General features: G+C 38.0%; 1 protein-coding gene across 1 annotated transcript; it reads left to right on the top strand.

The window, feature by feature from the left end:
* Positions 1 to 37,115: 37,115 nt before the first annotated feature.
* LOC147616493 (putative linoleate 9S-lipoxygenase 5) lies at positions 37,116 to 43,173 on the top strand. The gene is made up of 9 exons (XM_086777568.1): positions 37,116 to 37,836; positions 38,030 to 38,337; positions 38,531 to 38,774; positions 39,189 to 39,545; positions 40,670 to 40,755; positions 40,835 to 40,942; positions 41,158 to 41,465; positions 41,580 to 41,843; positions 42,340 to 43,173. The coding sequence occupies exons 1-9, from the start codon at positions 37,428 to 37,430 to the stop codon at positions 43,097 to 43,099; spliced, it is 2,844 nt and encodes a 947-aa protein (XP_086633694.1). The 5' UTR covers positions 37,116 to 37,427; the 3' UTR covers positions 43,100 to 43,173.
* Positions 43,174 to 65,493: the final 22,320 nt, after the last annotated feature.

The following is a 65,493-nucleotide window of genomic DNA, read 5'->3' on the forward strand; positions in this document are numbered from 1 at the left end:
GAAATACAACAATTCATATTAATAGAGAAAATATCACAACTAATGAATCATCTAGTATATTAATTGAGTATTGGTCAATAGAGTATTATTATTGTGAGAATTAGTGAAAAAAAAGAATATTAAAACATCTTATGATTAAAAATAACTATTAAAGAATTAAGTTAGCATGTATGGGTTTATGAATCCCTATAACAAAAGATTTAATAATACAATTCTAGCAAAATAGGGAGCTAAAGTAGTTAGGTTAGTAAAAAGAACAAAGCATCAATTAAGGAAACTTATTTAAACCTAATCGTGCTGGAAATTGTGCAAATGATGAATGGTATAGATGGCTACGTACTATCACCACACAATAGAGCTGCTAATGAAAACAAAGAAGCTTATGTAATCTGCACGCCTCTGGGTTAGCCATCTAATAAGATAACACTACTCGAAAACAGCTACTCGAATGATAATGGTTAAGGCGAACAAGTTGGGGGTGTATTTATAGGTGTAAGGGGTATAATGTGATTAGTTTAATTCAGCTAATTAATTATACTTAGCATGACATTTTAACTACATTCATTGTGCCGACTCCAAGAGGATAAATGCATTGCCATATTGTGGACATAATTTAGCAAAAGGTCATGTCTATATTAATGCAACAGGCGTGGGAGCCAACAGACAGTTATGCGTTAAAATAGAAGGGTATATAAAATTGAAATAGATAATTATCTTCAAACCATTAATTGATTATCTTATAGTCATAGTGCTTGGTAGGGTAAGTCCCATAGTTTTAGGATAGGGTCTATACACATATATTAACTTACCAATGGGTTCCAAAGTAGTATAATAGGAAGTGTATAAAAAATAATAGAAAATATGAGAACAATAAAAATGGGATAAATAAAACTTACTAAGTAACATTTGTTAGCACAAGAAAGGATCCAATACTCATACAAATTTACACCAAAACAAGATGAAATTAGGAGTAGATAATGAAATAAAGGGTCAAAAATATGAAAAAAGATGGTTACGTGGTTACACATGTATACTTGCAAAATAACAGTATTGTTAAGCAAAATTAGGTAGGATTCGAATTGTATATACAGGCATGAAGAGATTATAGAGTGAAATGTTTCAAAGCCCTCATTATTCTTCCGTTCAATGATATGAGTTTCTGCACAACAATCCAAAAATTAACATACATGATTATTAATTAGAAAATGAGGCACAAATTATGCCAATTTTAAGATTAGTTTTGTGTGTGTGTGTGTGTGTGTGTGTGTGTGTGTTTGTGTATAGGGGAGTGTGTGTGTGCATGTATACTTAAAAAATGAGGTAAATATGTGCGAGTGTGTGCATAGGGCTGAGTGTGTGTGTAGATTTACCATTAAAGATAAAATTGAATTGTGTGTGTGTGTGTGTGTGTGTGTGAGAGAGAGAGAGAGAGAGAGAGAGAGAGAGAGAGAGAGAGAGAGAAATATACACATAAAGAGAAATATGTATATAATAAAGGAATTATAATACGAGGCTAGATATTCAGTTTGGGGTCTCATAATTGAGCAGGTCTATGGTCTCAGAAGTAAAAACATTGGGCAAGTTGCCAAGCGAGTATGGCACTTAGCCCTTATGCTATTCTATGTTAAAAGGGGGGTGATATTTAGGTGCATGTTTTCAGTGAATAAGATTGGGCTCAATGTTATGACACTAAAGTAAGTGCCCACTAGTGGATTTTTCTTTTATCTTGCTGATTCATATATATCATGGCTTAGCAAAGAGCAGCCACCCGCGATGACCACTTTGAGATATGAAGTTGAGTACATGGTAGCTTTTATAGTAACTCTGGAGTGTGGATGGCTTAGATGTCTTTTGGAAAATCTTGGTGTTAGATAGCAAACCCCACCTCCATCTTTGAGGAATCCAATGTTTTATGCTTGCACAAAGCACATTGAGGTGCATTATCATTGTGTCACATTGAATGAGAGATTAGCTTGGCCTATATCTCTATATACAACAATGCGGTAGGATGTGTCATGAGAGAAGCTTGAAGCTTTTTTCAAAGATTTGGGCTTATTTACATTTGGGGAATGATCAGCCACACATGATCCCTATACATGTTCACATCATCACTATAAGGGGGATTTGTGGCCATTTATATGAAAGAGATGTGCGGATGTAAACTAATAATGGGTTGGGGTAATTTTTTCCTCGTTATATGATTTTTTCCCCTCTGGGTTGTTGAAATGTAGAGAGAAAGAGACGAGACAAGAGACACATCATGTACGCTCCCAAAGACTGATTCATATTGAGGACAAGATACATATATATAGGTGAGACCAAGTTAGGTAGAGTGAGCCATATATAGAGCTCCAACACCCCCACTCAAACAAGGGTCTCTAGCTATGGATGAAAAAACGCTTGGGGAGTACAAGGGAAAAACCCAAGCCCCTATACAAATGTGAAAATATGAACCAGAAGTAATGATGTGAAAGTGCATTGTGCATCTATGTACAAATATACAAAAGGACCAAGAGGTCATAGTGTGCAATTGTGAAATGTGCAAAGTGAGTGGTGTCTAGAAGATTACAATGATATATGTACAAAGCTACCATAAGAGTAAAGAGCCTAATCTAGAAAGAGTGAGCTCGAGGCAACTCCAAGCTCTGAGCGTAAGAGAGAATGAAGCGTGACTCATTGAGACCTTTGGTAAGAATATCTGCAATCATTTGGTCACTTGGACAATGTTCAATCATGATAGTGCCTTTGCGTACTTCGTATCGAACATAATGGTAATGCATAGCAATATGTTTTGACTTGTTATGTTGGACATAGTCTTTTGCAAGACTAATAGCACTGTGATTATCACACCACAAGGGTGTACTAGAAAGAGGAGAATGGCCAATATCTATCAACACTTGTTGAAGCCAAATGAGTTCACGAGCTGCAAGTGATGCCGCAACATATTCAGATTCGGTTGTAGAAACTGCAACACAACGTTGTTTCTTGCTGGTCCAAGAAATAAGACAACCATTAATGAAGAAACAATTGCCACTAGTAGATCGCATAGATAAATGTGAGCTGGCCCAATCTACATCTGTGTAACCCAAAAGAGAAAGAGATGGAATGGAGTCAGATGTGAATTGTCATTGATAAACCAAACCATAATCTGCAGTGCCTTTCAAGTATTTCAACACGCGCTCTGCTGAAGACCAATGCTTAAGAGGACATGCAAGATGTTGCCCGAGATAGTTAGCAATAAACAAAATGTCAGGACGAGTATTCAAACCAACAACTGGAAGACATCCAACCAAATTAGCATATGGTTGATTTGTAACAAGCTGGCCACCACCATCAGAAGTGTTTTTCATGGAACTCGCAAGACAAGGAGTAGTTGCTGAATGTGCAGATTCCAAACCAAACTTCTTAATAGTATCTTCAATAAACTTTGACTGTCGAAGTAATAAAATACCTTTGCTGTGATCCCTTTGAATCTGAATGCCAAGACACGAGTGAAGCTCTCCAAGATCCACCATATCAAACGCCAAAGATAACAACTGCTTAATTTGGTGTAGAAATCCCAAATCATTGGAAACAAGGATTGTATCATCCACATAAAGGGCAAGGATTACAAAACTACCATTTTGGTGTTTGGTAAATAAGTTGGGATCAGAAGAGCAAGAGAGAAAGCCATGGGAGGTAAGAAAAAGATCAAACTTAATGTACCAGGCCCGTGAAGCTTGTTTAAGACCATATAAAGCCCTATGAAGACGAGCAACAAGATCTTCCTTACCTGCAATAACAAATCCTTCTAGCTGCTTCATGTAAATTTCTTCATTCAAATCTCCATTCAAGAAAGCTGTGCGCACGTCCATTTGATGAATTTCTAAGTCAAATTGAATAGCAAATGCCAATAAAACCCGAATACTAGTAATGCGAACAACTGGTGAAAAGGTTTCATGATAATCAACGCCAGCAACTTGAGAATAACCTTTGGCAACTAAACGTGCCTTGAATTTGTCAAAGGATCCATCTGCTTTAAATTTTGTCTTATATACCCACTTACACTTAATGGCAGTACGGCCAGGAGGCAGCTCAGTGAGTATCCATGTACCTTTAGAGATAAGAGAATCGTACTCTGCTTCCATAGCCTCTTGCCATTGATCCTTTTGTGGAGAACATATAGCATCACTGTACGTGGCAGGATCTTCAAAAGTAGAGAAAACATTAGCAGGGATCGGGCTCATACCCGCGCTCCTAGCCACTAAAAATGACTTGTGAAAAAAAGTAGCGGGCCCGTGTACCAGCGCGTGTATCATCGCGGCCACAGACATGCGTGTAAAAGCGCGTGTATAGGACCTCTCAGACGCGCTTATACACGGGTGTATAGCCGCGTTCTTTTCACAGACGCGTTGATACATGCGGCTATACACGTCTTTCTTTAATTTAGACGCGCTTATACACGGGTGTATAGCCGCGTTCTGTTCAGTACTCAGACGCGTTGATACCTGCGTCTATACACGCGTTTCTTTAATTTAGATGCGCTCATACACGCGTAATTGTCAGTTTTGATGCATTAATATACGCGTATTTTACAGATTATCCGCGTATATACACGCGAGTTTTAGCAGTTCTGACGCGTTTATACACGCGAACAGAGAGCCAAAAAAAAAATCCAGAGAGTGCTATTTGGTGCCTGAATACTGTTCTAGCATTCCAGCACCCAATAACACTCTCTGGATTTTTTTTTTTTGTGCATTAGACCATCCACGAAGAACATATGCACGAGGGAGATTAAGACAAGAACGACATGAATGCATACATTGTCAATACACGATTCAAGACAGACATGAATGTAATACTATCGATTCACGATTCAATATTACTATCAAAATTTCATACATGTATACAAGGGAGTCCATATCTCGAAGTAGCCCATGGCTTCAGTTTACAAAAAAATATATACAACCACATCCTCAATATGGAATGTGATACTATAAGTCTGAGTACTACTTAGACCCAGATGATGACTCGGTGCTCCCTCCATGCTCAGATGAGCTCACATCGGTCGGAATGTCCGATGAGTAGTGCTCACGTCCACCCTCTGCAGTGGCGGCGGGTGGATCATCAGCAGCTTGTGCCTGTTCAAGTAATATATAGTATATAAGTATATATATATGTAATTCAATAAACCAAAATCATTCGTTTAGAATTTTCAAGTACCTGTCGACCGTATGGTCTCATGGCCATCTCAAACTGCGCGTCCGTAATACGTCCCTCGGCTCTGAAGATGGCCCACGTGTCACGTCTGCTATGCCGGCGAGCATACGCAGTATCGTGGGTTGTGGGCTTCCTCCCCGTAACCCGTCGCTGTATCATAATCAACACAATTTGTAAGATTAAAACAATCATAGAATCAATGAATTAAGTAAACAATCAAATAAAGTGGCAAGATACTTACGAACTCTGCCTCCCATGACTCGACGCCGCCAGATCCGAAATGCAAAGATCCAATGGTCTCCATCTGGATCCGTCGTGCCTCCACATGCTGCCTGCTCTTCATGCCACCCTCTGCTCGTTTCTTTGCCTCCTTCCACTCGCGTTTGTGCGCAGTGGCAGGTTTCTCGGCAGGATAGCCACCCGCAGCTACATTTAGCCGGTCATCGTACGCGAGTTTTTTAAGGTGAGATCTTTTATTACTTAAGATCTCCCTTATTCGCGTCCTTCCCCATACATCCGAGAATGTAGCATGTGGGGGATTGGGGTACCGACTATGTACAGCCTCTATCACCTCCCCAACTAATCGGCTATTTTGATCTTTAAATTTAATAAAACAATTTCTATATGAGTTTGATACTACCCCACGCATGTACTCCATTACCTCCCTCCCCCTCGCATCCATCACTATCCCGCCCCTATCCGTCACATCATAGCAGACCACTCTCTCCATCTCTCTCATCTCCTCCTCTTCCAAACTGTCTCCTCTAACTCTTCTCCCTCTATCTCCTCTCTCACCGTGTGCCCTACTACCTCCCCCACCTCCCCCACCTCCCCCACCAAAGCACCCGCCGCATCCTCCACTCCCACTCTTCCTACTGCTGCGGGTGGAGTCACGACTGGGGGATTGTCTACGTGACGGTGGTTGTGAGCCCTGACGTGACGATGGCTCTGAGGGAGCACGTGATGGTGGCTGTGAGGGTGTACGTGAGTGTGTCTGGGACGAGGTATGTCTCCTCGGTGGACGTGGAAGAGGAGAAGCTGCATGCCGTCTCGTCAGACTCGGAGGAATAGACGGCACTGGAGTGCCCTGGTGGATACTCGCGGTAGGGGTATAGACACCAGGCAGGGAAGGAGGGGGATGGGCATACATATACTCTGTAAGCTCAACTGGACCAGGATGGCGCCCAAAATGATTCAGCATCTCCATCAGCCAATTGCTATACGCAAATGGATTGGATGAAGAACCTAGAATATCCATAAAAAACCTGCAACAAAAATCTTCATGTACATCATGGGCTGTCTCTTGACTCACACAAATATCATCATTCAAGTCAGTTGTGTTGCCTGCAAATCATGAATTTTGAAACGCAGTCTCGTGTATACACCCGTGCAGAAACGCGTGTATACACCCGTCAAAAAACGCGTGTATACACCCGGCTAATAACGCGTGTATCTCCGCGTGAACAGACTCTGCAGACAAGTACACGCGTTCCTACACGCGACCTGTAAATTTTTTTTTTCAAAAGGACCGACCTCCGACAAAGACAAAGTGTCCTTATAAAAGGACCATTGTCGCCCCTGTCAGAATCATTCACCCAATCGTGTGCACAGAAGCAAAAGGACGGAGACAAACCCAAAAAGCAAAGAGCAAATAGCATAAACAAATCTGAGGAAAGAGACAAGGCACAGGACAAACTGACTCACCTCTGAAAAAGTGAGTCTTCTTTCTTGCTCGGTTTCCTCCCGTGTGTGCTCCTTCTCTGCTCCCTCCTTGCACTTAGGTTTCGTTACTGTTGGAAGAGGCAAAAACGAAAGCAGTGTTGATATGTTAGTTCAAAATCTATATTTGGGGAAGGCGGGCTATTTTAAGTTTAAACAGACCGTCGCGTTTATAAACGCGTGTATATTCGCGTGTATGATATTTTAGCTGCGTTTATACACGCGTTTTGCAGGAATTACCCGCGTTAATACACGCGATTTTTAGGAAATAGCCGCGTTAATACACGCAATTTTTAGGAAATAGTCGCGTCAATACACGCGATTTTTATACTTTCATTAAAAACATATTATGATTTTGTGTTTTCTGGTTCGTACATAGGATGTCATCAACCTCTTTAAGCAGTTCTGGGGAAGATGAGACAATGCGTCATCGTAATCGCGATGTGTGGTTGGGACAACGGATCAAATGTATGCGTAATCGATGTCAAGGATGCATTGTACGAGCACGTCGAATTACCTTGAATCACATCTCCATGTATGGAGAATGGAATCAAACAGGTTTAGAGGTGAGTAGATGTAAATTGATGGTATTCAAATGACTCATGGTATCCAAATTAAATTAATAGAGTTGTAATATATAAACTCTAATTGAAGAAGGATGCAGTACCACACCCTAACATGGTACCCTACGCGCGACGAGAGCACGCAAAGCGTCGATGAGATGATGCTGGAGCTTCGGGATCTATTGTCAGAGATGAGTGGGAAAGGGATGACAATAGCCCTGCACCCCACGAAGTTGTGGAAGAGGAGGTGCTTGATGATATGGTGCGGAATCTTTTTAAGGATGATCCCAAAGGTATGGACGACGATGATATGGAACAAGAGCATCTTTACAAGGCTTCATGGACACTGGTGTTTGAAGGGTGCACATTCTCTGTTTTACGTGCTACACTTGAACTACTCAATATACAAACAGTTTATGGATGGAGCAATGCAAGTCTTGACGCATTATTGAAGTAAGTATTCTAACTTACAAATTTGAATTAGTGGTTTAAGGTTTAGGATTTAAGACTAATTATAATTGATGATATTGGATGCAGGCTATTATCAAACATGCTTCCAAAGGAAAATAGACTACCCACCTCAAGAGACATAGCGAGGCGCTATGTGACATCTCTTGGAGGACTGGATTATGATCGCATACATGCATGCGTCAATGATTGCATTCTCTTTTGTGGGACGCATAAGGAGGCTCTACATTGTCCCACTTGTGGTGAAGCAAGGTATAGAACAGATATGAAGAGTTTTGATGTACCTCGTAAAGTCTTGCGACACTTTCCTATAATTCCTCGCATCAAACACATGTTCAAGTGCAAATCCATAGCAGAGCTCATGTCATGGCATTCCTCACATCGATCGGATGATGGCATGTGGAGAATTCCCGCAGACACTCCTGCTTGGAAGCATATTGAAGATGAGTGGCCCAGCTTTAAAACAGAGCCCAGAAACTTGAGACTTGGCCTAGGTATGGATGGAGTGAATCCATTTGGTTTCAAAAGCACCGCATACAGCGTGTGGCCAGTTGTGTTGGTGAATTACAACCTTCCACCATCAATGGCGATCAAGAAGGGACATCTTATGTTATCCCTTCTAATTCCAGGGAAACATAAAGTCAAGCATATGGATGTTTATCTTGAACCATTGATTGATGAGTTGGAGGAACTATGGAGAGGTGTTGCGGTGGTGGACATTAGTAGGCCTCCCTCCTCTCAACACTTCGACTTAAAAGCAGTGTTGATGTGGACAATGCATGACTTTCCAGGATACAGCGATTGTTCTGGTAAGAATTCTAATTATCTCCCTACTCTATTACTATTGGCTATATATATTAATTATACATATTGACTTTATTATTCTAACTTTTATTTATATTTTAACAGGTTTGAAAACATCGGGTAAACATGCATGTCCTGTTTGTGGCCCTTCGTTAGTACATGAGTATGCTGACGGTTTGTGTAAGACTATATTCGATAATCATCATCGATTTCTCCCCTCAGATCATCCTAAATATGTTGCTAGTAAGAGTAACATTCCTCCACAAACACTTCGTGCAAAAGATTGGAAGCGTATTTGGGAGTCTACAACTATTCTTCCTCCAGATGGCATGAACAGGTATAGTAATGTTTTTTCAATCTTGTTTTGTGTAGTCTCTAATTGGATTAAAGGTCACATAGAGCAATCCCTTGTGTAGGTACTCCATTTTTTTTCGGCTGCCATATTGGACCCATCTTAAGATCAACCATCTTCTTGATCCCATGCACATCTTCAAGAATGTGGGATCTGGTATTTGGGAACATATTATTGGTAAACGAGACAATGTTAGCGTACGTGAGGACTTGCGGGTCGCAGGACGTATGCGTCAAGCTTGGCCACGAGAGGTGGGTGGGCACGTTCGTCTTCCGCCTGCACCATGGATTATATCAAAGAAAGAGGAGAAGCAGGTAAAGCAGGCCATCACCACTTTGCGTACTCCCACTGGATGCATGAGATCATTGAAGGGAGCCTTTACAACCACTAAGAAAAGAGGCGTTGAGCAACTATATGGGTTGAAGTCCCACGATTGGCACAAGATGCTTCAAGTAAGTGTTTTCCAAGTCTTGTACGTACGTTGAAATTAAATTTTGTAATGCCATAAACCATACATACATGTGCTCTTATGTGCGCAGTTCATACTACCTACTAGCATCGACCATTGTGCAAATAAGAGTTTGAAAAAATGTATTTATAAGATGGGCGAGCTTGTGAGGTATGTAAAATCCATGCTCAGATCACCCTTCATTATACCTTGCAAAATGAACGTGCATGAGGTATAACGTACTATTTATTTATTTTTCAGATATGTTAGTTCCAAAGCAATTGATCCAGCCACGTTGGATGATGCGCGTGTTATGGCCGTGGAGGTGGTTTGTTTGGTAGAGGAGACTTTTCCGCGAACCATTCTCACAAGTCAACTACATCTCATTGTGCATTTAGTGGACGAAATCGCTTTATGTGGTACTGTCATGCACGTTGGATGTTCTTCCTAGAGCGCCTCATGAAGACCTTAAAAGACTTTGTGAGGCAAAGTGCAAGGCCTGAAGGAAGCATGGCCGAGGGTTGGTTGATACAAGAGTCTCTTGTATATATTTCAGAATTTCTTGGTCAGGTGGACAGCTCTTTGCCACGACTATGGAGCAATGAAGAGGACTTGAGGATGACCTCTATTGTGCCTCAAGGAAAAGGACAGAGTAAAGTAATTGACAGAACATTGATTGATGATCTCAATTTCACTTGTATCCTTAATAGTGATGTGATGAGCAGATGGGTTACAAGATATGAGGATGCAAAGACAAAAAGGCAAGCAGAAAGAGCTCTCTTTTGGAGGCAACATGGCTCTCGAAAGGCGTACCCTAAGCATCTAGCTACACTTCCGAATGATATCCATGTTGATTGGTTGCATGAGGAAATGGAGAGAGCAGAGAGCGACGAGGGGCTGCATATCACGGCGGAAGAATGGGAGTATGCACGAGGATGCATGTCAAAGGTACATAGAACTAATGTTTTGCATTAGTTGTAAGTGATTTGCTTTTAATATTTATTCACATTGCTTATTACACAAATATTGCTTCTATTTTGGTCCAGTGCACTATGTTCAATGCTATATGGTGTGAAGGCAAGCATTTTCGAACACAAAGAATTGATGAAAAGAAAAATACACAAGATTGCGGTGTCATTAGTAGCTTTGAGGGAGCTAATGGAAAAATGGATGATTATTGTGGCATAATCCAAGACATATTTAGGCTTGACTTTCGTCGCTTCTTTGTGTATGTTTTGGATGTCAAATGGCAAATGAACGTGGTGGAAAAAGGGCCTGATGCAACGATAAAATGCCATGCAAGTGGATATGTAACTATTGACTCTACAAAGTTCTGGCAAACAAAGAAAGATAGGCTCGTATTGCCACAACAATGTGAGCAGGTATGCATTTTTTTACTAATGTGTTTCATGTACATATATATCTAAGCTCGCGTACCCCTTGACTTTTGATATGCTAATTAATTACTGTACTATGTGTATTTGAGTAGGTTATCTATCTACCAATGGTGCATGACATTAAATGGTGGTACGTCATCCCTATTGCACCACGTTCCAAAGTGATGTATAATACATTCACTGATATGGAGCATATGGAGGATGTAACAAGCCGCAATGAAGATGATGTCGAACATGCCATTGAAGATGTTGTGATCGATGATCAAGAAATAAGAGATGATCATGATAATGAGGATGAGCATGCCATTTCTCATGATCATGAGAATGACCCTACCATTGAGGATGATGGTGATGTTGATGAGGATGATCAGGACATCAATACCATTATCAATGGAGTACAGAATATCGATAGTGGAATAAATTTAATCGTAGCCTTACAAATTGATCAAATGGATATTGATGTTGATCGTTTGGCAAGGATGGATCTTATTGAAGATGAGATCGAACCCTAACCAATTCGTCACTGTACGTTCTAAATTGATGACATTTCTATCATCTCATATGCATGATTTATTTTTGAATATATTTCATTGTTGTAAATGCATGTATTTCTTCAGTTTTTCTTCAGTTTTTCTCTGCCATGCGTATATTAATCCATGTATAGTGGCATGTATTAATCCGTGTATAATAACGTGTATTAATCCGTGAATATTAGCGTGTATAGATGCGTGTATTACTGCGTGTATATAAACGCGTTTATACACGCGTTGATAAATGCAAATATACACGCGAACTTAAATGCTAAAATATACGCGCCCGATTCTATTCAAATACAAGCACGACCATACATGCACTCGTAATTTATCGCGTGTATGAAACGCGTGTATGGCAGCATTGTCTTGTAGTGTCTTCATCATAAACATGACAAGAACCATGCTCAAAATCAATAGGCAGATCAATAAAAATGTCAACATCATCAATGACAGCATTCGGAATCAATGGTTGTGAAGAGGAAAGTTTCTCTTTAGATGGTTGTGAAGAGGAAAGTTGCTCTATAGAAGAAGATTCATCATCACACAAGAATGGAAAAGCTTGAAGCAAAGATTTAGTATCATCAGAATCATCCATAGACCATGTACCGCCCACAAGGTGTTCATTGAAAATAGTATCACGATTCACAAGCACTTTCTTGGAGGACGGGTCATACAATTTGTAGCCTTTGGAAGTGTCATAATATCCAATAAACTTTAAGCCCAGGAGCATCAAGCTTTGCTCGTGTTTCTTTAGGAACATGAATATAAGAAATACATCCAAAGGTTCGAAAATGAGATACAGAAGGAATTTCACCTGCCATGTTGTGATGGGTATCTTACCAGAAGGAGCAGTAGTAGGAAGATGATTCTGAACAAAGACTACTGTCAAGAGAGCTTCACTCCAAAAAACACGAGATAACCCAGAATGAATCAGCATACATCGTATAGCATTGATAATAGTGCGATTCTTACGTTCAGCAACACCGTTCTGTTGAGGTGAATATGGAAGTATGTTCATGATGAATACCATGGTCCGTACAATAACTCTCAAACTTACGAGACACATATTCTCCACCATTATTGCTGCGAAGTTTCTTGAGGCGACGACCAGTTTGAAGTTCGGCAGCCTTGTGAAATTGCTTAAAAACAGATAACGCCTTAGATTTTTGTCGAAGCAAGAAAACAACTGTATACCGTGAGTAATCATCAATAAACGTAATGAAATAATGATGTTGTGTTCTCGATGGAGGCAAAGGTCCACAAATGTCAGTATGAACAAGATCCAACAAATCATGAGAATGAACTAAATTCGAGAGAGGAAAGGGTTTACGATTGTGTTTGCCAAGAGCACAAAACTCACAGATTTCCATATGAGGATGAGCTTTAAGATCCATGCCACCTACAAGACCTTGACGATGAAGATCAAGAAGCTTTGAGAAATCAGCATGAACAAAGCAATGATGCCATATCTTGCAATCATGATCACCTGGAGCAATGACAACATTTGCCACAGCATCATTAAGAGAGAGCTCAAATAAATTACCATTACGAGAAGCAGTTGCAATAATTTGTCCATCTTTCTCAATGCGGCATTTGGTGTGGTCGAATCCAACAAACAAACCAAGATCAACAAGTCTTGCAAAACTGAAAGAAGATTACGTTGAAGTTCTGGGACATGTAAAACCCCTCGTAAAACTCGAGTTAAAGAAGATAAGGTGCGAAGATATAAATCTCCAATGCCCTTGACTTGACAAGTTGTATCATCAGCAAGATAAACAACACGCTTAACAGGTAAAGAATGATAGTTATGTAGCCACTTAGATTCATGTGTCATATTTCCTGTAGCACCAGAATCAATAATGAAAAGTGAACCATCACGTACATGAAGTATTCAGTCCGGGGGAACTGAACATAAAACACAACTTGTTTCAGGCACAACATTATCATGATGCTCGGCTGCGTATGCTCGATTTCGATCTACATCAAATTGATGCTTAAAGCACATGGAAGAGGGATGATCAGATTTTCCACAATAATCACAAGAAGAAGAATCTCTAGATAAACGTGGTTGTTTTGTGGTAATGTTGTGTTCTTCATCATATTGACGTGCCCAACAGTCATCTTCAGTATGACCATTCCTATTGCAGTAAGAACAATGCTTGTTAGGAAATTTGAGACGAGAGAAACTACCACCACGACAACCACCTCTGTGGTTGCCTCGTTGAAAAGGATGCCTTCGCACATAAAAGGCCCATTCCAACTGTTGTGACTCAGGCTCCTCTTGTTGTGAAAACATAGCTGCATCATGACCAATGCTACGTCGTTGTTGACATTGAGAATACTCAATCAAAGATATGCAAGTTTGGTCAAAATCAAGACCGTCCTTGTTAGAAAGAATGGTAACAATGTTGTCACAAGACGGCTCCTTTATCGTATCAAGAAAGAATGGTAACAATGTTGTCACAAGACGGCTCCTTTATCGTATCAAGAAGAATTGTAATAAGTTGCTTTCGTGGAACAGGATCACCCGCAAGCAGCAGCAAGTTGATTAATAATAGATTTGAAAGAATCAATATGCCCCATCATAACAGTACCAACTTCATACTGTAACTTTGAAAGCAAATCTCTCAAATAAAGTGTTTCTGTAATAACAGACTTTTTCTGAAAATTTGCTATAAGATACTCCCATACGTCATGGGAAGTAGGAAAGTCATACACATCAAGCATGAGAGAATCACTAAGAGTAGAAAGAATGTACCGACGAGTTGCTTTATCACACCTCTGCCAATCCATATAAGCAAGACGCCATGCATCAAAAACAAGGCCTTCCGTGATAAGAACGTTGTCAGAATCCGGAATAGGAGGCTGAGACGGACATAGAGAATCGCCAATAACAACATCTGAGAGCTCATCGCCTTCAACATCTTTGCTTTCCAACCGGGAAACCCTGGCCTTGAAAAGAAGGAATAGAACATTGGCTAGAAGGAAAACCATTGATGAGAACAGTCATAGCCATATCTATCTGCGAGAAGACGTATAAGATAAAATTACAAAATCTGCACACCATAGACAAGGATGACCGTAAGAGATAAGAGACGTCAATAAGAAAAGAGTCCTCAAACTAGAGAGACGTGGGACGTAAGATTCATTGATAGATGCTTGATGAAAAAGCTAGATTGGTCGTTTTGCTAAAAATAGCAAAATAATAAGAGACGCTTGACGAAAAAGCTAGATTTGGCGGTTTGCTAAAAATAGCAAAATAATGAAAGATGCTTGGAGACACATCATGTACGCTCCCAAAGACTGATTCATATTGAGGACAAGATACATATGTATAGGTGAGACCAAGCTAGGTAGAGTGAGCCATATATAGAGCTCTAACAAGGGTGTGTTGAAACTCTTATGAGTGAGTGTGTAAGTGACCTTATCATGTAACTTTTAAACTTGTACTTCACTTATTGTCATCAATATACTATGAGTGTTGTGATTTTTTCTATCTCTGCTTGCTTACTTCATATTTGTGTATGTTGCTATCTTTGTCTCCACTCCAAACTAAGGAGTCACACGACATCCTTTTGTTTTGGAATGTGCGTGTGTGTGTGTAAAAAGAAATAAATGAAAAGAGCTCATTAGATGAAGCATCTCAAGTGATCTTGATAGTCATATAAAATTACATCTTAAGAAAACCAACACCAAAAAGTAGCTACACATCAAGCTAAACAGACTATTGAGGTTAAGTGGAGTGTGGAATCTTAGAGGAGTTGACCCTTGTCTTGCATATGGCCTTGGTATCATCATGTGTGTGTCAAATGCCATGGATTGTAATTATGCTACTATTGTTGTTATGAATAGTTGTGTGTGGTGTGTTTTGGTTGGCTTCATGGAGGCACCAACTGCAACATTAGTCCTAGGTAGGCTTCTAGCCCTCTTTTGGGCCATTATTGGTTTCCATGTCCAAGCACATGTGTCCCTTACACTTAGCCAATTATTACCTCTCATATGTAGGAGCCCACCTATATTTAAGGGGTATACTAATATCTTTCTTTCTCCTTCTGCCTATCTCTTTATCCATTTTATTAATGATAACAAACATAAGGATCCTAAAATTTGAATTCTTGGTTCATCTTTGGGTGCAAAAAGAGAAGATCTCTATGGAAGTGAAAGATAAGAGAAAGAAAATCTCACCTTTGTATATCAAAGTGAAATACAAGATAAAGAAGGAGCCTCTTGCCAGAAAATGAAAATGAAACAGAGGAGAACCAAGAAGCTTAGGTTTCCTTAGATGGAAGAATCATGTGAATCTCACCACACCTTCTTATTAAAAGAGGAGAAACAAGAAGCTCACCTATCCATGGATGGAAGAATCATATAAATCTCAATTTGCCTTCTCATAAAAATCTCAAAAAAGTAAGCCTCTATATGAGACGAGATGATCACTATTTTCTTTTTGAGATGAGACGAGATGATCACTATTTTCTTTTTGAAAAAACCCACCTAAAGCTCGAAGCAAGAAAGTGGTTAAACCAATATTTTTTTTTCTAATGCGGAGCCCCTTGTTTGCACAACTATGCAATGAAGAAAAAATAGTACCAAAGAAGAAAACCTTCAAAATTGCTATAAACATTTGCTGCAAAAGTTTATTTTGCTAATTGTTTTTGTAGTGAATAAGCTAGCAAATAAATAGTGCACAAAGTATAGAGTTCAACTTAATTGATTACTCAAATATTCCACATGATTATCAAAGGTAAGTGGAAATATAAAAAAAATTATTTTCATGTGTAATGGGACCAATTTGTTTAAGGTTGTACATATTAAAGCAAGTTAATGGATATCAATTAGTTTATTAAAAAGATTATGGGCTAGCATTTTATGGGAAAAAGAACTTGATGGTGTTTCTTTTTAGGAAAAACAAATTTAAAAGCACAACTTATTAATATAAATTTTAAGGAATCTAAGCATCCAGCATGCATTTTATAACCCAAATATAAATTGTATTATGAGAAATAAGGCATTTAATCTACAAGTTAACAAGAAATTATAAGAAAAGATATTTGGTACATGGGTTTTTAAAAATAAGGCACTTATAGGTCTGTGCTTAGCTTTTGTTAAGTAGTTTATTTATGGTAGCATTCATGCCATGTAGTTACATGGCACAACCTATATTGAAATAGCTTATCATTATGGAGTAAACTACACTACAATTGATTTATCTAAATTTTTTATACCAAAATTAGTTTATTTTTATGATAATAAGTTTTGGGCCTCGGTATTATCATCGATATAATCCTTGGTATACTTTCCGATATATCCATGGATATGTTCATCATAGTATAAATTTAGTTTTGTTAAAAAAAACTCGACGTGATGGTGGTGAATATAAAATTAGACCCAAGTATAGAAATATTACTTCTAAGTTATTTTTGTTTCAAAAAAAACAAAAGACCCCATGCAATTCTCTCTCTCTCTCTCTTACACCCGACCATCAACATCATGCATCTCTCACCTCTCGTTGCCACCTCTTCCCACTCCTCTCCCTACACGTTAGGTTTTCCTCTTCGTTTTCTTTTCCCTTTTTGATTTTTTTTCATCATGATCTCTAATGTATGCCCTATATCTCTATATGAATGAATTAGAGACTTATATGCTCTCTAATTCATGTACTATAGCTCTATATGCATGCATTATAGCTCTATATATTGCACGAAGAAACAAAGATAAGGTTATTTGTAAAAAGCACTACAAGAAGAAGAAGCAAAGATATTTGATGTTGTTTATGCAATTATGGGAATGAGGTATGTCTCCTCTACACCCTTTTTCTTATTCTTATTCTATAAGTTGATATACATTATTTCTATGCATAGTGGCTTCGAGCACTTGGGAATTTTTTCACTTACATTAGCAAGCATGAAAAAAATGATATGCATAAGGCTTATGCAATGGCTTTATGCATGCATAGCTATCCTTAATACCTAAGACTAGATATGCATGCATAAACCTAGTTGTGTGTGCATATAGACACACATTAACCCTATGCTGGCATATTTATGCTTGTGCCTTATGGATGGCTTTATGCATGCATAAGACTTAGCATAGTGGATTATGCATGCATAGAGTACTCATGCATAAAGCTTATGCATGGGAATCTATGCATATGTATTATGCATAGTGCCTTATGCATATGGATCCTCTATTCATGCTTTAATAGATCTCTCTATACATGAGGGGGAGATCTAGAGAAAGAGCATAAGAGACATGCATGCTTGAGAGCTCTCTATATGAATAGTGTCTTATGCTCTCTTTATATACAAAGAGCTCTCTTCCATAAAAAGGTCCTTGTGTGCATAAAGCCTTTCATTACTCTTTACTTTAGTGATCTTTTGTGATTTACTGTAGTGGGCTTAAATGTTCAAAAATTATTCTTATTGGGAAGAAGAAGATGCGAACAAAGGGTACAAAGATCATGTTAGGGAATTTGGAAAAATCCCAATTCCCATTTTGTGAGATCAAAAAAGGGGGATATGGTGAACCCTTTTAAGATTTTATCAAAACCCCCTCATGTGACATATCTTTGGAAAGCTCTTGAATTTATAGTGGGTAGGAATTATATGGCATGTAGGCAAAAAGTGAGGATGACATTCACAACCTGAACCTCACTTTATGCCTATATGCCTCATATGGAAGGCTCATTTGACTTAACACTAATGTCATCTATAGTAACAATAGATTGCAATGTGAAATCTCGAAGGACCTAGGTTGCAGGCCATCGCATCTCGGTAATATTTATTTCTAAGTATTGGTAGCATCAAAAAATTTTAAGTACCTATAAAGGTACCATGAAAAGAATGATATTGATTAAGGGAAAACTATCCCAACATGCCTCATTGTGCCCAAAAAAAATCCTAGTGTTAATATAACCCCTGGAATAGCCATCAGTGTGCTTGATTAGCGATGATTTGCGTCGAAAGTCATTAACAACATTGATTCCTGTACCAAGGGATTTATTAATAGTGTGATACCAATGTTGTTACCAACAATGTTGTTAATAGGCTCTAGACATTGTTGTTACCAACAATGTCTAGAGCCTATTTGCAAATAAGTTTTTCTAGGTACAAATTGTGGGTAGAAGTGTCAGCATTGGGTGGGTCTCTTCGAGAGACTCTATAAAAATCCATATAGCACCTACATGCAAATATCCCTAGTTTTTAAATTCTACTATTTTAAACATATTTGTTCACCTCTACTTATAAGTATACGTGTATAGATTTTGAATTGCTAATTTTACATAAATGAATTACATTAAATAGCTATTTGTTCAATCCCCTCTTACATGTATATGGTATTTAAATAAAACCTAAGTGTACTAAGGTGCTCTATTATAGATGTATAAGTGACTCCCCCTCTCTTATACTACCTGAAGGAAGTTACCTAAATATAGTTAAATTAAAACCAAATTAGAGTCTCTAATTAGTTATGATTTTATATAGGAAAGAAAATGGATATCACTTTTTTACTTAACTTGGGGAGAGTGATTATGCTCTTCATTACCATCGTAGGCTTGTGATGGGTGGGTGGTTTTGTAAAAGGAATACGACGGGTGGGATTTTGTAGTTCACTTGGATGGCCATGGTGCCAATGATATGTGGGTACCTGTATGGCGAGCTGATAAGATGGACTGCTTAGTAGCACTATAAAAATTATTATTATTATCAAATAAACTTTCATGTTAAAAATTAGAAAATGTAATTGTTGCTAGTTCTTTTCAAATATAAAATGTCTTAACAACTATTGTTCATTTCTATAAGCACCTTAATATTCACGCTAAAAGTAATGTTATGAAGATTGCTGACTATTTAATTTTTGAGATTTATTTCTTAAATAATTAAATATTCCATCATAATTCTTAAAAACAAGATTCACTTTGATAATTTTATTAACCAATATTCACAACCACGAAAATAATTTGGAATCTTTTGCAAAACATCATTTATTATCAAAAGTTTTTGATACATACATAGAGCGTCTCGGCTCCAAAAGTCACGGCCTCAATCGCGTACGTATAAAAAGGTGATATTGCGATGGAGACATGCTATGATATACACGATTCATCACTGATAATGGTGCTGTAATTCTACTTCTAGGAATATAGAATGATTTTTTTAATGTAAAGTAAGTTTATCATTGAAATTTTTTTCATGAAAAAAGTCCAACTCATATACATCGTGTGAGAGCCTTTAAAAAGATCAATGGACTCCATCCATCCATTTCATATTCAAGGAGAAAAGTTCAAAAAAGGCATAAGAAGTGTGGAAAGAGTCGAAACTTTGAATGTTAGAGAAGAAAATATTTTTCTCAACACGTCAAAATAAGAAAAACTTCTTACCATGGGAGGTTTCTGTGTCAGAAAAAAATCATCCTTTCGTGTAATTTTCACGGATCAAATTGAGAAAAATTAGTTATAATTTTACCTAACCTTGAATTAAAAGATTCAAATTTTTTGAAGTTTTAGTCATAAAACAAAAAAATCTATGCATTTCTTCAATAAAAATTGGTTGGCCTTGAAGGTCATCCTTTTTTTCACTAGTTAGAGAAAAAGTTTATATTTGAAACCAGGACGTTTTTCTTTCTAGAGTCTACGCTTAGACTAAGTGTGTGAAACAATGTTCGAAAAAAACCCAGGTTTAGTGTAGTTTCCACCTGCATATTTTGAAAAATACCTTCAAATTTAAAACTTGAGCGTACAAATACCTTCAGATTTTGAAAAGTTATAGAACAAAAACCTTCGGATTTCAAAAATTTCCTTTATAAATAATTTCATAATTTTTAGATAAAAGTTTTCTACTTTTAAGGAAAATGCTTTTAAAATTTCAATCACTGACTTCAAGTCAAGTCAAGCCAAGCCAAAATTCCAAATGTTTTTTTTCCTAATCTTAGGGTCACCATTCATGGAAAAATTGCTCAAAAAAGGTGGTGTTTCATCCCATGAAAAAGGTCGTGTTTCATCCCATGAAACACGACAGTATTTTAAAAGACAACATGAAACTCGATAATATTTTAAAAGCCACGGTATTCAAGCGTGGTGGACTGCAATATATATTAAACCCTTCTTGCAAGGTAGAGATGCCTTGATTCAATCATCGTACAACCCTTCTTGCAAGGTAGAGAGATGCCTTGATTCAATCGAATGCACGAGCACATAAAACAAAAGTTAGTAGTTACTCAAGCCTTGAAATATAATTAACTACTCAAATCTTAATTCAAGCTTTTCCAGAGCACATTAAGCGATTTTAATTTTTGCCCACCTTTTTGAATCTAAGTCGAGTGACCAATTATTTTAATTTGTGTCAATTGAAGGTGTCGTCTGTCTGGATGACAAATATTGCGTGACGATATTAAGTTCACGTGTAGGCTCAAGTGAAAAATCCATGCAGGTCCCGTGAGGATCATGTCGCAATGCGCACGAGATAGCATTTATGAGCAACTGCACTTATCTCAATCAACTTAAAATATAATCTTGATTTCTGTACGTAGAATACAATCTTGATTAACACACCCGAATGGATTTTATCTAATTTTAATTTATCACGAAGTTTAAAAGTACATCATAAGTATGTCATGCTTTCATGGAGCTGTGGTTAATTAGTCTAATTCGTTACTAATCACGTTTCACTTAACACAAGCACGTTTTTCCAACCTTAGTTTGACAATTTCCCACTTCACGCCGGCCTACTCTCACGCCGTACTAGTTTTGGACGCGTTCATCGCTGTCTTTTCAAGGGGTCACGGCTGGTGTTTATCCATTGGATCGATATTAAATTGGTTCGTTTGGCGTCTATTATATTTATTCATTCAAAAACAGGCTAAGTTCTAACAACGTCGGAAGAGAGGAAGAGCTGAAAGCTAAGAATAGAGCCTGATGAAAGAGTGTGTGTGCTTTGAAAGGTTTTAGAGAGAGAGAGAGAGAGTGTGTGTGTGTGTGTGTGTGTGTGAGACAGTGTGCGAGAGAAAGAGATAGAGTTGAAAGGTTTTAGAGACTCTGTGTGAGAGAGAGAGATCAGGTGTACTTTGTGTGTAGAGAAGGAGCTGGGAGAGAGAGAGGGAGAGAGATTCTAGAGACTCATAGGGCCAGTGGAAACTAAGTTCACTCCCCTAGTTTGCCTCTCAATTTGGATAATTCTATGAATAACCTCACATATCATTTGTTGTTGCTCCTCTAGATTAGTGGTGCTAGATGTAGATCGTAGGACTTCTAACCAACCCACATGGTATGTGTAGCCCGTGTATAGGTCAGTTAGAGTCTCTGTGTGTAGATCATATTCCCAATTTTCATTGAGAAATATCCCATCCAGACTTGGTATGCCAAACGGTTCTCTTGAAGTGGATGCAATGTCACTTCTTATGGATTGGCTTCTAGGGACCTCTACTTTAGGAAGAGCATCGGAAGGTGGTAGCTCAGTAGGGCCCTCATTAAACGAAGTGGGTAGAATATCCACATGGACACTCTTTGGGAGGGTAGGGTCTACATGAGATGTGAATGGCGAATCCACTACCCCTCCTTCTTCATTTACTTCGCTTGTCGCATGTTCCAAGCGTGTAGCTCTACTAAAGGTCTCTATTAGACGACTAAACATGCTAAATCCGGATTGTGGGACCCAAACTGGCATGTTTTGGCTTGTCTCCTCAGGGTTCTTGGTAGGGTGCCCTTCCATGGCTTCTGAGTCAGAGGACAAGTCACTATCCACTATTCTCGTGGATCTTGGGTTGCACTCGCTTGGGTTCCAGCCGAAGGCCAAGATGCTAACGTGGAGGGATGGTGTGAGCCTACGTAAACTGAAACGCTTTCTAGTGGCTCAGACTCTAGCACCCGACCAGAGCGTAGATGCATGTGACGTGGGTACCCTATGGGCGTTGGTAACTACCCTTGAAGTCCACACAAGTGGTTTCTTAGGTGTTTCACACCCCGTTTTTACTTGTTTTTGTATTGTTTTTAACGTGTTTCTAACCCCCTTGCTTATGGTCGAACCTGAACTAGGGCGTGTGATAGCTCGAAACGAGCGTATCGTTTAAAGGGTCCTAGCGTGCTTTACAGCACCGTGTTCGCCTATCCAGATCTCCTGTGGTCCTCAAAACAGTCTGTTTTCTTGTGGGGGAAGGGGTGCAGGCCTATTTGCTTGTGGAGGAAAGGGTGAAGGCTTTATCCCACATGCTCACTTCACTCCTTGGGGGGTGGGCTACATATAGGGCACAACTTCCCATAAGCTCTCACTTGAAAGAAAGCTATGGAGGCTCACTCTCCTATATATATATATCAAAAGACCGAGATCGGGGTCGAGGTCAATTGGGGGTTTTTCTTTTCAAAATTTTTTTCTCCAAATAAAAAATCTTTCCTCTCCACCCGTTTGGTTTTTTTCTTTTACAAAAATTTTAATTTTTAATTTTTATATTTTTTTTCAAAATTAATTTTTTCTTTTTTCTCTTTTTTTTTGTTTGGGATAAGTTTTCTAGGGTTTCTTTCTGGGGTTCAGACTTTGCCGTGACGCAGTTCGCACACAGCGCAGCCCTGGGGACTCAGAAATCCCCCCTCACACTCAGAAAACCAGAGAATAGAACGAACGCCCACACGCGGAGCGAAAAAATAACAAAAGAAACAGAAATGCAGAAGACAAATTGTAGAAATAGATTGCAGAACACGAAAACACCTCAACAACAAACACACAGTCGCCTTTCCTACAGTGTAAATTTCACTTCACGCAGCAGACCAAGCTGCAAACTAGAGCTTGGTACAGGGCATCTCGGTAGTGGCGCCAAAAATGTGCACTTTTGCTGCACAAGTCGTAGCTGGGGACTTGCCAAACACCATATGCGAGCCATGAATGGCTGCAAGCATACAACCAGGAAAGCAAGCTCAAAAAGAATGCAAAGGTGTGTCACTCACCGCTCTAACCGCCGCCATGAAGGATCCCCCGTCGCTCGCAGCAGTGAAGAAGGAGCCGCCGCCGCTCTACTGCCTCTCCGCCGCCGTGCCGCTACACAGTGCTCGATTGCTCTCTCACTCTCTCTCTCTCTCACACACACACGCAGGAGAAGGAAACCAAGGAGATAAGGCAAGAGCACTCTTGTATTCAACACATGAGAATGAGGGTTTTAGGGTTACATTTGACTCTTATAGGTGACTTGGTCGTTCACACATGGGCATCCATACATGGCTGGTCGATCCTAACCCTTATCCTATTGATATTCAAGGTGCACCTCTCATCGGCGATCACCCAATCCCTTTATCCTTTGCATATGGTGCCGACAAGCCCGGCCCATGACTCAGAATAGTTAAACTAATTATATGACGTAAAACATAGTACGTCTCAATGTCCGTCATAGGTTAACAGTGTCATTGATGCTCAAAATAAAGGTGAGAAGCTTGTTGTGGATGGGGTAGGAAAATTTATATTTGAGTGGCACACGAGTGCTGACTTGAAAGCATTGAAGTGCATGTATAGGGTGTGTGGTGGTCTTAGATATGCAAACCCATGCCTCTATTGGATGGCACGCATGAATAGCCCAAAATGGTACAACCCTAAAATGGATTGTACAAAGCCTCCATCCCAGAGACGAGACAAAGGAAGTGATTGGTGATGAATACCAAACTAAGGCTAAAGATAAGTCAAAGACTGGGAGTAAGGAAAAGTCAACAAAAACAGTTGAAGTCAAGGGTGAACCATGTATTGTGCCTGAGGATCGCAATTGGGATCCTATACTTCCTATAAAGTTAGAGAGAGTTCACGTTTGTACTTTATATGTGAAAATTAGAATAATGGATAAGCTATTATAGCTTCATCTTGACTATGCACATTCCATGTTGCCACCAGAACTATTGGATACATGTTTAGATCAATGTGAGATTTTAATCTCTAACATGGGCTTTCATGGTGGACATGTGCAACTTAAAAAGGATAACAAGCAATCAGGTACCACTGGTGATGTTCCGGCATATGTGCTAGTGGGAAGAGCCAAAGCTAGGAGGTTCTTGTCAAACTATGATAACAAATAAGTTACAACAGTATGGGAATGTTGGAAAGCTTTATGTTAGCACGCAACTAACCAAGCTAGTGATCAAACGATGATAAAGCTTCGTATGAGAGTCTGAATAGAGCTTTATAATTTTATAAAACTCTAACATAAGCAAATGACTGAAGGCAATTACGCAAGTCATTTTGAAATAGCAATCAGGAAATAATTGTAGTTGCCTAGGGCAACAAGGACATAACCTTCTACTTAGTAAGAGTTTTTGCTTCATGTAATTTATACATCGACTAATTAATATGTTTTTTTATATAGATGAAGCATGTTTTTTTTGCACATGGCCCATACTTTGTGAAGAACCAAGGGCCTCTTGCTACATGGAGTACTCAAGGCATGGAAAAATCGCACTATGCCACACGCATCAACTATTTTTATAGAACTCAACATAGTGGTGGAAAAACAAAAACAAATGCATTTTGAGAGCTCTTAAACACATTCTAATAAAGGCAAATATAATGATAGAATGAAATTCTAAAAAACTAAGCTAGTTTATACCACAAAAAATATAGTCACTATTATTAACTGCATCAATATTATATTATAAAAACTCATCATGCTAAATAAGGCATATCTTTATGCAGAATGGTGATTGAGATGGAGAAAAAGTCATTAGACACAAATTGCAACAAAAATTGTTTTTAATACAAGTAGAAAAAGACCTTTTTAAAAAAGTCTTCTTCTTTTCCCCTTCAACTATTTGTCTTCCTCAAAGAGATTTCTCTCCTTTTTGGGGTTTTCTTTAGGCACTTGTTTGTCCTCATCTTTGGATAATTGTTTACCCTCATCTTCTTTGGTTAGTTTTTCTTTATATCTTAATAACTTTTGGCGTTGATAGCCTCCAAGAGAATGGGTACTCAAATCAAGAATTTCCTTTGCATAAGATACCTACAACCCTGATCCATATCCAAATATATGTATAGATTCCTGCTTCTCCATCAGCATTATCTTTTCTTCGTTGTTGTGTATCTTTAAATATCCTAAGTATGTTGACAAGACCTTTAAGGCCATCAACGGAATGCATGGATCATTTGAATATTTTGAATGGTAAATTATGTCTAGAAGTATCCTTGAAATATAGTGGTTGAGGATTGAGTCTCTTCATACAAAGTACGTTTACCTCCATTCTTGACCAAGGAATCCATCTTCATTTGCTTTCTTAGTCTATAAACAAAGAAAAGATAATTCACTTTACAAAAACAAAATCTTGAAAAATAATATTTTATCAATTTATTATTATAAATACCTTTTTGTTCTCATCTTCAACAAGTCGCCTATCCTTTCACAAGTCAATTGAACCTTGTGGAGGGATCTCAACTTCTGAGCATGGAGTCTTTGGTTGCTCCATTCCTATATTAGAGATTCCCATTCTTCCTTCAATAGCCTAAAACTCTTCTTATGTGGAAAGAGTGTTTTATTTTTCTTCAATGTTTTTAATGCACATTTCTATAGCCCTAGATGCATCAATAAATTGCTACGTGTTGCTTTTATATCAAGCACTAGAAATTCATCAGTTGCATTTAGATCTATAAAATCTGAAGCAACTTGATATCCATCTGCTATTGAACCAAGACAATAGTCTTCCCTTAAATTTAAGAGCTTCTGGATATCTGCTAAAATTTGTTATTATCCTTGAGTGGGAAGGATGGTAGGCATGGGAGAATGATCTCCTTCTCTGAAACCTACAAGTATAGAAACATCGTTTTTCTCTGGAACAATTAAGGTTGCCTTAAAATCTGCAGCATCAAAATACTTGCTCATTATTTCTTCTTGTGCTATATCCATGACCATTTCTACGAAAAGTACATATAAACATGTAAATAAATGACTATAAAAAACCTAAAGAAGCAATGAACATGTATAAATACCCTTACATCTATCAGTATCGATCATGAAAATAGGCACACCACATGCTAGATGCTCTCCATTGTACTCTGTATGTCGATCCCTACCTAGGTGCCTAGTGCCTCGATGATAGACAAAGGCACAAAGGTAGGATCTATAGCAGCAGCACATGAAGCGCTGGTGGAGGCCGCCTACCCTGGTCTTAGAGATGAACTTGACCAGCATTGTCGTCGGGCCGATAGCTAGTGTAGTCCACCTGTTACCCTAAGACAAACTCTACATATAATTGCTTTGCAAAGTATATGGGAATCAAGCAGTTGTTAGGCATCCACCCATATGCGGCAACATATCGACTATAGATATGTGCCTCCATACAAGAATGGGAACACCGCAAAATAGTAAGGGGCTTCCCTACCCTAGGCTGCATCCCACGACTATCAAGGAAAAGGTCAAATTAGGCTTCAGGACTAAGCTCACAGACCTGACAATATGTCAAACCATGTGATACTGGAGCAATGCAGTGGTGTGCTATCCACTCATCTACATAAACAATATCATGAAGGCTACGAAGGGATGAGAGCATTGCCTCCAAGTCCGACACGATATGTAATGTAGATAGTGTGTCTCTAGTAGTCCTACAAATAGCCACTAACTCATGGTCTATCTCTGTGATGAAGTCCACAATAGACGAGCGGCCCTGCTCATGTGACTCCATGCTAGACCCTAAGTCTAACACAAACGGGCAAGTCAATGTGAAAGGCTAATGTGAAAGGTCCAATGCTCAGTGCTAAGAAAATTCTAATGTAGTACTAATGAAGCTATTAAACAACACTAATGATGGATTCAAAGCCCACTAATTGCACTTCAATCTTTTGATTTTATGGTTGGTGGTGATTGACAACTTCGATTTGAAATCGGTATCTCGATCGAGATAAATGGACGGCTTCGATTTTGAGTGAGTAACTCGATTGAGATACATTGGACGATAGCGGTATCTCGATCGAGATATGTCAACGGCTGGGATCTCAACTTGGAATGGATTTGAATGGATGGTTCGGATTACATGGACGTATCTCGATCGAGATATTTCTATGACTTTGATTGCATCTTGGTATCTTAAATGAGATATATAAATGGATGAGATCACATCTCCATATCTCAATCAAGATACATCAATGGTTGAGATTATATTTCCTTATCTCGTTTGAGATACATGTATGGTGGAGACAGCATCACTGAATATGCTAAATGTACATCCGAGTGGCCAAGTTAAGGGGGATCCACTGTGACATTGACGTAGATCTGAGTGGCCTACATATCTCGATCAAGATACTGAGGTGGCAGTGACATGGATGGTTACTTGCCTCCCAAGTGGCGGTTGTTGATATGTCCATTGAGAGATGGGGATTTGGGCTCAGGAGGGACGTGTCATGTTTTTATTGATGGCGATATCACAATCAAGATACTCCGGCCGAGAGTTTTTCTCATTGCGTTGATGTCCCAATTTTAGAGAGAGTGAACAAAAGTGAGTACCCTCATCTAGCAAACAACCACCCAAATGCAGGCTCCTTATGCATCATGTGGCCTTCCTTTTCTATCTACATGCACAAGAAGAAATTGATGATGCTACAAAGAGTCACCTTGACAGTTTTGGTGTCCAGTATGTAGCATTTTTAGAGAATATTGAAAATCAAGAAGAGAAAGTGCATAAAACAGACACATGTGCTCCACGATATAGTGGAAAATGAGCAAGCCTGCGTAGCTGTTTCGCTTCTTGGGAAGCGTATTCCACACGTCAAAACCTGGATCTTCTGTTCAATCGTGTAAGGCATTTATCATGTCATCCATGTCATGTTTTAGTATTTTCTCTAAATCCGTCTCAAGTTCCTCGGGTTGTTGGATAGCCTCGTTTGTGGCTACTCTTGTTGGTCTCCATCATTTAGGCCGGATATCCACTGGTTCATCATTGTTGAAGCGCGCATTGCCACTAATTAGATGTTCCAATTGCTCCACTGAAAATATTCTCCATTTTTTCGTATGATAATTGCAAATTCGTTGACGTTGAGCCACTTGGTATGTGCAGCGAGTACATGGGCAAAGTGTCTTCTCCTCTAAATCAACAAAATTTGAGGGTGTGGCGTCGTCCATGGTTTCCATATTGATTTGCAAAATGGGAACGAATGCTTATTTTTGGAGGGGAATCCTCCCTTAAGTATTTGTAGAGAGTGGTAGTCGGTGATAGGTAATTTGAAATGTCTGGGACGCGCGCAAGATCTGGAAAGATTTTGAATTTGAAGGAGAAGTAGCGATCATCAAAATAAATGTCAAAAAGTCATCCAAATATCTGTCGAAAAGAGCATGGCAATTTTATTTTTTTGACTCTTATTTCCACGCTATTTCCCATGTACTTTACGACACTTTATTCCACCGTGATTTCGATGCTTTTTTCCACGTTTATGTTGACGTATATATCGACGGCACGGGTTTTTATAGTAAAATAGAACCTCTCTTTTTTCTACATTTTTTTTCGTGCACGTGTGTTTTGCTTCCTCACCAGGTATGCCTACTTTTCCCTCACTCCCATCTCACTACAAGACACTGCTGCTGCCATACACGTGTTCAATACACACGATAAGTTATGGGCGCGTGTATGGTTGCGCATGTATATGAAGATAGTTATGCGTTAGAATAGAAGGGTATATAAAATCAAAATAGATAGTTATCTTCAAACCATTAATTGATTATCTTATAGTCATAGGGCTTGGTAGGGTAAATCCCATAGTTATAGGATAGGGTCTATACACATATATTAACTTACCAATGGGTTCCAAAGTAGTTTAATAGGAAGTGTATAAAAAATAATAGAAAATATGAGAACAATAAAAATGGGATAAATAAAACTTACTAACATTTGTTAGCACAAGAAAGGATCCAATACTCATACAAATTTACACCAAAACAAGATGAAATTAGGAGTAGATAACAAAATAAAGGGTCAAAAATATGAAAAAAGATGGTTACGTGGTTACACATGTATACTTGCAAAATAACAGTATTGTTAAGCAAAATTAGGTAGGATTCGAATTGTATATACAGGCATGAAGAGATTATAGAGTGAAATGTTTCAAAGCCCTCATTATTCTTTCGTCAATGATATGAGTTTCTGCACAACAATCCAAAAATTAACATACATGATTATTAATTAGAAAATGAGGCACAAATTATGCCAATTTTAAGATTAGTTGTGTGTGTGTGTGTGTGTGTGTGTGTGTGTTTGTGTATAGGGAAGTGTGTGTGTGCGTGTATACTTAAAAAATGAGGTAAATATGTGTGAGTGTGTGCATAGGGTTGAGTGTGTGTGTAGATTTACCATTAAAGATAAAATTGAATTGTGTGTGTGTGTGTGTGTGTGTGAGAGAGAGAGAGAGAGAGAGAGAGAGAGAGAGAGAGAGAGAGAGAGATACACATAAAGAGAAATATGTATATAATAAAGGAATTATAATACGAGGCTAGAAATTCAGTTTGGGGTCTCGTAATTGAGCAGGTCTATGGACAGTCCCAGAAGTAAAAACGTTGGGCAGGCTGCCAAGCGAGTATGGCACTTAGCCCTTATGCTATTCTATGTTAAAAGGGGGGTGATATTTAGGTGCATGTTTTCAGTGAATAAGATTGGGCTCAATGTTATGACACTAAAGTGAGTGCCCACTAGTGGATTTTTCTTTTATCTTGCTGATTCATATATATCATGGCTTAGCAAAGAGCAGCCACCCGCCGCGATGACCACTTTGAGATATGAAGTTGAGTACATGGTAGCTTTTATAGTAACTCTAGAGTGTGGATGGCTTAGATGTCTTTTGGGAAATCTTGGTGTTAGATAGCAAACCCCACCTCCATCTTTGAGGAATCCAATGTTTTATGCTTGCACAAAGCACATTGAGGTGCATTATCATTGTGTCACATTGAATGAGAGATTAGCTTGGCCTATATCTCTATATACAACAATGCGGTAGGATGTGTCATGAGAGAAGCTTGAAGCCTTTTTCAAAGATTTGGGCATTTGGGGAATGATCAGCCACACATGATCCCTATACATGTTCACATCATCACTATAAGGGGGATCTGTGGCCATTTATATGAAAGAGATGTGCGGATGTAAACTAGTAATGGGTTGGGGTAATTTTTCCCTCGTTATATGATTTTTTCCCCTCAGGGTGTGTTGAAACTCTTACGAGTGAGTGTGTAAGTGACCTTATCATGTAACTTTTAAACTTGTACTTCACTTATTCTCATCAATATACTATGAGTGTTGTGATTTTTTCTATCTCTGCTTGCCTACTTCATATTTGTGTGTGTTGCTATCTTTGTCTCCACTCCAAACTAAGGTCTCACACTACACACTTTTGTTTTGGAATGTGCCTGTGTGTGTGTGTAAAAAGAAATAAATGAAAAGAGCTCATTAGATGAAGCATCTCAAGTGATCTTGATAGTCATAGAAAATTACATCTTAAGAAAACCAACACCAAAAAGTAGCTACACATCAAGCTAAACGGACTATTAAGGTTAAGTGGAGTGTGGAATCTTAGAGGAGTTGACCCTTGTCTTGCATATGGCCTTGGTATCATCATGTGTGTGTCAAATGCTATGGATTGTAATTATGCTACTATTGTTGTTATGAATAGTTGTGTGTGGTGTGTTTTGGTTGGCTTCATGGAGGCACCAGCTGCAACATTAGTCCTAGGTAGGCTTCTAGCCCTCTTTTGGGCCATTATCGGTTTCCATGTCCAAGCACATGTGTCCCTTACACTTAGCCAATTATTACCTCTCATATGTAGGAGCCCACCTATATTTAAGGGGTATACTAATATCTTTCTTTCTCCTTCTGCCTATCTCTTTATCCATTTTATTAATGATAACAAACATAAGGATCCTAAAATTTGAATTCTTGGTTCATCTTTGGGTGCAAAAAGAGAAGATCTCTATGGAAGTGAAAGATAAGAGAAAGAAAATCTCACCTTTGTATATCAAAGTGAAATACAAGATAAAGAAGGAGCCTCTTGCCAGAAAATGAAAATGAAACAGAGGAGAACCAAGAAGCTTAGGTTTCCTTAGATGGAAGAATCATGTGAATCTCACCACACCTTCTTATTAAAAGAGGAAAAACAAGAAACTCACCTATCCATGGATGGAAGAATCATATAAATCTCACTTTGCCTTCTCATAAAAATCTCAAAAAAGTAAGCCTCTATGGTTTTTGGAGATGAGACGAGATGATCACTATTTTATTTTTGAAAAAACCCACCTAAAGCTCAAAGCACGAAAGTGGTTAAACCATTTTTTTTTCTAATGCGGAGCCCCTTGTTTGCACTACTATGCAATGAAGAAAAAAAGTACCAAAGAAGAAAACCTTCAAAATTGCTATAAACATTTGCTGCAAAAGTTTATTTTGCTAATTGTTTTTGTAGTGAATAAGCTAGCAAATAAATAGTGCACAAAGTATAGAGTTCAACTTAATGGATTACTCAAATATTCCACATGATTATCGAAGGTAAGTGGAAATAAAAAAAAATTATTTTCATGTGTAATGGGACCAATTTGTTTAAGGTTGTACATATTAAAGGAAGTTAATGGATATCAATTAGTTTATTGAAAAGATTATGGGCTAGCATTCTATGGGAAAAAGAACTTGATGGTGTTTCTCTTTAGGAAAAACAAATTTAAAAGCACAACTTATTAATATAAATTTTAAGGAATCTAATCGTCCAGCATGCATTTTATAACCCAAATATAAATTGTATTATGAGAAATAAGGCATTTAATTCTACAAGTTAACAAGAAATTATAAGAAAAGATATTTGGTACATGGGTTTTTAAAAATAAGGCACTTATAGGTTTGTGCTTAACTTTTGTTAAGTAGTTTATTTATGGTAGCATTCATGCCATGTAGTTACAGTGCACAACCTATATTGAAATAGCTTATCATTATGGAGTAAACTACACTACAAGAGATTTATCTAAATTTTTTATACCAACATTAGTTTATTTTTATGATAATAAGTTTTGGGCCTCGGTATTATCATCCATATATTCCTTGGTATACTTTTCGATATATCCATGGATATGTTCATCACAGTATAAATTTAGTTTTGTAAAAAAAAACTCGACATGATGGTGGTGAATATAAAATTAGACCCAAGTATAGAAATATTACTTCTAAGTTATTTTTGTTTCAAAAAAAACAAAAGACCCCATGCAGTTCTCTCTCTCTCTCTTACACCACCGACCATCAACATCATGCATCTCTCACCTCTAGTTGCCACCTCTTCCCACTCCTCTCCCTACACGTTAGGTTTTCCTCTTCCTTTTCTTTTCCCTTTTTGATTTTTTTTCATCATGATCTCTAATGTATGCCCTATATCTCTATATGAATGAATTAGAGACTTATATGCTCTCTAATTCATGTACTATAGCTCTATATGCATGCATTATAGCTCTATATATTGCACGAAGAAACAAAGATAAGGTTATTTGTAAAAAGCACTACAAGAAGAAGAAGCAAGGATATTTGATGTTGTTTATGCAATTATGGGAATGAGGTATGTCTCATATACACCGTTTTTCTTATTCTTATTCTATAAGTTGATATACATTATTTCTATGCATAGTGGCTTCGAGAACTTGGGAATTTTTTCACTTACATTAGCAAGCATGCAAAAAATGATATGCATAAGGCTTATGCATAGCTATCCTTAATGCCTAAGACTAGATATGCATGCATAAACCTAGTTTGTGTGTGCATATAGACACACATTAACCCTATGCTAGCATATTTATGCTTGTGCCTTATGGATGGCTTTATGTATGCATGACTTAGCATAGTGGATTATGCATGCATAAAACTTATGCATGCATAAAACTTATGCATGGGAATCTATGCATATGTCTTATGCATATGGATCCTCTATTCATGCTTTAGATCTCTCTATACATGAGGGGGAGAGAAAGAGCATAAGAGACATGCATGCTTGAGAGCTCTCTATATGAATAGTGTCATGCTCTCTTTATATACAAAGAGCTCTCTTCCATAAAAAGGTCCTTGTGTGCATAAAGCCTTTCATCACTCTTTACTTTAGTGATCTTTTGTGATTTACTATAGTGGGCTTAAATGTTCAAAAATTATTCTTATTAGGAAGAAGAAGATGCGAACAAAGAGTACAAAGATCATGTTAGGGAATTTGGAAAAATCCCAATTCCCATTTTGTGAGATCAAAAAAGGGGGATATGGTGAACCCTTTTAAGATTTTATCAAAACCCCCTCATGTGACATATCTTTGGAAAGCTCTTGAATTTATAGTGGGTAGGCATTATATGGCATGTAGGTAAAAAGTGAGGATGACATTCACAACCTTCCTCACTTTATGCCTATATGCCTCGTATGGAAGGCTCATTCGACTTAACACTAATGTCATCCATAGTAACAGTAGATTGCAATGTGAAATCTCGAAGGACCTAGGTTGCCAGGCCATCGCATCTCGGTAATATTTATTTCTAAGTATTGGTAGCATCAAAAAATTTTAAGTACCTATAAAGGTACCATGAAAAGAATGATATTGATTAAGGGAAAACTATCCCAACATGCCTCATTGTGCCCAAAAAAAATCCTAGTGTCAATATAACCCCTGGAATAGCCATCAGTGTGCTTGATTAGCGACGATTTGCCTCGAACGTCATTAACAACATTGATTCCTGTACCAAGGGATTTATTAATAGTGTGATACCAATGTTGTTACCTACAATGTCTAGAGCCTATTTGCAAATAAGTTTTTCTAAGTACAAATTGTGGGTAGAAGTGTCAGCATTGGGTGGGTCTCTTCCAGAGTCTCTATAAAAATCCATATAGCACCTACATGCAAATATCCCTAGTTTTTAAATTCTACGATTTTAAACATAGTTGTTCACCTCTACTTATAAGTATACATGTATAGATTTTGAATTGCTAATTTTACATAAATGTATTACATTAAATAGCTATTTGTTTAATCCCCTCTGACATGTATATGGTATTTAAATAAAACCTGTGTACTAAGGTGCTCTATTATAGATGTATAAGTGACTCCCCCCTCTCTTATACTACCTGAAGGAAGTTACCGAAAAGTAGTTAGTTTAAAACCAAATTAGAGTATCTAATTAGTTATGATTTTATATAGGAAAGAAAATGGATATCACTTTTTTACTTAACTTGGGGAGAGTGATTGTGCTCTTCATTTTTTACTTAACTTGGGGTGAGTGATTGCCATCGTAGGTTTGTGATGGGTGGTCTTGTAAAAGGAATACGACGGGTGGGATTTTGTAGTTCACTTGGATGGCCATGGTGCCAATGATATGTGGGTACTGTATGGCGAGCTGATAAGATGGACTGCTTAGTAGCAGTACTATAAAAATTATTATTATCAAATAAACTTTCATGTTAAAAATTAGAAAATGTAATTGTTGCTAGTCCTTTTCAAATATAAAATGTCTTAACAACTATTGTTCATTTCTATAAGCACCTTAATATTCACGCTATAAGTAATGTTATGAAGATTGCTGACTATTTAATTTTTGAGATTTATTTCTTAAACAATTAAATATTCCATCATAATTCTTAAAAACAAGATTCACTTTGATAATTTTATTAACCAATATTCACAACCACGAAAACAATTTGGAATCTTTTGCAAAACATCATTTTTTATCAAAAGTTTTTGATACATACATAGAGCGTCTCGGCTCCAAAAGTCATTGCCTCAATCGCGTACGCATAAAAAGGCGATATTGCGATGGAGACATGCTATGATATACACGATTCATCACTGATAATGGTGCTGTAATTCTACTTCTAGGAATAAAGCGGCTCAGAAGTCTAAAAATTCGGCAAGAAATTCTAAAATTCTGGGGTGATTGGTCCACCTGATCTTACATACTCCCATCATGCTAAATCTATTATAGAATAATTTTTTTAATGTAAAGTAAGTTTATCATTGAAAATTTTTTCATGAAAAAAGTCCAACTCATATACATCATGTGAGAACCTTTAAAAAGATCAATGGGCTCCATCCATCCATCTCATATTCAAGGAGAAAAGCTCAAATTAAAAGGCATAAGAAGTGTGGAAAGAGTCGAAACTTTGAATGTTAGAGAAGAAAACATTTTTCTCAACACATCAAAATAAGAAAAACTCCTAACCATGGGAGGTTTCTGTGTCAGAAAAAAATCATCCTTTCGTGTAATTTTCACGGATCAAATTGAGAGAAATTAGTTATAATTTTACCTAACCTTGAATTAAAAGATTCAAATTTTTTGAATTTTTAGTCATAAAACAAAAAAATCTATGCATTTCTTCAATAAAAATTGGTTGGCCTTGAAGGTCGTCCTTTTTTTCACTAGTTAGAGAAAAAGTTTATTTATGAAACTAGGACGTTTTTCTTTCTAGAGTCTACGCTTCTAAGTGTGTGAAACAATGTTCGAAAAAAACCCAGGTTTAGTGTAGTTTCCACTTGCATATTTTGAAAAATACCTAAGTTATAGAACAAAAACCTTCAGATTTCAAAATTGTCCTTTATAAATAATTTCATAATTTTTAGATAAAAGTTTTCCACTTTTAAGGAAAATGCTTTTAAAATTTCAATCACTGCCTTCAAGTCAAGTCAAGCTAAGCCAAAATTCCAAATGTGTTTTTTTCCTAATCTTAGGGTCACCATTCATGGAAAAGTTGCTCAAAAAAATGGTGTTTCATCCCATGAAACACGACAGTATTTTAAAAGACAACATGAAACTCGATAATATTTTAAAAGCCACGGTATTCAAGCGTAGTGGACTGCAATATATATTAAACCCTTCTTGCAAGGTAGAGATGCCTTGATTCAATCATCGTACAACCCTTCTTGCAAGGTAGAGAGATGCCTTGATTCAATCGAATGCACGAGCACATAAAACAAAAGTTAGTAGTTACTCAAGCCTTGAAATATAATTAACTACTCAAATCTTAATTCAAGCTTTTCCAGAGCACATTAAGCGATTTTAATTTTTGCCCACCTTTTTGAATCTAAGTCGAGTGACCAATTATTTTAATTTGTGTCAATTGAAGGTGTCGTCTGTCTGGATGACAAATATTGCGTGACGATATTAAGTTCACGTGTAGGCTCAAGTGAAAAATCCATGAAAGTCCCGTGAGGATCATGTCGCAATGCGCACGAGATAGCATTTATGAGCAACTGCACTTATCTCAATCAACTTAAAATATAATCTTGATTTCTGTACGTAGAATACAATCTTGATTAACACACCCGGATGGATTTTATCTAATTTTAATTTATCACGAAGTTTAAAAGTACATCATAAGTATGTCATGCTTTCATGGAGCTGTGGTTAATTAGTCTAATTCGTTACTAATCACGTTTCACTTAACACAAGCACGTTTTTCCAACCTTAGTTTGACAATTTCCCACTTCACGCCGGCCTACTCTCACGCCGTACTAGTTTTGGACGCGTTCATCGCTGTCTTTTCAAGGGGTCACGGCTGGTGTTTATCCATTGGATCAATATTAAATTGGTTCGTTTGGCGTCTATTATATTTATTCATTCAAAAATAGGCTAAGTTCTAACAACGTCGGAAGAGAGGAAGAGCTGAAAGCTAAGAATAGAGCCTGATGAAAGAGTGTGTGTGCTTTGAAAGGTTTTAGAGAGAGAGAGAGAGAGAGAGTGAGTGTGTGTGTGTGTGTGTGTGTGTGTGTGTGAGACAGTGTGTGAGAGAAAGAGATAGAGTTGAAAGGTTTTAGAGACTCTGTGTGAGAGAGAGAGACCAGGTGTACTTTGTGTGTAGAGAAGGAGCTGGGAGAGAGGTTTTAGAGACTCTGTGTGTGAGAGAGTGAGTGTGTGTGTGTGTGTCTGAGTGAGAGAGTCGAGAGAGAGAGAGAGACAGATCAGGTGTACTTTGTGTTTGCGCGTGGGCTTTAGAGAAGGTGGAAGAGAGTTGATAGACAGTTTTTCACAATGATGCACTCTAGTGTACATTTCGCTCCATCTGATAAACCTAATTCTGTTGAATCAACAAGAATTCCTATTAATCAGCACACCTCTAAGCTTAGCTCAATTAGGAATATAATTAAAACGAACGAGGGGTCTCCACATTCATCTTCGATTTCTAGCTGCCCACCACCTGCATCTGCAAGATCGAAACGGCCTCGTGTGAATATCATCGGAAAGAGCTTAGGAAAGCTTTTCAGTGATTTTATTGGTGGTAATGACGAGGATGGTAAGGTGGAGGTAAAGGCCACTGTTTTCTTGCAAAGGAAGAATGTGTTTGATCTCAACGACCAAATTGCACGCGTGGGTGACGACGTCGCAGATGTAGCAGGCGAGAATGTGGAGTTGCAGCTTGTCAGTGTGGAAATTGATGAAGGTAATCACTGATGAGGAGCAATAATTAGCTTGTGAGTAATTATCAAGAGGGGATTTATATATAGTGTAATTATGGGTTGTCGACATGCTTTGATGGAGATATTGTGACTAATATAGAAGAGGATGCGTGAAGATACTGTTAATATATATTGACACTATAACTGTTCTCGCGCGTGGTGTGGGCGAATATGCAGAGACTGGGCTGGGGAAGAGGAGTGACGTAGGAACACTGGAGGGGTGGATGTCGAAGCCCAACAGCGTGGCGGCTGATGAAGGGGAATTTTACAGGGTGAGCTTCAAGGTGGGCAGGGACTTCGGCGTCCCGGGCGCCGTCCTAGTGGACAACCACCACCCCAACTGGTTCTTCCTCAACTACATCACGCTCGACATGCCCCCCGCCGCCGCCGCCAACATGCCTACGCAGCAGCTCCACTTCCAATGCAACTCCTGGGTTTACAACCGCCGCTATTACGACGGCCCTCGGATCTTCTTCACCAATGAGGTCAGCGCCGATATTAATGCATGGCCGCTATAATCTGTGCTTTATTTTGCAATAATTATAGGTTATTTTTACGTCGTACTGTTTAAGTGGTTTTCATAATTTGGACATCGACAAAATTATACAGTATGTATTCGACGAATGAATGATCTGATGTGCTTCGTTTTCTTCTTCTTCTTTTTGGTCATGAGCAAAGGTATGCCTGCCAAACCAAACTCCAGCGGGGCTGGTGGACCTGCGGTATTCGGAGCTCCAACAGCTACGAGGAGATGGCAAGGGGGAGAGGTTGAGGCCTGACAGGGTTTATGATTACGATGTGTATAATGACCTCGGTAACCCTGACAAGGATGAGGAGCTCTACTCCAGACCCATTCTAGGGGGTTCTAAAGATTACCCCTACCCTAGGAGGTGCAGAACTGGTCGAGCCAGAACCAAGACAGGCAATTCGCTACGCTTATAACCATCCATTGCCTTGCTTTCATTACTTTCAAGTTTAATCAACAATATATTATGCAAAACAAGCTGCTGCTAATGAGTGCATGTTGTCTTCTTAGTAGAAATAGCAGTATTATCTATAATTAATGTAATCCTCAAGACGATCATACGATGTTCTTCTACCCAGGTTGTCTACTTCACGCATTAACACTGCAATGAAATATAGGGGGAAATCCCGAGAATTGCAATGAAAATCACCACTTAATCAGGCATGTAGTTATATGATAAGCGGTTGATTAACAAGGCGATTGATGATGGAGAACATATTATCGCATGCCATCGCGATTAGCATGATGACGATGATTATAAAGGATAAAAGTTGACTTTGCATGATGATGGATGGTCATGCCATGATGCAGATCCGAGATCGGAGAGGCCAACGGAGCTAGTGGAGTTGGTGTATGTGCCAAGAGATGAGAGATTTGGGCACATAAAGAAGTCAGATTTCTTGGGGTCGTCGATAAAGTCGTTTGCGCATGAGGTATTGCCCACAATAGAGAGGCTCTTCGAAGGGAGCCAGGACTTCAATGGTATCCAGGACATCAAGGACCTCTACTCCAATGGTCTAGAGCTCCCTATTGATGACGTCTCCCCCCTCACCGATGAAGAGAAGCTAGCTGAGTTTAAACATCCATTGGAAATCATCCGAGAGCTCACCGACACAGAATCTGGAGACCCCCACATCATCAAATTTCCTAAACCTCAAATCATCCAAGGTAAGAATTAGCCAACTTTCTCTCTCATAATTAGTAGCTAGTAGCTAGCATTTTCCTCTCTCATAATCTGCCAAATCATAAATTATTCTCTTTCTTAAAAAAAAAGAAAAAAGACACGAGGGATTATATTATAACATATTCGAATACAAAATGCTTTTTACACAGAGAAGCATAACTCTTTAATGAATAGATCTTTTAAAAGCTACAAGTTCCGAAATTTTCCCTACTATTCCCTGATGATCCTCACCTCTTCTTTTATTATTTCCCTATAAATTATTCTCTTTCTATAGTATTTGCTTCATTTGTAATTTAGCAGCTAGCATTGTGCACTTTCTACCTTTACTACCATCCTTCCTTAGTCATTGCATAATAGCAATTTGTCTTGCGTGGCATTTGGCTTCTTTTACGAAAGTATGTATATGCATTGTATCAGTATTTGCCATGGCAATTTTGGGTACTCAAAGTGCATGTTGGTTGTTGAAGGGCCATCAGAGGTCTCTTGAAATCAAAAAATATTGATAGAAGATGTTACTAATTTGTTGTGTACGTGTTCAAATGTCCCCTCCTATGAAATCATAGAAATCTTGACAGAAGATGTTACTTTGTTGTGTATACCATTGTATTTTAAAGGTTGGACAACAAATTAATGTTTTTTACTTTTTTTGTGTTTGTGTTTGTGTTTGTGTGTGTGTGTGTGTGTGTGACGATACAAAATACTACTAGGACAAAGGGAAGTGTTTATAAATTTTTTAAATGTAGAGGTTTTGAATTAAATTATGACATGTTAAAACTTTTACTTTGGCTTTTTCTCAAAGGTTAACTATGTGTTCCACCATGTTAGTTAGTTTAGGGTGGTCAAAGGTTCATCTTCAATAAAAAAAATGTCGTTACTTTGATGTTATGTCACTATATATCAAGTTCACAATTTAAGCACCATTCTTATGCATGGGTTTCCAGTTTAATCAACTTGCGCTTTTTTTGTCTTTCCAAATGTTTTAGAAAAGGGTGTGAATAAACATATTGGAAGCCTGTGTCTTCTTAATTAATTATCGCATGTTGTTTTTATTTTAAAATGTTGTCTCTAGCTACTAATGTAAATTATATTATGTGCAATTTTGAAATAGAAAATGATATTGCATGGTCGGGAGATGATGAATTAGCACGAGAAATGCTGGCTGGCTTAAATCCAATGGTCATTGAGAGAATTACGGTAATTTTTTCGATAAAGAAGTAGAGATCAAGGTTTAATTAAGTGAATTAATGCAATAGTTATTTAATTTGTATTGCAGGAATTTCCAGTTGTGAGCAAGCTCGATCCTAACATTTATGGACCAAGAACTTCCTCTATTACAACACTTCATTTAGAGAGAAATTTAGAAGGTCTCACCGTCCAAGAGGTTCTCACATTTTATTTTATTTTATTTACATCTTCATTCATTTGTCTTTTTTTAAAAATCCCTTGGCTCTAATGTGCCTCAAAGAGAAAATTGGTTTGTGAAAAATGTTTCTTCAATTAATTTTGAAAAAGAATTCCTCGTTCATTTATTTTTTTAGTTACCTTGTAATTTTAGTATAATAAAGCAATTACATTATTTGATCCATCAATGAACAGGCCATCAAACAAAACAGGCTCTACAAGTTGGACTACCATGATGTCTTCTTGCCTTACTTAGAGAAGATCAATGCACTAGATGGAAAGGCTTATGCATCTAGGACTATTCTATTCTTGACAAAACAAGGGACACTCAAATTGGTTGCCATAGAACTAAGCCTACCTCCTAGCTCAATCAAGGAGGGCTTTCAAATGAACAGAGTTTTTACACCACCCACAAATTCAAATGAAAAAGACTTGATGTGGCAGCTTGCCAAGACCCATGTATCTATCAATGATGCAGGTTACCATCAACTAATTAGCCATTGGTAATAATTTCTCCTTTACTCCATTCATGTGTTTACTGTATCAATTAGATCTATTTGTACCCTTAACCATATCAATAGTTACCATACTTGTATTAATTTTGTTACATCTTGCAGGCTTCAAACCCATGCTTCCATAGAGCCTTTCATCATTGCCACTCATAGATGCTTAAGTGCTATGCATCCCCTTCATGTTTTATTGGAGCCACATTTCAAGAACACAATGAACATAAATGCCATTGCAAGGAAGGAACTGATCAACGCTGATGGGGTGATTGAGACAACATTTTTCTCGGGTCGATATTCAATGGAATTGAGCTCTATAGCCTATAAAAGTTCGCGTTTTGACGAGCAAAGTTTACCGGATGATTTGATCAAAAGGTAATTAGTGTAGGATGTGATGGTCTTGGCTTGTGTGTGTTGCATGCATGGCTTTTACAGTGTTTATAACAATAACATGCATGCACATTAGGAAAATATGAAAAAATGCATCTTGTGATCGCATAATGTCATGCCACCATTAATCTTCATGTTATACATGTAAAAGAGACATGATGCTTAAGATGATCAGGACGATACATAGTGATGAGTTCTTCACATGTGCCATCAATGGAAAAGTGACATGGATGGAGATCTTGGCTACTATAATGTTATACATCGGCATGCATACACACACTTTACTGATGCCAATGCAAATATTTACCATCTCACATCAAATGCATGCAAATGAGACATGATGATAATAATACATGACAAGTATAAGAATGGTAATGATGTTGATGAGTTCTTTTATGTTTATCAAGTGCCATGGATGTAGCTATCTTTTTATTTTTATGTACTAGATTGTCGCTCGTAACAATTTTCCACCTTTATGTAGGGGAATGGCAGTGATGGATTCAACAGCAAAATATGGACTCAGGCTACTGATAGAAGACTATCCATATGCAGTGGATGGTCTTGAGATATGGTGGGCGATAAAGGAGTGGGTGAAGGATTACATAGAGATTTTCTACAAAGATGGGGCCACAATGGAGGGGGATGAGGAGCTACAGAGGTGGTGGAGGGAGGTGAAGGAAGTAGGGCACGGGGACAAAGAGGAAGGGTGGGTGGATTTGAAAGGGGTAGATGAGCTAGAAGAGGTGGTGACAACGATAATATGGTTGGCATCAGCACACCACGCAGCGGTGAATTTTGGGCAGTATGCATATGCAGGCTTCATGCCCAACAAGCCAACAATGGGCAGGAAGCTCATACCAGAGGAAGCAGACCATCATAGCGAGGACTCAAATCTCCTTCGCTCGAACCCCACGTCTTTCTACTTGCAGGCTGTCTCTTCTCAGTCGCAAGCCATCACAGTTATGGCGGTCTTGGAGATCTTGTCAACCCATGCCTCTGATGAAGAGTACCTTGGCCAGCGCACAGACTCGCCCTTCTGGACCTCCAACCATAGAGTCCTGGAGGCCTTTGAGAAGTTTGCCTCTCGCCTTGCTCAAGTGGAGGCAAACATCTCCTCTCGCAATTCGGATCCTTCCCTGCAAAACCGACGTGGTGCAGTTCACATCCCTTACACTCTGTTAGCTCCCTTCTCTTCAGAAGGAATGACAGGCCGTGGCATTCCAAACAGTACCTCAATTTGATTAGTGTAATGTACCCAATAATTGTTTTCTAACGATATAACCATCAAAGCAAGAACTGTGCACATGCAAAATCAGTATTTTGTGCACATGCAAAATCAGCCAAATACTGACAAATTTTCTTGCCTTCGTACGCCTTCCCCAAAAATAGGTATTACCCTTCTTAAAATCAAAGTTTAGAGGTTTAATTCGATCCTTTGCCATTAGAAAAAATCTTTATTTTAGTAACGTTTGGCATTGCCTCTTACAATTCTGTTCTCGTAATTTTCATCAATCATATTGCCATGCTGTTTTGGAACATACAAAGTGTTTGTTTTGATAATGTTTCCTACCTATCTCTTTCTTCCTTGCATAAAACCCTAATTTATTTTTTTGGAGAATATTTAATATATATTAGTCGCTGCCAATAATTACATCTAGCTTTATTTTTTTTGAGAATATTTGATACATATTAGTCGCTGCCAATAATTACATCCAACTTTCGTTTTACAACTAATGCCAAGACTACATTTTATCGTAATGTCAAAATATGACAGACACTAATCAAAATTAAGAAATACTAATGAAATGCTAAACAAGCTAAGAACTAGAACAAGAGGGATTGAAATGAGCCGAAAAACATATGTTGTGTTCTTCCATTCATAAGGGGTTATTTACACAAACAAGGTGGGCCTAGGGTTTTCCTAATCAACCCTACCCCTCGCAACCATGAGTCCACATTTGTCTACCCAAATAGGACTAAAAGAGACCCAAACACTATCTAAATGAGACTCACTTAAGCCATCTACAAGCTCTTGAGGCACGAACCAACCGTAGCAATGCTTTTGTTTTATGCTTTCATGCTTTTTTTGTTCTATGTTTCACTAGGAGGCATTTGGATTCCAAAAGGACCCTCGAAGGATTCCTAATTATAAGGGATTAAAGCTAAAAATGTAGAGACTTAAGGGGACAAGGCCAATGATAACTCCCATTTATAGACTTTCCATCCCTTCTACTTGCCTAGACTTTACCTTATTTTAGGGCCTAAAACCAAATATCCCCAATCGTTACCCTCTCTCCCCCTACTTTTCAATATACAAACATTGCTCCCTCTTTACTTTTTTGATTTTTAAACATTCATTCCTATTACTTTTTGAAATTTTTATCCCCACCTCACTCCTCTCTTGCCACACATCAACAACTTAACAGGTGTTTTAAATGGGGTCCAAAAAAAACGTTTTGAAATTTTGACACTTTCTCCCTTAAAAACTCCCTCCCAACATTTATCTATATTTCTCATTCTCTCTCTACAAGTACTGTAGAACTTCAAAGCAAGTGGATGTACTTTTCAGCTTTTGAGATTTTCCCATAACTACCTACTTGTCACATCAAAAAATTCTCGAATTTAAGGAGACCCAAAAAATTAATTTTGGCTTTTTTAAAATTGTGAATATTAGGTTAAACAATTTGTCCCCAAACAATATACATATGAAAAATATTTTATTTCTCTCATTTTCTCACACTTGCTATTAAAAAAAGCCCAAGTCTTTTCAACATATAAACATTCCTCCCTTTTTACTTTTTCAAATTTCAAACATTTCCTCTCATATATTTTTGATTTTTTTAATGTCCCATTAGGACATTTTGGAGGTCATTCATAGGGCCTTGTAAGAAAATCGTCGATTCTTATTTTCTCTCTTTAGAAAAAATCTTGAAATGCTAAAATAAAGAGAATGTAAAAGTCATAAAAGTGTAGTCTCTGAGCCAGAGAGGTAAATTTTCTCCTAGGCAGCCGTCTTAAAGTTCGTTGGAACCTTCTTTAAAATAATACATTTGAAACTGCAAGAATAAAGTTCATTTAGGAGGATATTGTTGCACGGAAGACAGTTTGGAGGGAATTAGAACCTTCATCTCTAATTTCAAAAGACAAATACAAGCCTTCTCTCCCCATAGCGAGTCATATTCTTTCACTCTGCCTCATATAGTATACTTACTCATTCCTAGAACACTCCAATGGAGAATAACCAGGTACACACTCATTCTATTGAAGAGTCTAATCATGAAAGCATTAAGAGAAATTACCATCTGCACATTGATCTAGATAGTGCGTATGCACCCGTTCAAAAACGCAGAAGTGGACAACTATTGCTCTCATCAGATGTCAAAGATTATATGAGGTTGTCGGGGAAGCAACGCATAGACCTTTGAAGTGATGGCTCCATCTATCCTATTGACCCTTGTACTGCTTCACATCCTCCCTTTTCAAATCTATCCCACAACTCTCTTGCATTTTGCAGGTGATGGCGCCAAAGGCTTACTAGGATATTGCAAGTCAATTTCTTACATGCAAGAAAGAGAGAGGCATTATTCACAACACTTAGAAAATAAGCTTCTTGGCTTGTCTGGTGAATGCAAGACACAGAAAGTTAGATTGGAAGAACAAGAATGTCAAATCAATAGACTAAGAAGTGACCTCCATAAATATAGAGAAAAAGACACAATCATTGGACCGCGCATACAGAGAAGAAAGCTGAAAAACGTCGAGAACTTGAGGCCATAAGGTAATATTTCACTCCGAAATTGGACTACATGGAGGTAATGTCTAGATTCTGAAGGACACTAAAAGTCATCTAATGAAAAGGAAGTTCCAATGAAGCCCTCTAATGGAGGTGTTAAGGCAAGAAGATTTCTTTCCAAGCCAATGAATAATCAGTAACACAAACCTACAAAGTTAGGAAAGCAATATACAACAACCTATACAAGTTCTCATCATTCCAAAACTTGGTGGAATCAGTTTGAAAAAACCCATTTGGATGTTTTTCATGATTTCTTAAGCACGTCTATATATCACCTTGACCCATTTGACATCAAAGATGAATAGACTAAATGCTCTAAACCCAACCTCAGGAATATCTTGAATAGCTTCACAATAGTCAAGAGTGTTCTCTATGACATTGTTATCATGTCTACTAGTGCAACTTTCTTGCTCAAAAGTTACCATCACACCAGAATCAAATGTGTCTAATTTAGAATCCACACGCTCTATACAAAAGTGCCTTCCCTCTAACCATATTACATTATATAGTTTGTACTAACATTAAGCAAAAGCATGACATTTAGTATAGTGCATTAAACAAGGTCTATAACAATCGAAGCATGAGACAGAGATGAAGAATATACTTACTTGACGGTCACATCCTCATGCATACTCATGCTCTTCTCTTGTGATCATCTCTCCATTTTTTGATTCCATCGATATTGACATACAAAGCCATAATTTCTATATTCATCACATTTGGTAGAGGTTCCATTACACTAAGTTTGGACTCACAAAAGGGCCTCTAAGAAAATATTAAAAAAAGAATGGGATAGCCAATGAGAGAGCTGGGATTCTAGATCCATGTAACATGGATCTTTTTGAATCTTCTGCCTAGCAAATCTTATAGGATCAAGCTAGTGGAATATAATATTGGGACCAAATATTAAAAGACTAAAGAAACATCATATGTGCCTTGTGGTCCTCACAATAAAATATTATAGTGTCAGAATAGTGAATGTCCCGTCTCAATCACGAATTGTTTTCCCACTTTCACTTTTCATGCTTTGAATTTCCCCCCTTTTCAGTCTCCTTCCTTTTTTTCTCTACGGAATTGGATTTTATCATATTTCATTCTTCCTTGCTTTGTTTCTCATAAAAATTTATTGTAAGCATCCTCTCTAATATTTCTATGTTATGGTAAATTTTTAGCTCATTTGGACATAATATCTTTGAGATATTGCCAATTTCTCATTGCGTTCTTGAAGGTAGTCTTTCTTCTCTGTTCTTTTAGGAAAAAATTTAGAGAATAGAGTGAGCAAAAGAAGCAGCAAGGTCTTGCTGCCACCACAGGATATTGCTTTATACTCTGAATCATGATTTTTAGTTACTTTATGCCTGACATCAATCGTGATGATGTTCCAGACTCAACTAATTATGCTTTATAGCATTTGTCATGTGAGTTTTCTTTATAACTATTGCATTTGAGGGGGGACACATACTGTGTATTGCTGATGGTGATGTTTGTAGTCAATTATGAATTTGACCTCGCAGTTGTGCTGTCTTGGAGACATACTTGTATGCAGTGATGTTTACTTGCTGAGATGTATTACAAGGATGCTAGTGGTGTCATAATGTTACATTGTCTTCAACTTGGTTTCCTTGTCACTATGCATCATTCAGAATTTCATTACATCAGTCTGTGGTGTGGGATTACACATCTCTTTTATTTTGCCTTACCGAGAGGTGGACTTATACTCTCATAGTAATGGTTGCATGTATGTCTTATTTCCCCCACTTTGACAGATTGTTATATCAAATCCTTTTGATTTTGTTGCTTCCACCTTGTCAGCTTGACCATTGACTCAAACTCCTTTGAGTGATGTATTGGCATTCCAAAATCCTTGACAGCTTATACATTGCTATTGGAAATTGCTTACATCTTCATACCATTAATTGGTACTGGTGCTGAATCTGTGGAGCCTCCTTTGGGTCCAAATCAACCTTTTTGCTGCTTACGCATATTAAATAATTCTACTTTCCCATATTTCCCTAGGTCGGCTACACTTTGATTAGGATGCCTTGGGCATTGCATTAATTGATGAGGATGCAGCCATTAAGCTCACTGCTGTCTGCTGCTGGATGGCATGTAAGGTCAAACACGCACCGCCTCTCGGACATGCACCTTATAATTTTGTTGGTTCCGCCCTTGTTGCTTCCGCATTAAATTAGAAAACCCTTTCTCTTCATTAGGGCCAAAAATGGAAAAAAAAGGGCAGTGTAAGGATCGGATTAACTTTCTTAATTAAAGTGATTTAACTAAAATAGTAGAGACAAATAGCTATAACACCATATTAGTGAATTTGGGAATTTCCCAATTCCCATTTTTGAATACTTAAAAAAGGGGACATGGATAACATGTTTGTAAGTTTCTCAAAACCCTATCATACGACCTATCGTTGGAAAGCGCTTGAAAAATGGAATCTAAAGAGCTATAAGGCGCTCATTTTGGATTAGTGGTGTTCAAGTTATGGTTAATCCAAACTTTTGACCACGTGTCCCAAACTTGTGGGAAATTTCCATATTCCCCAATATGGTGTTCTATATTAAATGTATCTCCTTTATCTATATTTAGAGGAGAGTGTCTTTAATATGCCATCCATTAGGTATCTATAATGTCTTTAATTCACCTATCCTTAGAAGCCGTGTTACCTACTTTTGTACATGTTTTCTAAAACAAGCTTATTTCAAATATTTGAATCCATAACATACTTCTCTCTTCCATAGGGCATGATGTGAGTTTTTCCTTCTCTTTTATTTATACTATCTTTTTTTCTCTTCTTGCCATCTCTTTCTTTCTCTTTGAATCATTTTTATTGCTATGGCGACTCGAAGGATTAATCCATACTCAAAGAAAAGAAACCATATCAACTTGGTGCTTGACAAAGAATGTTGTACATGGAGAAGTATTGAGCACAAAGCTCTACATGATGAGCTTGAAGCTCAAAGACTATGTGCAAAAGAAAAGAAGCATGTAGATTTATGCATTCAAGGAGGTAAATACCCTCTTGACCCATCAACTGGTAAGCCTACATCATTTAGCACTTTGCATGATCTTATTTGATTAGAGAAGGATTATTTGGATAGTGCTCAATGGATAATCAAGCTACTATTTTCCATTATCAACACACACACATGGTTGAATCTCTACTTGGTGTGTAGAAGGAATCTGTTAAAGGACTAGAAGACATCATGATCTCACAAACTTACGTGTAAATGAGTTAGAAAGACTACTTCCATCATTTCACGAAGAGGAAACATAGCTTAGACAAACTAACAAAAAATTGAAGGAACATGCACTCCAAAAAACCGAACTAAAAAACACTCCTTTTGGGTTAAGAGAGAGAGTTAGACAGTTTAAAAGTGTTACATGCCTAGCCACACATGGGGGGTGCTAAGAAGAAATGGATGAGGCTTGCTTGAAGCTACATGAATAGTGTGGGAGGTTTCTACTTGAATAATCCTCTAGATAGAATTGCTATAATCAAGTCTGCTATAAAAAACAATGTCTTGATTGAAATGCTCAAAACACAATTGCAATAGGTAATTGACCTAGACTACTTGGAAAGATTCCCTTCCAAATATTGAAAATATATATCTTTTTTTAGCATTGGGTAGAAATTTACATTTTGATTCTCACAAAAAACTAAAATTTACTTAAATTTGAAATAACTATAAGTAAATCAAAGCACTACCTTCAAAATATATCAATTTTTTTGTACTTGAATCATTATGTGTATATATTGCTTTATTTTTTAATTATTGCACAAATAGCATCTTCTAAAGAAATAAAAGTTTGTGTGATGATGTGGCATGTTTAAGATTTAAAATACTTAAACATACAAGGCAAGGTATAAAAATAATTTATTAGTTTCTTTGAAAAAATTCAAGCGATATAGTTAGCAAATTTTAAGTTAATGAAATTGTAAAGCTTGTGTAATGTTACATTCTTTTATATAGTAAAGCTTAATATGTTGAGAAATAATGTTACAATCATTAGTATTTCTCATTAATGATATATAAAATTCTATAATTTAAAAAAACCAAATACAACACATCATCATTTGAAGATAATAAATAGTGCTCTAAAACTTTTCAACAACAACAATTTCAAATCACGAGTAAACTACAACCAATTAAATAAAAAAAGAATTTAATGCTAAAAAGATTGCTAAAAACATATTGAGTAAAGTCTAATTGACATATAAAGTTTCTACTTTGCTAAGGTGAAAGCTAGCATGACTAAAAGCTATCAAAATCATCCTATTATTGGTGAAAGCTAGCGTGACTAAAAGCTATCAAAATCATCCTATTATTGGTGCATATGTACCTTGTTCAATTACAAAGTATCAGTTCCCAAATATAAAGTCCTACCAATCCTACTAGTTGTGCAAAAGCACTTTATTTTAGTACCAAAAACTTAACTAGGGATCAAGTATTTGATCTGGGGTTGGGAATCTTTTTCCCCCATCATTGTTATTTTGATCTCCCTCCACTATAGCTTCTAAAAGGATTAAGACATCGCCTTCACTCTCCATGTCAGCTAAGTCTCCTAATTCCCTTGGCTCATCGGATAGATGAGGTAATGGTTCTTTAGAAGCAAACTAGAAGTTTTCATTGTTCTCAATAGAGATTGCGCCGACCTCTTGGTCTTGATCAAGTAGCTCTGCAAAGCCCTTAGCATGCTTGAACCTCATCAAGTTCCACAGCCACACAATTCCATTTGCGTTGCAATGCACAAGTAATAGTCATCCCTACGATAAAATTTAAATCTTTAAGCTAAAAATACATAATTTGAGAGCTCAAAGCAAAAATGTTAGAGATCCAATATATACCTATTCCAGAGAAGAGATCCAAAACCCAATCATCTTGAAGTGATAAAAGATCAATCAAATGATTGATTAATCATTGAGGCTTCTCATATAGATTTACTAATAATTTGGACTCTGCTACATAGCGAAGCTTGCGAGTGACAACAAGAAAAACAAAAACATTAGAGATATTTGTTTCACAAACATCAGCCTTAACACGTTTTTTTCTCTGTCTTGTCATAATATCCAATTGTCATCATCTCAAAGAAGCTCTTAAAATGAAACCTTGGCACGTGATCAATATTGGATTTGACCTTGTAAAAAGTAGTAAAATATTTTAAATGTAAAGCTTTGCATATTGAAATACAAAAGAGTTTGAAGAAAAAAATAAATTAAACAAAAAACAATGACATACCACACTAAAGACTCATGAGCATGAGTCTCACTTGCCAAAGTAACATTGGCAGATGATGCTTGCACAGTACTATGAAAAATAACCACTCGCCAAAGAGAAGTTTTTGTAATAAGCTTGATATCCTTCAACATATTTAAGACTTGCTTATATGTAAAGGCTTTCTCATAATTAGTAGAGCTAGTCATATTGAATCCATAAGGAATATTGGCCACAATGAAGGTGTAATTTTTTCTAGGAATAATATCAACAAGATTTGAGACATCACCAGTAACAACCTTGTAAAAATAAGCATTCGAGGACTTAGTAGGATGAAAAAACTCTCATAGCTCTTCTTTAATTGGTGGAGCAGTATTTATAAGTAGAAAGTGCTCTTTCTCATGCCTAGCACAATTCAAATGTACAATGAACTGTTGAGGACAATCACTATCCTCACTAGTAGTGCTTGATCTCTTCTTCTGTTTGGTATTGCTTGAGGGGGGTTTCTATCATTAAAGAAAATAAACAAATATTTCAAACTATAATAGCCAATCTTAATAAAAATAACTTTTAGAAATTATTAGACACAAGAACCTATCACAAACCAAAACATGTGTTAAGAAAACCAACAAAGAAAAACTTTTCTCATACTAATTCCTTTGTAGTGGATAGATATAAAATATCTATTTTGAAACAAAAAGGATGTTATAAATCCATTTTGAAAGAAACTAGAAGTTCAACATATATTTTGAAATGAAATGGATGTCGAACATCCATTTTGTGCCAATTTGGATGTTGAACATCCATTTCAACACAAAATGGATGTTCAGCATCTAGATACTGGATGTTCAATATCCACCTTCATGCATATATAAATATTAATATAGATGTTATACATCCATTTTAAAAGAAACTAGATGTTCAAAATTTATTTTGAAATGAAATGGATGTTGAACATCCATTTTGTGCCAATTTGGATGTTGAACATCCATTTTAACACTTGGGGTTTCACTATATGTAAACTCTCTATACCATGTGCATTCAAGGCCTAATAAAATACACCCTTTTTCTAGTCAATCTATAAATACCCCCTTTAAATGGTACCCTTTTGTCCGTAAAAAATGTGTTAAAAAGGGATTTAACAAACCCCTTTTGTTGAACCCACATGCTACGCTTACATATTTATGTGTGACAATCAGATATTAGTGGTTGAAAATGAAATACACCCTTTTTCTGGTCAATCTATAAATACCCCCTTTAAATGGTACCCTTTTGTCCGTAAAAAATGTGTTAAAAAGGGATTTAACAAACCCCTTTTGTTGAACCCACATGCTATGCTTACATATTTATGTGTGACCCCCCCCGCCCCTGAGTTTTAACACAAAATGGATGTTACATCTAGATAGTAGAAAAATGGATGTTCAATATCCACCTTCTTGCATATATTAAAATTAATAATGCATCTCCACTCACCAACACATCACATTTTACATTTCTACTAAAAGGTAATCAGATATTAGTGGTTGAAAATGAAAAATAACTAGCCATAGCAAAGGAATTTAAAAAAGAATTAGAAAATTTCTAGAAACATGGGATAAAATTACTATTATCTAAAAAAATAGAAAACATACCAAATCTCTAAAAGCAAAGTAGAACTCTTGAAGGGAAGCTTGTGAGCTTGAGTGTGGATATTGTTCTCATACTTCCTCTCATGAGTGACAGTTTAACTTATTTATCATGACTACTTGGATTTTCATAAATACTTTGTGACTGGAAAACACAAATCAAATAAATACAAAAACAAAAAAACCTTATGTTAAAAGAATGCACAAATAAAAGTACATAGCTTACTTATTTAGCTCGGCACCCATGTCTTCAAGTGTAAGCTCCTTCCAAATCACAAGCATCAGGACATAAAGAATTACTTTCTCATACTTGATACATTGCAAGGATCCCCAAGGAATCAACTTAATATCTTTTGGAAGCTCTTCCACAATGAAGCTTACCTTTTTATTGCATGCTTTTTAAACAACACTTGAATCATCAATTTTCTTTAATGATTTTTATCCTTTCAACTGTTTGCTTTCCCCCATGGTAAAGATTATTTCTTGATCATCCCAAATCTCACTAGTACGGGATGCTAGTTGGAAAAGTGGATCATATTTTCATACCCCATTTGATTTCTTCTCCTTCTCCACAATAATTCCAACTTCTTGAAGGAACTTTCTTCTAAGGGTAGAGTCTGATTTGCCATTCTTCTCAATGCAGTCCATGTACTCATGGTGGTGAAAGAACTTTATTCGCTCAATGAAAGACATCTTGGCCGGATAGTCATTGTTGTTGTTGTGATCCCAAGCCAATAGCTTTGCTTCATCAACAGTAAGCCCCACATACACTTTACAATCTACTCGATAAAAGAAGGTGCTATCTTTGTTTTCCATATGTAACTATTCTCTTGCTTTAGAAAAGGGGGAGCCCCCAATGACATAGTAAGTGTACTCATCAATCTTTGAAATATCAAAAGACTGTCTATTAGGACATTGTGCTGGATTGACAACTATAATAAAAGGAACAATAGTAGCATGTGAATTGAGCTTCATCTTTTTCTTTAAATTCTGATTTTATTGTATGGTTCTCTTATGATGGGATATTGAAATCTAAACACACACACACACACACACACACACACACACACACAGAGTAAACTCCATAGACTAATGTTTATTTCTCATTTTTACAATGTGTACTTGGTTTATTAAATTTTATTTTATATTACAAATGATATCATAATATTTTTTGGTAATGATCAGCTAGGGGATAAACTCTTATGTAAGAAGTAAATTAATTTTAAGAAAAAGAAAAATTCAACTTAAAAAGTGTGCCCATTGATGAATATATAGTGGAAGAGACACAAGTTTACAAAAAAATGAATGGGTTATCCATCACGAATTAATGGGTTCACTTTTCTCTCTAAAAGATCTGAGAGTTCTGAATTTCTTGTTGAATTTTTGTCTTTTATGAGGAGTGATGAGGATAAAAATTTTAAAGCTTTTTAGCAAAAACTTGCTTTAAAAGGAGCTATGGGGTTTCTCTCTTCTCTAAGAGAAATGATGAAGTTTCTCTCTTGAGTTTTTGGGTTTTCTCTCTTCAAATTTTTGGTTACAAAAAAAATTTGCACCCACAGGAGAGAGAGATAGATGGTAATGGAATAAAGTGTGTGTATATATATGTATATATATATATCTATATATATATATATATATATATATATATATATATATATATATAAAGTTTGTTGTAAAAGGGGATTTATCAAAGTGTTTAATATTAAAGCTTAAGAAATCTCTTTAACTAAAGCTAAAGAGTGTAGCTTTAATAAAAGCTTAATAAACTTTTGAGAAATGTCTATGTGCAGTCCCTTTTGCTATAATAAATCATTTGTAAGCTATATTAATTAAAGCTTACTAAATAAAGCTTAAATTGATTTTTATGAAATAATCCCATCGTCAGCCTAATCACAAGCTTAATATAAGCTTAGGTGAAGCAAATCGGTGCAATTAGGGCATCCATCCCTGGATTTGCTACGTCGGATGGAGAGAGAGAAGAATTTAACTGTGCGCTCACTACAAGAGGTGGGACCATTATCCGTGCTTTTTTTTACGCTTTAGAACTAAGCTTAAAATCCTCGAATGTCGAAATACGCATCAAAAAAAGCATCAAAGTGGAAACGTCAAAATAAGCGCCGAAAGAAGAGTTGAAAAAAAGAAGTTTGCCATGCTTTTTTTTTTGACGTTCTTTTCGACGATGATTTCGACTAATATTTTGACTCCGATTTTGACTAAAATTTTGACACTAGTTTTGACTGACATTTTGACACCTGTTTCGGACGGATGTAGGAAACTTTCGACGCTATTGTGTCGAATGCTGGAAACTTTGGACACACTATTTTCGACGGATGCAGGAAACTTTCGATGCTGCGACGGATACAGGAAACTTTCAACGCTTGTTTCAATGGTTATTTCGCCGCGTGTAGGTATTAATTTATTTTAGCATAATGGTGCATCCAGTTGCAGTCTTGTAACTGGATGCACCATTATGCCAAATTTATAGAGTACCAAAGGCAACTGTACTCTGATGTGTGAAGAATGAAACGAATTTGTTGAAAAAGTTAGAGTGCCATAACGTTTTCGACATTACAAAGTAGGTACACAATTCACACAAGTGCAAACAATGGCCAAATTATATTACAAGATGTGAAATTTACATATCAAGCTCTGACGAGATAAGCCAAAATTGAAATTTACATATCAAGCTCTGACGAGATAAGCCAAAATTTGCATACAAGCTATACAAGCTCAAACAAAGATGTGAGCTGACCAAAATATGTATGTACAAGAGAAAAGACATGGGCAAGGCCACTCTATGCGGAGACAACGATCTAACATGACATGGCAAAGCAAGTATACAAATCATAAGGTTAAGACTTGCCGCACTTACCATATCTGCAATGCGCCTCTAATTGAGGTTGATGCCTTCTCACTCAAGCTTCTCCAAAAGAAAGTACGTGTTATGGCGGCGAGCAATGTCCTCCTCTTCTCCTGTTGTTGCCGGGCTGACCAACCACTTGATTCTAAAAGTACAAAAACAACAAGATAAGCGTAGATACTTACAAAGTAGACATAAAATCAAATGAAGTATACAAGATAAGCATTGATACTTACAAAGTAGACATGGAATGCATCCCAACTGCCGCTTCCAAGGTGAGAGTTTCCTACGCTCTCCATTCGGGATTTGGTCACATCTCTTGTTATTGTTGGTAGCGTTGGGGATTTCTTGCATACTTTTGCTTCTCCTCATTCCAATCCTTGATGCTCATGTACCAAGGCTTCTCACCCCCTGCCTTCACTCTCTTAGTCACATCTCCCCGCCAATGTTTCATGACGTCCACCATGTGGTCCCTAATCCACCTTATGGGAATGACATCACTACTGTTGGTGGCCGGCTTGTACTCATCCTTGATTTGATTTATAACTCTATCTTTCTTATCTTTATCCAACTTTGGCCATAAAGTCATTTGCAAAGACAATGTGACAAAGCTCGCGGATGCAGCTCTTCATCTCTTGCTGCCCGACATTATCCAAAACCACATTGCCATTGACAATTGTGCAATATTTTTCCCCATCGTCGGTGGGTGTGGGTTGTGTGTCAAAACGGCATGATGATCGCGAGTGTGGAGTACTTCTGGCGCTAGATGGGGAAGGACACTCATGTGGGGGTGTAGACCCATCCGTGTCCCCACTTGGACAACAACCGCCTCCACCTCCACTACTCGAGTGTTGTCCTCTGTGAGTGGATGAGCGACCTGAGGGAGGGGTTCTAGCGGCTCTTTGTGGGGTTTGTACAGGTGAACTAGGGTTAGCGGTGGTGGTGCCCAATGGTGCAGTTGAAGTGCCCGCCCTCTTGAGATATCGAGCTCGTCTAGTGAGGCGGTGGCCACTGATGACCTACCTGGGGGATAGGCCCCACACTTACACCACTGGCATGGTTGGTGAGATCTTGGGTGATATGCGGCCAGTGGGATGACAGGCTGTGTGACAGCCATTCTAGAGACTGGCATAGTTATAGCGCCAGCTCATTTAGTCGGGTTCACATTATAGAGAACCCGTGTATGTATTGGTTGAGTACCTTTCATATTGTGTGTACTCTTATCTTGTATATGGTGTGTTGAGTGTTGAGTAGAGAAGAAGAAGATTTCAGCCTCTCACCTTGAGTGTTGAGTAGAGAAGAAGAAGATTTCAGCCTCTCACCTTCTGTGTTCTCTATTAGGGTTTTGTGAGTGTGTGTGTGTGCTTGCAAGAGCTCAAGCTCTCTTCCCCCCTGCATCTTTTCATGGTATCAGAGCCTGGTTCGTGCTAAGGGCTGAGCTGCAAAGCAAGAGAACCACAGGAAGTGGTACGAGGGTAAGAGCTTCAACTACTCTTCCCTACTTGTGTTGGTGACTACACCCTTGTCGGGAGCTCTACGGGAGGCACCGGCAACGATCTCTGATTGAGGAGCTTTCTTCGCGGGAGTAAAGCTAAAGGGCAACTATTTTTGTCATATCGGACACTATTTTCTGGGCCGAAAATGCATTTCGGGCGCGTCTGGACCTCCATTTTTCAAAAAGCAGGCGATTTCGAGCACTGCGGGTAAGTCATCGACTCTCTGCAGAACTCTGTTTTAAGAACTGCAGGAAGACAGATTGACTGTGCAGACACTGTGGGTGCTGCAAAGAGGTCTACAGTTGCCATTGGGTGTATGTATGCACATTGAAGTCACTGGTTGTGACATTTGAGAGTACTGCAGTACCGTTGTGCAGAAAATATAGCAGTTTGCGCAGAAAAACCAGAGTGCAGTTTCTGGTAAAATTGTGTGCTTGGCAAGATGTCTAATGATGGCATAACACAGATTGTGGCTGAGAAGCTGGATAAGAATAACTTCCATGCTTGGAGGTTCAGGTTGACGAATTTCCTGATGGGAAAAGGCTATTGGGACTACATAGAAGGTGAGCATGAAGAGGCACCGGAGAGACCGGATATAAATCCGACTGCTGCAGATGTGAAAGAGTTTAAAGACTGGAACCAAGGAGCCAGGAAGGTTATGTATTGGCTTTCCATTAGTATACAGGACACCATGATTGGGCACATTCAGGATGCCAAGTCCCCCAAGGAGGACACCTTGGTAAAGCTTTATGAAACAAATACCAAGGCACGTAAGATACAGTTGAAGAATGAACTTCATACTGTGGAGAAAAAGAGCATGTCTGTGAATATTGACTATGCGCTGAAGATAAAGGGTATTGTGGAATCCCTTGCATCTATTGGTGTGTCAGTAGATGATGATGACAAGGTGGAAGTCTGTCTACGTGGTCTCGGGCCACAATACAAGGCGTTCAAGACGTCTATTCAGACTCGGGAAAACATTTCCAACTTTATAGATTTGGTGTCTATGTTGATTATCGAAGAGAAGAGCTTGGGTGAAGACCAACAGTCCTCACAAGGAGGTGGCCGAACAGGTAATCAGAATTATGGCCAGCAGCAGCAGCAACAACAACAGTCCCAGAATCAACAACAACAACAACACGCAGGTGGAAGAGGCAAATTCAGAGGCAGGGGGAGTCAAAGAGGCTATGGAAATTGGCAAAGGCAATATAATGATGCACGTGAATGCTATTATTGTGGTAAGCCTGGACATGTGCAGGCAGAATGTTATAAGAAGCAGGCTGACATGCAAAATGGGAAAGTGCAGCAAAACAACTATGCATCCTCCTCAAGCAGAAATAATGAGGACAATGAATGGTTGTTTGTTATGCAGCATGTCGTGAATGCCATGTCTGAAAATGTTGATGCAGCACAAAAAGATAATGTATGTTATGTGGATTCAGGCGCTTCGAACCACATGTCATGGGGAGTGGTTGAAGGAGATGAAAAACCCGGAAAGACCAGGTTTTGTGGAAACAGGGGATGACACTGCTCATCCAATTGTCCACGTTGGAGATGTGCCATTGTCTATGCAGGATGGCAAAGTGAAGTACCTTGCAGATGTACTTCATGTACCGAACATAACAAAGAATCTGGTTTCAGTTGGCCAGATGATTGAGCAGGGTTTGTAGGTTTGGTTTAACCCTGATGGGTGTTATGTTGAAGATTTCAAAGACAAGTGCAGGTTGGTTGCAAAAGGCAATAGAGTGGACAGAATGTTTACGTTGAATGTAGACATGCCTGAAATGAGTGCTGCGATGTTTGCAAATGGTTCAGGAATTGTTGCAGACACAGACATATGGCATAAAAGAATTGGACATGTGAATGTGCAGAGATTGAAGTCTATGCAGACAAAAGGAATTGTGACAGGGCTGCCAAAATTTAAAGTCGAAGGTATGCATAAAATCTGTGAAGCATGCCAATTTGGGAAGCAAACAAAGCATGTGTTTCCACGTAACAGATATGTGAGCAGAAATGCACTAGATGTTGTGCATTCAGATGTATGGGGTCCTACGAAGACCATATCTATGGGAGGCTGCAGGTATTATGTGACTTTCATTGATGAGTGACCACACAAGGAAAGTGTGGGTATATTTCATGAAAGAGAAGAGTGAGGTGTTCACTCACTTTCAGAATTTCAGAGTTTTGGTTGAAAAGCAAACAGGGAAATATGTCAAGTACCTAAGGTCAGATGGAGGGGGAGAATACTTCTCCAATGAGTTCTCTGAATTTTTGAAGAAGAATGGTATTAGGAGACAGTTCACATGCATATACACTCCGCAGCAAAATGGAGGTGCTGAGCGGAAAAACAGGCACATTGCTGAGATTGCGCGAGCATTGATGGAACAGAAGAATATGCCGCATTGCTATTGGGCTGAGGCTGTTTCTACAGCAGTATACATCATGAACAGGACTCCAACTGCAGCCATACATGATGTAACTCTAGAGGAGAGGTTTACTGGCAGAAAACTAGATTTGTCTCATCTGAAAGTCTTTGGATGCATTGCATATGTGCATGTGCCAGATGAGCTGAGAACTAAGCTGGATCCGAAAGCTGAAAAATGTGTGTTTATTGGATATTCCCTTGAGCAAAAGGGATACAGGTGTTATAACCCTGCTACACGTGAGTTGAGGGTAAGCAGGGATGTTGTCTTTGATGAGATGAGCAGCTGGTATGCTGCTGAAAAAGAAGCTGTTGGGGCTGATGTGAGTTGAAGTGTGGTTGCAGAGAATGCAGGTCAGCAATCACTGTCTTTGAGTGGACCAGGAGAGTCCTTATCTAGTGGGTCTATTGATAGATCATGGAGTGGCAAGCTGCGTCATAATACCAGTCCTACAAATGTGATTAGTACATCACGTAAAGGAAAAGAGAAAGTGGTTGAGCCCCTTGGTATGCCTGACATTTCTGCAGGGCATTCTCATGTTGATGGAGAGTCTAGTGGCTCAGATATGAGCCTTGATGAGGAGCTTGGGATCCCAGCTATGAGAACACCTAGTGTAAAGAAGGCTATGGAAGCCATGAATGAAAAGCTGTGAAGATCTGGGAGAGTGAAGAATCCTGTGTAGAGATTTACATATGATGGTTATGTGGCACATCACTATGCATATATGGCAAAGGTTATGCAGGTTGTAGAGCCCACATGCATTGATGAGGCTGTTGGAAATGTGTGTTGGGAGAAAGCTATGGATGAGGAGATGGATGCACTATATGGAAATGAAACTTGGGACTTAGTGCAATTGCCTGAAGGCAAGAAAGCCATTGGATGCAAGTGGCTGTACAAAGTTAAACATAACAGTGATGGAAGCATAAACAGGTACAAGGCTAGATTGGTAGCGAAAGGATATGCGCAGACATATGGGATTGATTATGAGAAAACTTTCAGCCCAGTTGCCAAGATGGCAACGGTGAGAGTTGTGATAGCAGTGGCTGCGTCAAAGCAATGGTCTTTACATCAGATGGATGTAAAGAATGCATTCTTGCATGGGGATTTGCAAGAAGAGGTGTATATGTTGCAGCCACCTGGTTATGAGGATATGGGTCACCCCCAGTATGTTTGCAGGTTGAAGAAAGCCTTGTATGGCTTAAAGCAAGCACCAAGAGCATGGTATGACAAGATTTCTAAATATCTTGTCACTATTGGCTTTCATGTAGCCAATGCAGATTTCTCGCTGTATGTGAGACATGGTGATAGAGGAGTTGTGCTTGTTGTCATCTATGTAGATGACTTGATCATTACGGGGGACCATGATGCAGAGATCTTTGATGTAAAGATCTTGCTTAGACAGAAGTTCGAGATGAAGGATCTGGGGGAGCTCAGATATTTCTTGGGCATTGAGGTGATTAGGTCACCACATGGTATTGGATTACTGCAGAGACAGTATGGCTTGGACATGTTGTCCAAGTATGGTATGACAGGCTGTAAGCCTATTTCTGTGCCATTGGATCAGAATGGCAAGTTGAGTCAGGAGAGATCTTGGAGGATCCTACTATGTATAGGAGCATAGGAGGAAGTTTGATCTACATGACGATCACCAGACCAGATTTGAGCTATGCTGTTGGGTTGGTGAGTCAGTTTATGCAGGTTCCACGAGATGGAAACCGCATTTGGATGCAGTGAGATGCATACTGAGGTATGTGAAGTCTACTTTGCATTGTGGACTATTCTATGAGACTGGGACAGAGATATGTGTTTATGGGTACACAGATGCTGATTGGGCTGGTAGTATCTCAGATAGAAGATCTACCAGTGGATTCATGTTTTCTTTGGGGAGTGCTGCTGTGACTTGGAGCTGCAAGAAGCAGCCTACGGTTGCTCTATCGAGTACAGAGGCCGAGTACAGAGGAGCTGCTATGGTAGCATGTGAGGTAGCTTGGTTGAGAAAGCTACTTGCAGATTTGGGTCTATCAGTGGATAGACAAGTTGTCATTTTCTGTGACAACATTAGCAGTATACAGTTGGCCAGGAACCCAGTCTTTCATGCTCGTACAAAGCACATAGAGGTCCACTACCACTTCGTCAGAGAGAAGTTCTTGGCAGGAGATCTTGACCTTGTTTATGTCAGCACAGAGGATCAGGTAGCTGACATTTTCACCAAAGCATTGAGTACAGAGAAGCTCCGCAAATTCAGGGCTTCGCTTGGTGTACATGAGATGGAGTTGAGCTCGAGGGGGAGTGTTGAGATATCGAGCTCGTCTAGTGGGGCGGTGGCCCATTGATGACCCGCCTGGGGGATAGGCCCCACACTTACACCACTGGCATGGTTGGTGAGATCTTGGGTGATATGCGGCCAGTGGGATGAACAGGCTGTGTGACAGCCATTCTAGAGACTGGCATAGTTATAGCGCCAGCTCATTTAGTCGGGTTCACACTATAGAGAACCCGTGTATGTATTGGTTGAGTACCTTTCATATTGTGTGTACTCTTATCTTGTATATGGTGTGTTGAGTGTTGAGTAGAGAAGAAGAAGATTTCAGCCTCTCACCTTGTGTGTTCTCTATTAGGGTTTTGTGAGTGTGTGTGTGTGCTTGCAAGAGCTCAAGCTCTCTTCCCCCCTGCATCTTTTCACGCCCCTCTCCCAAAATATTGTTGTGCCATCGCTCTTTGCTGGGACGTGGCTTGTGCTAAAAAACCCATAAACTAGTCAGGTGACATGGCATATGGAGAGAAGGATGGAGAGTAAGCCGGCGTCTCATCTGGAGTGCGAGACATGTTTCTACACACACATGACAAAGCCCACATGGACACTTTACTAAGAGAATACACATGAATTATCCCTCAGCATTCATTCATTTATGCATGAGGCCTTATGCATAAAGTCTATGCATGATACCTTATGTATAAAGCTATGCATGAGGCCTTATACATAAAGCTATGCGTGAGGCTTACGCATAAAGCATGTATGAGAATTATGCATAAAGCTTATGCATAAAGATTAGAGAATAAAGATTATGTGCAAACCTACAAAGCTATGCATAAGGCCTTATGCATAAAGCTATGCATGAGGCCTTATGCATAAAGCATTATGCATAAGGCTTATGCATAAAGTACTATGCATAAGGCCTTAAGCATGAGGCCTTAAGCATAAAACTATGCATGAGGCCTTATGCATAAAGCATTATGCATAAGGCTTATGCATAAAGTACTATGCATAAGGCCTTAAGCATGAGGCCTTAAGCATAAAACTATGCATGAGGCCTTATGCATAAAGCATGCATGAGGCCTTATGCATAAAGCATTATGCATAAATCATGAATGAGCATTATGCATAAAGAATTATACATAATGCTTATGCGTAAGCCTACAAAACAAATCCCGAGCACCCACCAAGGGTGCAATAATAATAGAGGAAAGAGAAGAAAGATAAAAAATCACTTACCTATTTTTCATGATATTGAAAGAGAGGATTAGAGAACCTACAAAACCAACAAAAGGGTGAGGAAAGGATTAGTAATTCATACATACAAAAGCTTATGCAAGCTTTATGCAAACTATGCCGCTATGCAAGCCTTATGCAAGCTATGCTAAAGCTTTTGCATAAAGCATGCATGAGGCCTTATGTATAAATCTTTAAGCATAAATCTATGCATGAGGCCTTATGTATAAATCTTTAAGCATAAATCTATGCATGAATTTTTTGCTTGAGTGCCAAATAATTTATTGAGTTCATCCCATGCATCTTTTGCGCATTGTATCCCTGTGATGTGATGAATGATTTCATCATTTAAACTGAGTGTGATAAGTCCTAATGCTTTCTCATTCCTGCCTTCCACTCATTTTTCCCACTCACCTCTGGGCATTCATCTCTTCCTTCAACTAGCCCCCATAGATTTTTCCTCATGTAGAAACATGGTTTTTGTTTGCCATGTATAAAATTGCTCCTCATTAAATTTGGCTATCTCTTGTGCCGTGCTCATGATGATGTGAAGGGGCTCTTACCTCGATCCAATTTCAAGATTCAAGGGCAGTGTCTACCTTTTTACAATTCAATTTGCTATTTAGGTGATGATTACAACAGATTTATCAACATAAATTCATGAGAAATTACATTAAACCAAGGGTAATAAATCTGTACTGAATGGTTGGAGTATCAAACCATCTCCGAATTGCAATCTGAAGTTATAGGGATCTATATCACATACCCAATGGTTAATTTGAACCCTCAATTGTACCAAAATATAGTGATTAGTGCTGATGATTAATCATTGATTAGCAAAATAATCCTCTATTTTGTGTGCAGAAAACAAAGTATGCGGGGAGTCCAGATTTGGGGCCTTAGATTCAAATGAGCTCAACTCCCACAAGGAACTTTTGGTGGTTCCCTATATAGTAAACTTCACCATATATAGGAAATTTTATGAGATTTCCTGATTATGTTGATGGAAATTTCGTATATATATCTAGACAATCGTATTCCCTATTCCCTTAATCCTCTATATGTAGGAAATATGGGCTTATATCTAGGTAATTCAATTTCTTATATAGGAAATATGGGCCAATATCTAGGATTAAATTTCCTATATAGAGAGTATGAGCCAATATCTAGGTAATTCAATTTTCTATAAAGAGAATGAATAAGAAATATAGGCTATTATCTAGATAATACAATTTCCTATATAGAGAATGGATTGCTTATGTGGAGAATTGAACCACAAATGAGTAAATGGTTATTTAAAAAAATTGGTTATTTTGGAAAAATTGATTACTTTGAAACTTTTATACTTAATATTCAAGCATCAATATTATTACAAATTGAAATACTTAAATTCTCCTCTCTCTCTCTCTCTCTCTCTCTCTCTCTCACACACACACACACACACACACACACACACACACACACACACACACAAAAAAACTCAATGTAACATACGTGAAAATGTAGGTATATCCTCTCATCCTATATCAAAAAGTAAGAGAATGATTTTACCAATACTAGCATGCCCATATTCAAGCTAAATGGCCATCTACCTTAGAAACTAAGGTTTTCTCTCTCCTCATCAAACAGACAGATATTCTCTCTCTCTTCCTCTCATACGTAATCCAAAATCTTAGATTATTATCTCTCTCTAATGTGTCGCAGCACTAATTTATGATTATAGTAAGGTTTTACACCTTAGCTAAGACATCTCCCTCTCTCCCCCTCTTAGTGTGTTCATGTCCATCTCTTTTTCTCACTTTGTGTTAAACATCTCTTAGAATGTAAATTTAAAAAAAAATGTATACAATAGCCTTTCTCTCTCTTTCACTAGGTCATTGCCAACGAGAAAATACTACACATAGCGTATTTAAAGCCTCTCTCCAAACTCTCCAGAATACAAAAACCTCTAGAGCTTCGAACCTCCAGTCATCCACATGTCAAGATTTCATCTCTAAGGATATCTAAGGTTACCTCTCACCACTTCAAATTAATTAATTGAAAACAAAATTGGGAAACCATATTAATCTTGCACTAAGTTAAAATATATACAAATAGGACAAAAGATTTATGTTGATATTGCAAAACAATGGGAAAGAACATTTTGCATGGGAATGGTGAGAAAGAGTGAGTGTTTTGATAGAATTTACCTACATAGCTTTCAAAGGATAGCTGTAAAACCTCTTAAGATCTCATAATACCATATACATGAGTTCATGATCTTTCTTAAGATCTCATATAATTTCATAAAATCTTTTTAGAGATCTAATGCGATCATAAGATTCATAAGACTTCCTCTATGAGTCCATAGGATCACATAAGGGTTGAGAAGGGCTCATCGAACTTAGCCTGGTCCTAGTGCTTATAACATTTTGAGATGATCAAAGCTAAGTTCCCTAGGAATATACCCACACAACAGATTTTCTCCTAGTCTTAGGTATACTAGCTGTGAGAGCAACATTGAGAGAGTGATGCCAGTGTCCCACTCATGAGATTGCTTCTTTGTGGAGATACAATGTTTCTTATGTCATCTAAACCAATCACCAACCCACTCTCAAAACTAGGAATCTTTGGCATTGACATAGGAGATGCCAAGATAGGAGAGCAAGAGATAGACACTAGCGCTACACTAGTGTAACTATAGCCATGATAAATTAATCCGCCAAAACCAGTGCAGCTATAGCTCT

Source organism: Cibotium barometz, chromosome 38 (assembly GCF_041138505.1).
Source record: "Cibotium barometz isolate CiBa-2024 chromosome 38, ASM4113850v1, whole genome shotgun sequence".
In the NCBI taxonomy this organism is placed as follows: domain Eukaryota; kingdom Viridiplantae; phylum Streptophyta; class Polypodiopsida; order Cyatheales; family Cibotiaceae; genus Cibotium; species Cibotium barometz.

Bases quoted from the DNA above. Each gene is read 5' to 3' on its own strand.
- LOC147616493 (XM_086777568.1), top strand. From the start codon at position 37,428: ATGATGCACTCTAGTGTACATTTCGCTCCATCTGATAAACCTAATTCT. The intron at 37,837-38,029 runs GTAATCACTGAT...GCGAATATGCAG, and splicing joins CAGTGTGGAAATTGATGAAG to AGACTGGGCTGGGGAAGAGG. The intron at 40,943-41,157 runs GTTCTCACATTT...ATCAATGAACAG, and splicing joins AAGGTCTCACCGTCCAAGAG to GCCATCAAACAAAACAGGCT.